Below are 72089 nucleotides of genomic sequence, written 5' to 3'. Positions count from 1 at the left end.
CTTATTTAATTACAGCTGAGGTAAGCTTGCTGAAGAAAAATATTCAACAGAACCAGTTACAAGGGAATCTAGAAATGTGACATTTCACCTGAGATCTAAAGCACGAGCAAGATAACTCTTTCTTTAGGGACAGAGAATTTATAAGAGGGAAAAATATTTAGATTTCCCTTTTTGATTCCAAATTCTCCTTGCTTGAATTTGCCTAGTCCTTTTTTTTTAAATAAACATATTCGTTATTGCTCAACCCCTAGGTGGTGTTTGTTGTTATTAGTGCATTATTCTCAACTATATTCACATTTCCTTGCACCTCAGCCTTCACCTCATTCCTCTTTTATTATGTTTTCTCATAAAGAATACTTTATTTTCCTTGATCATCAGGAATAAAATAATTTAAATTACCTCCATTCCATCTCCAGACCTTCCAGATAGTATTTTACTCTAATCATTGAGAGAATCATACTATTGTTCTTGAATAAGCTGGTATCACACTTTTGTTTTTGATGGCATTGTAATCTAAAACTTCCTGGATATTGTTCTTTTTTTTTAAATATATACATATATATAAATATATATATACAAAATATATATATATATACACATACACACATATATATTTTTCATTGTTGATTATTCAGTCAATTATGGAAGTGCAGACTGAATAAAAGCATTTAAATTATACTCTTCCACTTACTAGTTGTGTTTTTTGGACAAATTCTTTACCTCTTTGTGCCTCAATTTTATCATATGCAAAAATGTACTAATAATCATATTTCTCTGTGCTTTCTATTTGCTTGAGGGTGAAATGAGATTATATATTAGCTGACATATAAGTGCTTATTAACATTATTGTTTTCATCAGCTCCTGTTCTTCTGATCTAAAATAACAAATTTCAACCTGTATGAATCCTAAAGCCTGTATTATCCTTTAGTTTATATACATATATTGTAACAAGATAGAATTCTCGGTCAACTTTGCCAATTTTTACCTCTGGTAGGAAGGCTTTTTGCTAAGCCTAATAAAATTCTATGAGAAGTGCTCATTTTTTACACAAATAACAAGTTTTTACTTTATAGAAGCTCCATTTGAGGAATCCAAAACTCTCCTCATGCAGAGCCCGCTAAGGGCTTCCTTAGATAGAGGTAAGTCAGGGGTCCCCAGAGTTATGACCAAATAACTTCTATTTTATCACTTAGTGATTATTACAGCCCAGTAATTTAAGAAGTAGACATATTTTAGATACGAGAAAGCTGAAGCTAAGAATGATTAAGAAATGTATGGAAAATTATACAGGTTAATGAGCAGGTCTCTCTGATTATTAAATTCAAGAGTATATGGTAAGGGAGCTTATTAGAGGGAAAACTATGAGTTACAATGTTTACTTGCTTATCTAATTAATATCTATATAGAATAGTCTTGTTAACAGATGACTGCCATGGGCATTACATTATAAAGTTATTAGCATTTTATAGGATTGATTATTTATTATTTATATGTCTTTTGCATTAATTAATAATAGTCTTTTGAAATAATTATCAAAAATTGAATACCAAAATTCATCAACTTAAAAACAATTAACGAGAATTTTTTTTTATAACAGTGTGGGGTGTTATGTATTAGAGAGAATCATCCAAAAACATCAATGTTGTGAATGATTGTAAGCTGTAAGAAAATAATGAAAATGCTAATATTGTAATTGCATTTGGAAAGTTATTTAAAATGTCACAGTTAAGTGCAACAATAAATTTTATATTGTTATTAAGTTAGAGCATTTTATAGTAAACAATCATAAATTTGCTTATCTAAGCTTTTGGTTTTTTCATGATCTTTGTGCTGTTTCAAAAAGGCTACATTTTCTTGCACCTCCATGTAGATGCCACTAATTTGTTTATTCAAGTATAATTAACATACAGTGTTAATGTTATTTTTAGGTATATAATGATTCAATGATTCTGTACATTTCTCAGTGCTCATCAAGTAGGTGTACTCTTAATCCCCTTTATCCATTTTACCCATCCTCCTACTCATCTGCTCTGGCAACCACCAGTTTGTTCTCAGTATTGTAGAGTCTCGTTTTTTGTTTTTTCATTTTCTTTTCTGTTTGTTCCTTTGTTTTGTTTCTTAAATTCCACATATGAGTGAAGTTATGTGGCAGTAGTCTTTCTCTGATTCATTTATTTTATTTACCCTCTAGATTCATCCATGTTGTTGCAAATGGCAAGATTTCATTCTTTTTTATGGCTGAACAATATTCCATCGTATATGTATGTATACCACATCTCCTTTATCCGTTCACCTATCAATGGACACTTGGGTTGCTTCCATATCTTCACTATTGTAAATAATGGTGTAATAAACATAGGGGTGCATATATCTTTTTTGAATTAATGCTTTCATATTCTTTGGATAAATACCCAGTGGTGGAATTACTGGATCATATGGTAATTCCATTTTTAATTTTGTGCAGAACCTCCATACTGTTTTCCACAGTGGCTGCACCAATTTGCATTCCCACCAACAGTGCACAAGGGTTACTTTTTTCCCACATTCTCGCCAACACTTGTTATTTCTTGTCTTTTTGATTACAACCATTCTGACAGGTATAATGTGATATTTCCTTGTGGTTTTATTTTGCATTTCCCCGATGAGTAGTGGTGTTGAGCACCATTTTATGTGTCTGCTGCCCATCTGTATGTCTTTGCAAAAATGTCTATTCAGGTCTTCTGCCCATTTTTTTAAATTGGATTATTCATTTCTTTTTGGTGTTGAGCTGTATAAGTTCTTTATATATTATAGATGCTATCGATTTTTTAAAGTATTTTTCTGTTATATACATTTCCAGAGGGACTCTCTACTTAGGGATATTCGAAATAACAATCTTTTTTCCTTTATAAGTATGTATTTTTCTAATCAGACACACTTTTGTAAATAGCTAATTTATTTGACTTTTCATAGTTCTATGCCCTGTCCACTTGGATGCTGGCTATACTTCTACATCAGATCTATTGTTGGAGAAGAGTTCGATCTGCACAAAAACATTTAATGCTCGGTATTTAACAAGAACCCATATTACTTGCGTGACCTTGGGCAGTTATTTAATCTCTCCTTAAGGTTTCCCAACTGTAAACCAGTTATAACAATGGCATCTAACTTATAAATTTGTCGTGAGGAATAAATGTATTAATTTAATCAAAAGCAGGGCAGTACCTGGTATCTGATAAGCACTTTCTGGGTGACTGTAAGCTGTTAGAGTGTCTCTGCCTTGCAGAAGTGGGTTTTCTTATTCTCTGACAATTGAAACTGTTAAAAATGATCACCCAAAAAGCATAATCAGACCTATCAACACAGAGTACAAACTGATGGTTACCAGAAGGAAGAGGGGTAAGATGGATGAAGGGGAGTGGGAGAAATAGGCTGCCGGTTTTGAAATGGGTAAGTCATGGAAATAAAAGGTACAGCATAGGGAATACAGTCATTGGTATTATAATACCATTGTATGGTGACAGATGGTGCTACACTTGTGGGGAGTGTAGCATAATATAAATTTGTTGAATCACTGTTGTACACCTGAAACTAATGTAATATTGCATGTCAATTATACTCAAAAAGACAAGTAAATAAAAATTAAAAAAAAAAAAACAAAAACGACCACCCCAAACATGCTGCTAACTGCCTCTATCATTTTACTTTGAGACACTATTTCCAAGAACGTTAAGCATCTGTTATGGGTTACTCCTTCTTTCTACCCTTTACAGTTCAGAATTTTAAAATAAAAGAAGGTGCATTCCTCTAGGTGAAGAAACTAATTTTCAGTTGGCATTAGCCCTCGATACATTAATCTGTGATTGCAAACCCACAAAGAAAAATGTTCTTTTTAATTCCCCATCAAAAGGTCAGTTTTCTGCTGTTTTAGTGAATGGTCACCTCTTTCTTCCTTCTAGTAAATGAAAATTCTGTATAAATTCTAGCAAGCCATTTAGCCTAGGCTGGGTCATATTTGTACCTTTATTTCTGTGTAGTGAGGCAGAAGTTTAAAAAATATATGTCACAAAAGGAACTTTAAGGCAAAAGTCGTTTCATGGTAAAATAGTATTACTTATGTTTCTAAACTTCTGATGGTATAAGGAGTTGTAGCAATGTCATTCCAACCTTACCATATAATTTTTGACAGGGTCATGTTTAAAATACTTTATTTTCAGTAGAGTTCAACTACATTTTGTTTTTCATGTTTTCACATCATTAGAAATTAAACATCTATAAAGAGTATTCTCATTCAACAGCCTTCTATTTCTGGAAAGTAGGTTATTTCATTTCTTAGGATCCCAAGATGAGAGTTCACTCTCATGCCATCTGGCAAGATAATAAGATAACATCTAAAATCAATACTTTAATATGATCCTGGCTAAAAACTAGCCTCAATGAGAATTAATGGCATATGGCTGAAGCTTAAGAAAAAAAAAAAAAAGGCTAATGTTACTTTTAAAAAATGCACATTCAAAGAAAAGAACTCAGTTGTTTTTTTTTTTAAGGAGAAAAAGTATAGAGATATTATAATTTTTTAACAATTCAGAAAAATTGCTAACTGCCTATGATTAAAATATTTTTATAAAAATGTCAAATATCTTGTATTTTATTTGCAAACCTCTGATCTTTTAAATCAAAGAATAAAACTATATTTTAATTAATAAAATTAAAGACAAAATGAGATAAGCATGTACAAATCTATACTTGGGGTAAACAAAAAAAATAGCTTCAAAATGAAATTATAAAAACAGAAAAGAACAAAAACTATAGAAATTATAAACAACACAAATCATTTATTTGTATTTCTGATCCATTTATGCATATATTTTAAGTTGAAATGAGAAAATGAGGAGTGTGTTTCATTGAATTCCACACGTGCTGATCTTAGTCTCCAAACACTGTATGTGTTTCTTAGGGATGGGGTGTAGGTGGAACCAATATTTTGCTTAATTATATTGAAGTTGAGAATAAAATCTATGATTTCAACCCTTTGACGTTTTCTGTTTGTTTTACGATCTTAAATGTTGTCAGTATTCTAAAATGCTCTCTTTGTAAATTAGAGTGTCTTCTTAAGCTATTCACTCTGTGTTTTATGCTTGCACTTTAGATTGAGCTTGTTATTTCTGTTACTGTTTATATCCTTAGTGATTTTTTTTTAAAGATTTTATTTATTTATTTGACAGAGAGAGACAGCCAGCAAGAGAGGGAACACAAGCAGGGGGAGTGGGAGAGGAAGAAGCAGGCTCCCAGCGGAGGAGTCTGATGTGGGGCTTGATCACAGGACCCCGGGATCACGCACTGAGCCCAAGGCAGATGCTTAAGGACTGTGCCACCCAGGCGCTCCCTTAGTGATTTTTTTTTTAAATATACCTTTTTTTTAAAGAGTAATTTAGGTTCACAGTAAAATTTAACAGAAGGTACAGAGATTTCCCATATACCTCCTACTCCCACATATGCATAGCCTCCCTCATTATCAATATCTCCCACCAGAATGATACATTTGTTAAAATTGCTAACCTACATGGACACATCATAGTTTATATTAGGGTTCAGTCTTGGTGTTTAACATTCTATGTATTTGGACAAATTTATAATGTGATATGTCCACCTTTAAAATATCATACAGAGTAGTTTCACTGCCCTAAAAGAAGTCTTCTGTGTTATGTATATTCATCCCTCTTTCACCTCAATCTCAGACTACTACAGATGTTTTTATTGTCTCTGTGATTTTCTCTTTTCCAGTGTCACAGAATTGGAATCATACGGTATTATATAGTCTTTTTCAAAATGGTTTATTTCACTTAGTAATATACATTTAAGATTCCTCCATGTCTTTTCATGACTTGATAGTTCATTTCTTTATAGTACTGAACAGTATTCCATTTTGTGGACATACTACACTTTATCCATTCACCAACTAAAGGGAATCTTGGTTATTTCCAAGTTTTGGCAATTATAAATAAAGCTGCTATACACATCCAGGTAGAGGTTTTTATGTGGAAATAAGCTTTCAGTTTCTTTGGGTAACTGCCAAGGAGCATGATTGCTGATCGTATGGTAAGCATATGCTTATTTTTCTAAGAAACGACCAAACTGTCTTCCAAAGTGGCTGTACCATTCTGCATTCTCACCAGCAATGAATGAGAGTTCCTGTTGCTCCACACCGTCTCCAGCGTTTGGTGTTTGTCAGTGTTCCAGATTTTGGTCAATCTAATAAGTATATAGCGGTGTCTCATTGTTTTCATTTGCACTTCCCTGATGACATATGATGTTGGGCATTTTATATGCCTATTTATCAACTCTGTATGTTTAGTGAGGAATCTGTTAAGATCTTTGACCCATTTTTAAATCTGGTTGTTTGTTTCCTAATTGTTGAGTTTTAATACTACTTAGTAAACTTTAGATAACAATCCATTATCAGGTGCGTCTTTTGCAAATACTTTCTCCCAGTCTATGGCTTGTCTTTTTGTTCCTTGGTGTATAATTATTTTTATACATTGTTCGGTTTGATTTGTTAATATTTTGTTGAGGAGTTTTGCATGTATGCTAACGAGAGGTATTATCTAGTTTTGATATTAGGATAATTTTCACTTCATAGAATGACTTAGGAAGTATTCCTTATCCTACTATCTTTTGAAAAAGATTATATAGAGAATTGGTATAATTTCCTCGAGTGTTTGGAAGAATTCACCAGTGAACCCTCCTGGGAATGGTATTTTCTGTTTTGGAAGGTCATTAATTACTGACTTAATTTTTCAATAGATACAAGCTTATTCAACTTAATCTATTTCTTCTTGTGTGACTTTTGATAGATTGTGCCTTTCAAGGAATTGGTCCATTTTAACTAAATTAACAAATTCGTGGACATAGAGTTGTTCATAGTTAATGACTTATTTTAATCTGCTTGAACAATAACATAAAGAGTATATATACTTATTTAATAATATTTGAGACTTTGTCTAAGTCTTGTATTTCTAATATATGCTCTCTATATCTTAATCTATATTATTATTAGGCCATGAAAGTTTAGAATTATCTTAAGTTTATGTTGCATTGCTCTTTTTGTTTTGTGTTAATTCTCTTTATTTGTAGTTATTATGTCATAGTATAGTTTATTTTGTTTCGTGTTAATGCCTCAGTATGCTATGGTTGATATTTGCATAGTATATTTTTTCTATAATTTTACTTTCACACTTTCAGTATCTTCTAGTTTTAAAAGTGTTTCTTAATAGGGGGAGCCTGGGTGGCTCAGTTGTTAAGTGTCTGCCTTCGGCTAAGGGAGTGATCCCAGTGTTCTAGGATTGAGGTCAGCATCAGGCTCCTCTGCTGGGAGCCTGCTTCTTCCTCTCCCACTCCCCCTGCTTGTGTTCCCTCTCTCGCTGGCTGTCTCTCTCTCTGTCAAATAAATAAATAAAATAAAAAAAGTGTTTCTTAATAGTAGTAACTTTTTTATTTGTTCGTTTTGATTTTCTCCTTTGAAAAATGTTTGAATTATAACATTCCATGTATATTTATTATATTGACATAAGTTTTGACTTAAGCATACAATGCTATTCTGCCTTTCCTATTTGCCTTGCTTATCTTATGTTATCTTAATTTTTTATCCTCTTGTATTTCTTTATCAATTTGTGGTTCTGGAAATTTCAGCATGTATACTTATACTTTCACTTATGGTTAATACATGTGTTCTTTGAACACAAAGATCTCAGAGTATTTCAACACAAACCAAGATCTCTTTGAAATGATATGCTATTGTTTTTGAATACTTAAATTCCAACTTATTTTACTACATCCTGTGAAACATTCCTTTTTATTGTTGTATAAAATCAGTGCTTGAGACACTTAGCTGTACACTTGTAACTTTCTTTGGCCTTGTTATGAACGGAATGTTTGTGCCATTCCCCTAATTCATATGTTGAAATCCTAACCCTCAATATGATGGTATTAGGAGTTGAGGGTCTTTGGGAGGTGATTAGGTGATTAGGAAATAAATTGTAAGAGAGGAAGGGGACATTCAATATACAAAAAAATCTAAGTACTTTCCTAAAGGTAAGCAGGATTCTGTACCTGATCATTGGGAGTCAAAGTTAAGAGTCATATATTGGTGGGCATGTTGGCTCAGAGCATAAAAACACATCAAGAGTGCTGATGTCAATTACCCAAAGGCAATGGGAGTTTAGGCTGTTGAGCTAGTCTCATAAAGAAAAATTCAAGTTCTTTGGAGGATGACTACCATCTTCTTTATATAAGTCTGATGCTGGAAGCTTTTCCAGGAGACCCAAGACGTTGTTTGAAATCTAAGAGTAAAGACTTAATGTTTGTGTCCCTCAAAAGTCACGTTAAAATCCTAACCCCCAGTGTGAGAATATTAGGAGGTGGGGCCTTTGAGAAGTGATTAAGTCATAGGTGGAGCCCTCATGAATGGGATTATTGTCCTTATAAAAGAGACCTTCTTGTCTCTTCCTCCATGTGAGGGCACAGGAAGAAGACAGACATCTATAAACCAGGAAGCATGCTCTCACCAGATCCCAAATCTACCAGTAACTTGATCTAGGACTTTCCAGTCTCCAGAACTGTAAGATATAAACATTTGCTGTTTAAGCTACCAAGTCTATGATAGTTTGTTATAGTAGCCTAAACAGTTTAAGACAGGTCTTTATTTCTTTCTGCATATCAGACTTTTCAGCCAGTATCATATTCCTTTTGTGAGATTCTGCCAATGGCAAACAATTGTTTCTTTTATGAAACTGTATTTTTCTTGCTAAAGATTTCTAGGTTAACATCTTTATCTCTCAGCGCATTAAAAGACACCACTCTACTGTCTTCTGGCTTCAATAGTTGTTGAGTAAATGACTATTGGTCTGATGATAGCTCCTTTAAAGGCAATTCACTTTTTCTAATTATTTCTCATTGACTGTTTTTTGGTTTTGTTTGTCTGATGGTCTGCATTTTTGCTATATTGTGTCTAGGACTAGATTTTTTTTTTTTTTTCTGATCCTGCCTGGATTTTGATGAAATTCTGGAAGATATATTGGTTTGAAGATATATAAGCTTTGGGTTATGTTCAGTCATATATATATGAAGATATATTGTCACTGTTACATTCTCTCATTTTCCTTCTGAATATCAAATTAAATATATGTTGAATGGTTTTCTGTACATTTTCTTGAACAACTTGTTTAAATTATTTGTGATCTGGGACAAAGGTTTGCTTTTCAAAAGGAAGTTTGTGTGGAAGAACCATTATTATTAAACATATTATAGTAAATCCTTCACTAGATAGTGACAATGTAATTAACGGTACTAACTCTTGTGAGATATACACAGTAATTCTTCTCAGAAGAGGCCTTCCTTTCTCTTCCATAAAGTATTCCCAAATGTTTTCTGCTTCGTGATGGGAGGCTCCCCATTACACTTAGGTACATACTGGCTCATAAAGCCACATAATTTGACATTTAAGTCCATTTGAGAACCAAGAATGGCTCTTATTTCAAAATATTTTAAAGTATGAATGTTGGTAGCCCCTAAGTGAATATGGGGCTATAATGAAAATATATTTGTATTATAATATTAAATTTAAATCAAGTATAATACAGAAACTCTTTTACCAAATATGTTTTTTTCAATTAAGTTAAAACAAAAAGGATAAATTGTCTCTTTATTTCAAAAACCTATTTTTTGTTTCCACACATTATTACATTAATGATAATGGAATGTAACCTGATGTGAAGATGATATTTTATGCTTAGAGCCCTCAGTTTAGTGACATGATTAGATTGTCATGTTGAAAAAATCATGTGGGCTGTAGTGTGATATTTATTAAACTGATACAGTAATAAAGATAGTGGTTGAATACCTGGCTGACTAGTTACGGTAAACAAGACTTAAGACTGTGACGGAGTCATTTGAGTCTTGGCAAATCCCTGATTGCTGGGCCCCACTCCCAGAACTTTGATATAGTAGGTCTGAGATGGGACCCTCAAAGTTGCATTTTTTATAAGTTCCCAACCACTGCTAGTCATTGTGGTAGAATATAGTAATGTGCGGGAAATAAATCTCAACCTAACCTAACTGAGGAATGTTGAAGAATATGACTAATCATATATACAGTGAAGTCAATGTACTGTAGGGGCAACCATAGGAGGTACTGATAAAGAGTTATATAAAACAGGATATCAAAGTAAGCTTAATGTATCTATTGATGCAAATTGAGTAACTTCTGACTGCTTGCTAAAGTTTGATAGTAGCTTTGATTCCAGATAAATAGTACTGAAAATCCATTATGACTACCTACATACATGCACAATGATTTCTTTTATCAATAATAAACTTAGCTAATTCTATAATTATGAATTGGCACATTCCCTTGGCTATTGATTTTTTTGTTTCCCTAGAAAACTCCATAATTTTTACATCAGGGAAAATATTTTCTCAACTCCTCTCTTGCTATGTTCTGTGTCTCTCCTGCCGTTTTCTGTTCAATTTTCTGTTTTTTTTTTCTCTGTATCTCCTGTTCTTTTTTGCCTCAATACCACAGAACACTCTTCCATAGGTTTTAGTTAGTTCTTTGAGATGGAGAAACAATGCCCCAATGTGTTGGCTTTATAGGAGTGAGGCAAGAAAAAGCATAATACCTTTTGCTAACCTTTCTCCAGAGAGAATATTAATCTATCCCTTAATTCTCCAAAGCACAAATTACATAGTTATCATGGCTTTATTGAGCACTTGGTATTAAAAGGCAGAAAGAACACTACGAAGAGAAAACCCAACATTTAACCTGTAAGATGAATATATAAACCTTCAGAGCTTAGGGGCACAATCTCCTGCAGAAATTCTTTACTTCTAGTTCCCAGTCCAATTCTAGGCTAATCCACTACTTCAGTTTTTGCCTTCTCACTCTTGCCAGAAAACTATCTCCAGTCTTCTTCCCAAAGGTACCTTGGTCTGAACTTTCCGTTTTGATGTATGTGGATCTTCTTTGACAGATAAGTATCTTCATGATCTTATGGGACTAGAGGAAAGAAAGGCAAAAGTTAAAGATGACTATGGCATACCAGAGATATATTTACTGTGAATGTAATGAAGTTTAAGCCTTGGGTCCCTTCTTTCATGGGCATGTTCCAAATTTGAGGAGGGATCCTAGCAATGTGTCCATAAGTTTGTGGAACATTTGCAAAAAAATTAAGATATTTTAACAATAACATATTAAATCTACCATCACTTTCCACTTTCTATTTATTTTTTCCTCTATCAAATTTCCTCTTGTGTATAATGGTATTGGAATGATGGTAGGCCCTTTTTATGGTGGGAAACACAGGTTGGAGGAAAATCAATAAGATATATATTTAGTTTGGATATAGCCTAATCCTAATTATAGATATATTTATTACTGAATGTCCTCATGTAGAAAAGACTTCTAGGAATATTCTATCTCCCACTGTGCTAAGTCACCTAGCATTGTGTCATGTTGTGCATAGGAGGTGTGAACTTGTGAAAGAAAAACAGGTTTGAGATGAGCAGAGTCAGAAGGTAGTCAGTGGAAAAGTCTTCCAATCAAAAGAAAACTATGAAGATCTATATGAATAACTCAAAGTGAAATTTTCACCTGACAGAAATATGCTTGATATTGCAATGAATGATTCTAAAATTCAACATATTTTGTATTACAATCATGTGAAATTGAGCTTTTTTAAAGAATTCCTGTGCTTTTAGGGAATAAACACATAGCAGTACTGTAGAAATAAACACAGACTACTTAAATGAGAACAAGCATGGGCTGTTTGTTCAGAGACTGCTGTAGCAAGGGAGTCAGCCACTGTGGAAAGCAAGATGAAGTCACTCACGTCAAGTAGTAATTGATGTCAAGCAGGGATGCAAGCAACCAAGAAGTGAAGACCAGATATCTCTGAAATCAGCACCAGCTGATGACATACTCACAACTGATTACCGCCAGCAACAAAGCCTCCCTTTATAAAGGGAGGATCTTTGGAACAAACTGTCTTGATGCTGACCCTTTCACATCTGACCACATTTTAAAAAGGCAGCTGCCACCAAAGGCTTTGCCCAGTTGACCTCTGAACAGAACAGAGATCCTCCACTGCTTGAACATAATAAGCAGTAAGTGCTGAGAGCTGACCCTGACCAGACTGAGGCCTTATCTCAACTATGTGCTCATAGATTGACTTCACGTTTAGTTCATTAACTTCCTACCCCCTATTCTATCTTATCTGTGTAGTGGAAGATTTTTTGTGCTTTGCTTTGTGTGATGTGTAAGATACCAAATTTAAACACGTAGTTAAATGTCACTAGTTTAGGGAAGACTTCAGGTATGACCTGACTGAAGGCTGTTGGGGTGGAGAAACCAAATAGAAGCAGGGCATCCTATGTGATTAGTTAAGTATGCATAGCTGGCTTTCGCCAGTTGGTCCTAAGTTGGAAAAGGAAGCAAAAATTAGAGGAGCTATCAGTTATAAATCAAAACCCAATCGTTTGGGGCCAAATAATACAAAGGTTATTGGTTAGCTTCTTTGACTGGTTGCTAGAGATAGTAGTCTGACTTCCTATTCTGATTATTATAGATAGTAGGTTGACTTCCTGTGTTCATTACTGCAGATTATGGGTTAGAGTTACATATATATTTTATAGATATATTCTGAAATTGTCCTTTTGTATATTTAATCTCTCAGTACTATAGAGAATGCTTATGTCTGAGTCCAACATCCCTTGTTCTGGGCATCCAAAATTATTTGACTACATCTGTATCTGATGCATCTTGCCCTGATGACATATGACAATTTGGAATGGTGTTTATAGTATGCATCAACTTATTTAACCTTGGAATTTGTGGTAATTACCTTCTCATTACAAGCAAATACTATCTTTTATATCTAACTTTTACATTCCTAATTTTACGTATTTCCTAAGGAGCCTAACCCCCAGATATGAAAGCCTCAGATCCAAATTTTGGAGCATATTTCTGCTCAAAGATTCTAACTTATGCAGTTGGGCTATTAGTGCTATTTATCCTTATGTAAATGACTGAAAAAGAAAGGTACTGAGGATATGAATAGTATTTTGATTTAAGCATATTCATCCCTCAATATTTATTAAATTATTAAACTTACTTTAACAGAGATATCAGGTACTCTTTTAAATATAAAAGTATGACCATCTACTAAAATACATGGTTCTGAATTGGATCACATTAGGAAATAATGTAGATAGAAGAGAGTTTAGGACTAAGATTTGAAGTTTGTCAACATTTTGAACTTTTGTTGAGGGAAAGATTCATTTAAAAAGAGAGAAGAGGTTGATGAAAAAGCACTGTAACCTTCTGTATTGCTTGAATTCACCTTTGGAGTAAAGGGATCTCTTGTTTGAATCAAACATTTCAATGGGTCTTCTCTGTTCAAAGTTAAAATCAAGATCCTATTCAGGAACATTCAATAGGGTTCTAACTACTCTGCATAATAATATAAAAAGATTTCTTTATTGTATGCCTGGTAATAGGTAACATCTTTCAGATGTGATTGCCTTTAGGAGATTTTCCCCCTTGATATAGATTTGTACTTTGTTGCCTGTGTAAATTGTTATTAGAATCAATTGTACTCTCTCCAGGAGATTAGGAGCAAATCCATAGGAAATGGGGCTTATCTTGAACACTTATTATTGGGGCACATAGGAGTTGACCAGACTGATAATGTCAAACCACTCTGGACTTTTCTACTGTATTCCTTTTAAGGGCACTCCAGATTGAATAACTCAGGCTTTGCAAAATGCACTATTACCACCATTCTCTTTCAGTGATTTTCCCCCTGAAAGAAATGACCATTCCACCATCAAGTAAGATACAATTACAATTCAGGGGTTGATGGGAGAAGTGTTTTGTAATAAGGTGGCATTTAAAAAAGGGACTGAAAACAGATTTAGGGTTTGAGGAAGGGTTCTTAGAAGAACTTTTAAACTGAGTGTTTAGTTTGACAAGGAAAAAGAGATGGGTGAAGTGTGGGGCAACATTCCTATGCATAGACAAATAGTACATAAAATTTTTTTTACAGGCAAATGTAATTTATAGGGTTATGCAACTGAGAAAAGGTAAAGACAATGAATCTGGATCAAATAATTTAAAAAGGCATTATCAAAAGTTGCAGTTGCCAAGCTAGGCAGGGCTAATATTAGAGAATCTCTGCAGGGACATGGCATGCTAAATTTGAGAATTTAAATTTCTCATTAGAATTCCTTTAATTTTATTTTTGGTGATATGTTTACATTACCTTGATATATGAAATAACACTTCAGAGGCTGTGATAATTTTGTCTGTCAAAAAAGTGTATTTGGTGTCAAAAAACAAATCAGCATGTAAATAAGGAAAGATTATTTGAAAGGATTATTGCAAGGGAGAGAAGAACTATTGCAATAAGACACTGACCATGAGATCTGCAAATATCTCAAAGGTAAGGCAAAAAGGACTTTTTTAAATGGGGGGGGGGTGTTGAAAAAGATTAGAAAAAATGGGTATGGGTAAGTGGGATAAAAATGTAATACAATCAGATAGTTGATTAGGGAATGTTTATCCCTGAGGTAACCTTATGTTCTGGAGGGTCTGTTGAGAAGGGGTTGTAGGATGCTGGCTTAGGATGGGAAGCTGGGGGTCAAAGTTCAAGAACCAAGAAAAAGGAAAGAAACTTAACTGAAGTTTGGTCAAGGCAAGACAGCAGATACTTTATCCAGATTAGTCAGTGAGTTAAAACAATTCAACTAATCATTTATGAGGCAAAGAATGGCAATTTGTCGGGCCTATCTCTAGCTTTCTCATAGGTTATCAAGTGAAGTATTCTTGAGTCTTACCTAAATCACATGGGGAAGAATGAGACCTTTCTGTAATCCATTCCTGGAAAACAAAGGTGTGTCTGGGAGGGAGGTTGTTTAATTGTAATGTTTTCCAGGATCATAGGGTTTGAGCTAAATTCAACTTTGTTACTGTCATGTTGGGAGCTATATTCAACTTTGTTACTATCATGTTGGTGGGGATGTGGAACAGGAGACAGACAAATGTGAACAATGAAAACAATAAAGACTTTTACAAGGGCCGAAATTGGAAGCTTTTATGTTTCAGTGATAGACTAGGGCTGTGAATTTCAGAGAAATAACAGACTAAATAACTCAGGAGAATCAAAAGACAAATTTATTGATAGCACAGGATTCTACAACATGAAAAGAATGATTCTACAAAATGAAAAAAAAAAATTGTTTAGAAAAGTAACCCTTCCAGAGAGTAATGCTGTGTTTAACAGGAAAACAAAGATAAAATTTAATATTTCATATGTAAAATAAATACAGTTTACAAAAAGGAGCAGTATAAGGCCATGAGAATGAAGACAGGTGTGTTGAATGGATTATCCAGTTAGATATTGTTTGTTAAGTATGCCTGTCAAAATAGGCTAAAATAAACTGAGGTAGCCAACAGCCTCAGTATCTCAGTGAATTAAAATAATAAAATATTTCCTGCTCATGTTATATCTATAATGGTTTATGCTACCATAGAAAATTGTCTGAGATCATCTGTTTCTTATGGTAATTTGTCAGCTATAGCCAACACACACTAACATTTTGTTTACCAAACTCTTTTTTAGATCTATGAGTTCACAAAATACATTTCCTATCATAAAATTATAGCAGGTAAGAATTTAACTATTTGCCACTATATAATATGGATTGCCATCCTTTCAGCTTAGCATAACAGTTTCTTACCACCTGCAGCCAGCTTATAAACCAATACTACATATGTTAATTCTTCTTTTGTACATTACATAACAATTTCTACATTACTCAGTGGCTGAATAGGCTAATTTACTCTGCATTATCAACAGACCTATATCTCAGTGGCCTAAAACAACAAAGGTTGACATTTCACTCATACTACTAGTCCTTGACAAATCTGCTTATGTGTTCAATTTTTCATAACCATTTAGGAATCTAGGCTGAAGCAGTAGCCATCATCTCAATTATTACTTGTTGCCATACCAGTAGGAAGGAATACTCCAGAAGATCACAAATTAGCAATTAAATTCTCTGACTAGGAAGTGACAGAGATCACTTCTGCTCACAGCTCTTCTGTTACAACAGGGGGCCTTGCATGCACTCTTAACATGTGTCCAGAAGGAGAAGAGATAGAGATACTCAATGATTAACATTAATGACAATCATGGAAAGTATAGTAGTAGAATTCAGGAAAGAAAAGGAATCTAGAAGATAAATATTTAGGACCTCGATTATTATGGGAAAATGATTAGGATGATAGATATGAGTGAAATAGACTAATAGAAATGAGTTTCAAAAGCATGATTTTTTTTAACATAAGAGTAGAGAAGTAAAGGTTCAGAAGAGGTGTTGAGAAACAAAGGTAATACTGACTCCCTCACCTCAACACATGCCTGACTTAGTTATTCCGATGGTGTGGGGCAATAAGTACTCTTTAATAAAGAGGGACTTTAATGTAAGTAACATCTTGAGGAAATTTCTAGGTTCATTAGAGGAAAAAATGGAGACATTTTTATTCTATAAGTTTTATTAAGTTATTTGTAATAGAAAGGCAGTTTCAAAAGGTACGATGCAATGGAGTGTTGGTGAAGGACATAGGTGGAATAATTTAAAGTGTGGAAAGAACCATAAATGGACCACTGTATTTTTTTTTCAGTACTAGGTATAAGAAACACAGCTGAAATTAGCTAATTCTAGGACTCCAAATAATAATGGTGGAAAGTAAATTAACAAATTACAAAGTGCTCAAACTCATACAAAGTTTTTGACCACGGTTCCTGACTCCTTTGAAGGGATCAAACCATAGGGTCCTGGTATTAACTTCTTTTACTACTCTTAGGATGGAGATAACTCGAGCTCTTTCTTTTTGAAAGCCCACTAATGGTTTAGTAACCTCATTCATCTTATTGAGCACAGTCATCAGAAAAAATTATTTTCTATCAAATAGGCACCAAAATTCAATTAATATTACTATGATAATTCACAGATAACTTCTATCAGGAAGCTGTCCTTGATTTCTCCAGCCTGAGAACCATGATGCTGTATGCTTCCACAGCCATATGGGCCTACATAACTGGTCCCCTGCTTCTACTTATACTGTTGTTCAGTCTGTTTTCAACACTGTAACCATTTTAAAAAAGAAGTCAGAATGCCACATCTCTAGTCAAAACTCTATCAGAGCTTCCATTTTGACTCAAGTAAATGCCAAAGGCCTTATACTTGCCCTCAATTTTTATATGATCTCATCTCCTTTTTTATTTCCTCACCCTTGTTCATTGTACATGTTATCCTGACCTTCTTATATTTCAGTATATTCATGTGCTGGGCTCCTGTATTTCAGACTTTGCACTGGCTTTTTCTTTGTCCTGGGATACTCCCCTGAGATATCTATTATAGCTAACTATACCATGCTCTTCAAGTCTTTGCTGAAACCATCCTTTTCAAATAAACTTTACAGGGGCACCTGCGTGGCTCAGTCGTTGTGTCTGCCTTTGGCTCAGGGAGTGATCCTGGCATTCTGGGATCGAGCCCCACATCAGGCTCCTCCACTGGGAACCTGCTTCTTCCTCTCCCACTCCCCCTGCTTGTGTTCCCTCTCTCGCTGGCTGTCTCTCTCTGTCAAATAAGTAAATAAAATCTTAAAAAAAAAAAATCAAATAAACTTCACAAAGACAGTTTAAATTGCCACCTTTACATTCTGGACATCCTTATTCTGCCTTATTTCTTTCTATTAAGCTTATCAACTTATATACAATATAATTTCTTTCTTCTTTTACTGTATTAATGTTTTATTGTCTATTTTCCTTGCTATAATAGAAGCTCCATAAAGGTAGATATTTTTGTATTTTTGCTCTGTTTTGTTCACTGATGTATCTTAGGAAACTGTAAGAGTGGTAAGCACTTAATAGTTACTTGTGGAATGAATTATGCTAACCAGACTTGGTCTAAGAACAATATTTAAGCCTTATTTACCTTAGTTTTCCGCTAAGGGGCCAAAGATCAGGAAAAAAAAAAAATGGTGCCAAGGAGACCTGAAATGGTATGTAAAATGTGTAACACAGTTGCTATTTTGCATATTTAGAAAAGAGATTTTACAAAGTGTAATATATTTGAGGTAATGCACTAATGTCTACCTTTCAGTAAAATTGAAACCTAAGACATTTTTATAAACTTGAAAGTGCAATTTATCTTTTATTTAAGATAGAGAGTTGCACAAGAGACAACACAATTGAATTGCCCAATTTACCTTCAGTTATCTACATGTGCAAGACAGGTTGCATTTGTCAAATTACCTGCTCAAATTTGTAATCCTACTTTAATTTATTTGTTTTCATTGTTTTGTATACCTGCTCAAGAGTATAAAATAGTGTGCACTAGAATTGATTTCAAACGTCCTAATGCATATACTTAATTTAATCACATATATATTCTGAGGGACACTGAATCATTTCTTTCTTTCCCCTTCCTTCCTTCCTTCCTTCCTTCCTTCCTTCCTTCCTTCCTTCCTTCCTTCTTTCCTTCCTTCCTTCTTTCCTTCCTTCCTTCCTTCCCTCCCTCCCTCTTTTCTTTCTTTCTTTCTTTCTTTCTTTCTTTCTTTCTTTCTTTCTTTCTTTCTTTCTTTCTTTCTTCCTTCCTTCCTTCCTTCCTTCCTTCCCTTTCTCTTTCTTTCTTTCTTTCTTTCTTTCTTTCTTTCTTTCTTTCTTTCTTTCTTTCTTTCTTTCTTTCTTTTCTTTTTCTTCCTTCCTCCCTCCCTCCCTCCCTTCCTCTCTTTCTCTCTCTCTCTCTTTTTCTCTCTTTCTCTTCCTACCCCACTCTTTCTCTCTTTTGATCCACGTGAAAATGGTCATTTGATTTCTGATAAGAAAACAAAAGAAATTCAGCAGAAAAAAAGATAGTCTTTTAAACAAATATTCCTGGAACAGGTGAACTTTCATATGCAAAAAAATGAAAATAAGAAAAAAGAAACTCAACCCATATCTCAAACTTATACCTCAAACTTCATACAAAATTAATTCAAATAAAATTGTAAACTTAAATGTAGAATATAAACTTATATATAATACTTTTAGCAAAAAAACACACCGGAAATCTTTTTAACACTGAGCTAGGCACAGTGTTTTTAGTACAACAGCTAAAGAATGCTATATATAGAATAAAAATTGAGAAATTGCTGTTAAAGACTCTATAAAGAGAATTAAAGCATTAAAAGGACAGACTAGGAAGAAATACAGATCTTCCTTGACTATGATGGGCTATGTCCCAATACACCCATCATAAGTCAAAAATATCATACATTGGAAATGCATTTAATACATCTAACCTACTGAAACATCACAGTTTAAACCTAACCTATCTTAAATGACAAAATGTAACACAAAGCCTATTTTATAATAAAGTGTTGATTATCTCATGCAATGTAGTGAATACTGTACTGAAAGTGAAAAACAGAATGGTTGTATGGGTACAGAATGACTGAAGTGTATCCTTGTTACCCTTGTGATTACATGTCTGACCAGAAGCCGTGGTTCACTGCTGTTGTCCAACATCACAAGAGAGTATTGTACCACAGAAAGCTGACCCTGGAAAGGACTGAAATTCAAAACTTGAGGCACAATTTCCACTGAATGCAAATCACTTTCACACCATTGTACAGTTGAAAAATTATAAGATGAACCACCATATTGGAAAATACCTGTATTGCAAATCATATCTTATAAATAACTTGTATCTAAAATATATAGAGAGCTCTCAAAACTCAACAATAAAAAAATAATTAAAAAATTGTCAGAAGATCTGAAAAGAAGCTTCACCAGGGAAGATAAACAGATGACAAATAAGCATATAAAAAGATGCTCGATGTCATTAGTCATTAGGGAAATAAATTACAACTGTACTAAGATGCCACTAAATAGCCATTAGAATAAGGAGGGTGAAACTGACAGTACCAAGTACTAAGTGCTGGAAAGGAATTCAGATTTGAAATCTCATACATAATTGGTCAAAATACAAAATGATATAAGCATGAAAGATAATGTGTAGTTTCTTAAAAAGTTAAACATATAACTATGTATGCATTCCAGCCGTATATATAAAACAGTTTTATTCAAATTACTAGTAGCTGGAAACTACCCAAATGTCCTTCACCTGGGAAATGGGTAAACAAATGGGGGTAGGTCCATAATGAAATGCTACTCTGCAACAAGAAAGAGTGAGCTATTGATAGACAAAATAAATTATCCATAGTCATAAATTGCTGGTGTTTTTCAGAAAAGATAAAAGTGGCTTTCAAATCTCATCTTCTAAGATACTGATTTGCAAATGGAATTGTGTAACTTCAATAAATATAAAGGGTCATGATACATGTCCCAGGACACTATATAACTCTTTGGTGAAGTAATATTTTTTTTTAATCCCTGATTTAAAAAAAATAGAAATAGATACTGAAATTTTTAGAATTATCCAGAACAGGGAATGCTGCTGCCTTACATAATGGACTACAGATTCTTAGAGGGAGCTAACTCAACTAGCAAATTCATATTAATTTGGAAACCTAAATAAGTCTAAGCTAAGGATATTTCTCAGTTAAAGGATTAATTAGCATTCCACTTTAAATCAATCTCTTATTTATTTGGGTAGTGCAAATGGGTACCAAAATGTAATTCTGTCTATAAAAGTAAATAATAGGGGCACCTGGGTGGCTCAGTCGTTAAGCGTCTGCCTTTGGCTCAGGTCATGATCCCAGCTTTCTGGGAGCGAGCCCCGCATCGGGCTCCCTGCTCAGCGGGAAGCCTGCTTCTCCCTCTCCCACTCCCCTTGCTTGTGTTCCCTGTCTCGCTGCCTCTCTCTCTGTCAAATAAATAAATAAATAAATAAATAAATAAATAAATAAATAATAAATAAAATCTTTTAAAAAATAAATTAAATAAAATTAAACAATAGTGTAGCTAAACATGTAAACTAAGCACCCCACCTATGTTACACATCAGGAGTGGCTGATACCTGTGGTTAGTATCTTCAGTTGCTATCCAGAATATAATCAACACTGTAATAGTAATAGTATCCACCCTTACAAGCCCCTAAATCTCTTCCCTCTTAGACACGGATTTCCTCGCTAGTCACCTCAACAATAGAACAGGAGAAAGAGGCATCCAGTGTCTACTAGGTACCAGATTCTGTGTAAGAGGGACTGATATCATCTAATGTAATCTACATAACATCTTTATCAGTAAATTTATTCTCTATTTTTAAAATGTGGAAATTGAGGTTCAGAGAGTTTATCTTATCCAAGTTCACATACCTAGTAAGTATTGGAGCTTAAAATCCACATGATAATTGTTTTCATATCTCCAAGACCATCCCCCTCCAACTTGAAGACTTTGAAGAATATTTGCACAACGTTTCAGCAAATCGATTTTGTTAATTTCATGTAACCAGCAGGGAAGGGCAGCAGAGTGGCGTAACAGAACCTCTGACAACCTAGGTATAAATTTATAATGAGAAAATCATTTTAGCACTTTTTAGCTAGATTGTATTGGTAAAATTTAGGATAACCTATCTAATCTATACAATACATACACATAACCATATATTTTGCAAGATAGAACACTTTCAAACACTGTCTAATTTCAGGCCAACTATTCTTTAATACATTGGATGAATTTCAATGAAAAGTTTGAGTAATTATGAGTAATTAACATTAAAACTATCTTATTTTAGAGAGTATTCTATTTTTTAAATCTTGTTTCACCACATATTGCTGACGTCTGTCTCTTTTTCATGGTGAGAGACTGAACTGGCTGCCAAGACAAAGAAGAGAGATTACAGAAAGAAAAAAAAAACTCTTTATAGTCTTATAAACAGCATTTATAAGCCTGAATTTTAACATTACAATGGAGTAATTACCTATTGGGAATGGAAAGAAGTAATAAAATATGTCAAGTGATAACTCTAAGCTATTACATCTCCTTTTAAGAGTTTATATAGTCTGGTTTGCTAGTTTAATTTTTTATGTAACTATTCACATTTGAAGGCTAAATCAGCCTCCACTTGCAGACTCAAGGCTGTTTAAAAAGTTTTTGTTTTAGAGTGAGGCACACTAAGACCCCTATATCTCTAGGTCTACCATATAGTTGAGATATTTTCATTTACCATGCTTACATTTAGTTCTTTTCTTAACTAATCAAAGTAACAGGGGGATTCCAGCATGGATATGAGTGATCCTCTCCCCATAAAGGTCACAACTTTTACAATAAAATGGTATCTGGTAAGAGTTATGTCCCAGGAACTGCAACAATTGTGCTAAATAGACTGCTTTAATATAAACTTTACAGTTTGTGTATGTGCTTTTTTTTTTAAATAGGAGTTGTGATTAATTATGACACATTAACATTAAAAGATTGCTTTATAAACAATCAAGGTTTACAAAAGTCATTTGAAAAGTGGTTATTCCAAGTTTTTATTGATATGGGTAAAATAATGTCTCATACCATGCTTTCCATAATTTCTCTGCCATCTATGCTGTGGTGCCTGGGTTCCAAATGTATAAGCCAAGGAATACAATCATGAGTATGTTTCTGTCCATTTGTTCCAGTGTGCTGGGATATGGGGTGGGTGTTTAAAATCTTTAAACAATTTATGCACTCTCCTGGGAATTGTGAATAGAGAGTATTTGTTCCGTGGTGTTTCTTCAGACCGTGTGCCGTGTGTACGTTGCCAGCAGGGGTGTACAGTGTTCTGCAGCAATTCTTCCTAGGATTCCCACACAGCTGATCTGAAAGTTGGTTTTCATCATCCTCCTGATGTTTACTTATTTCTTCTTCCTCACAAGAAGCCACACCATTTGCAGTCCAATTTCTTGTGCCATCTGGAGCAGCTAGGTAGCACTGACTATAGGAATTGAAAACTTGAGCTGCATGTTGGATAAAAAAGCCTTTATGGAAATGTTTCTCATCTTGGATCCAAGTTAGCAGGGCTCCAGCAATTTGTCATACATCTCCTTGTATACCACATCATCCTTATCAAAACTTCTTCCAATATAGCACTTCACCCAAAGAATAAGTGAGGTGTGTGAAGCAGTTAATAAAGGAGAAAAGTTCATTTGGAATGGCATTTAAAAATTTGGATAGAATACAGTTATGAGGTTGCTAATCAATGCTGGAGAATCCCACAACTTCCAAATCTTTTATTTCAATTCCATTGATAGTATTCAGTAATCCTTCAATAATCAACTTGCGATCTTACATGGGGAGTAAGGGTCCATGAAGAGATACTGTGTACGGCATTGCAGGGAACCTTGTGCCATATCTGAAAAAATCTCTGATATTTCTTTCCATGTACTAAGAGGAAAACCTTCATAACTCTATTGTCCAGAAGAGTCTCCTGCTTGGGCTCTGCTCGCTTTGACAACACATTTGGGAGGATTCAAACATAGCTATATGGTGTCTGCCCAAATTTGGAGGAAGAAAGTTCAGCTAGAGGCCTGATTGCGAAGTACAAGGTAACTGCTGAAATATCCAAGACATCTGAGTATTGAGGTTGCTTCTGCTGATGAACTCCCGTAGAACTTCAACAGTTAACATGAAGATGTGACAAAGGTCTTTTTCCTGAAATACTCTCCTGTAGTACTCCTGGAATCCCACACTCAATCCAATGTTGCTCACGTTACTTGAACTTGAGTTTTCACTGCTTCCGGTGTTGCTGCGGCAGCTTAAAACAGAACATAGACCATTTTGCTTTCTGGTTTTTGTTTTTGTTTTTTAATTAAGTGACCTTGCTTTAGCACCACAAAGAGGTTAGTTCCTCTCAAAATACACCTCAAGCAAGTGGCAGCTAATCACCATTAAAATTTTCAAAACCTTTCCTCCCCCTCTTCAACTGCTACTTCCAAAGCATGAAGCATGAAAAACGCTTGGAAACTGTAAATCTTGACCCTTTTCCTAAGTGACAGAAATCTGCACTGTGTATGCTGACGTTGTTCATTACTGACCCTGGCAGGTGGTTCCATCAGAACACTGGCCACATTCTCCCTGAGCACTGCGATCTACAGCTTCCTGGCAGCCATGATGCTCTCTCCTCAATCACGTGGCATGCACTGCATTATGGGAGCGGGCGCCAGGGCTGCCCCATCACGCTCAGACCCCAAACCTCACAGGCTGACAGGGGCTGTCGCAGCTGCCGTCCCCGAGGTCTGCGCAGTCCTGGTGGCTGGCCTGGCCTCCCGACGCCTGGGGACAGAGAAGGAGATAAAAATTGAGCTGCCGTGTTGGGGAGCATGAGCCAGGTTGTCTTGGAGTAGGGCGCCAGGAGAGGCCACCGTGGTTGGCTCAGATGATGACCAGTATGTACTGTTTTATTTTTGTTTATTTGTTGTTGTTGTTGTTTGTTTGTTTTTTAATTAACATAAAATGCATTATTTGTTTCAGGGGTACAGGTCTGTGATTCATCAGCCTTACAAAATACCCATTGCTCACCACAACACATACCCTTCCCAATGTCCAATTTATTTCTAAGGAAATTAAAGATTAGATAGATGAAATGATATGCTCTGGGGACATGTTAAAACTTAAATTTAGGGGCTTCTAGGTGGCTCAGTGCATTAAGCATCTGCCTTTGGCTCACGTCAGGATCCCAGGGTCCTGGGATTGAGCCCCAGGTTGGGCTCCCTGTTCAGCCGGGAGCCTGCTTCTCCCTCTGCCCCTCCCCCGACTCATGTTCTCTCTCTTGCTCTCTGTCTCTGTCTCAAACGAATAAATAAAAAATCTTTGAAACAAATAAACAAAAAACAAAACTTAAATTCAAACCTGAGGTACGCATGACCGCAGCTCCTGGGTTCCTTGATTAATCTAGTTCTCAAATAACAATCTACTCACCTAAAGAGATCTTAAGATTTTGAAAATTTTCGTCAAATGCTTCTTTTACAATTAGCCCTGTTTTCCAAACCTGTAGGTTTCTGATTTCAGGTATAAGAGTATTTTAAAGATTAGCAAAAACTCCACATATAATTGTTAGTTGGATGAATAAATCTCTTATAATCCCATTCTTTCACTGATGAGGCAATATGTAGCTTTTTTTTTTTTTAAGATTTATTTATTTATTTATTTATTTGAGAGAGAAAGAGAGCGAGAGAGACAAAGTGTGCACATGCAGGGGCGGGCAGAGGCAGAGGGAAAAGCTCCAGCGGACTCCCACTGAGTGCAGAACCAGCCTCAGGGCTCAGTCACTCCACCCTGAGATCAGGACCTGAGCCTGAATCAAGAATGGGTTGATAACCAGCCCAGCAACCCAGGTGCCTCTAGGCAATATGTAGCTTTAAAGAAATTAAAATTATATTCTACATTCACATAGTGCCTTATGGAAACCAAATTAGAACCTAAACATTTTGCCTCAACTAGCTGTATTCTGGTTAATAACAACAGTAACAAAGATACTACAAATACAGATAAATATAGTAAAGCATATTACTTAATTTAGCTAAAAAAGTAATGATTGCATAAAGTAGTGGTTGACACATATCACCTTTGACTTGGAAAAATTCTTCACAGATTATGACATTAGGAGAGACATAGAAAAATGTTCCTATGGCTCAGTGAGGTAACCTGACCTAGGCTACCTGTGCCGAGAGGAGACTGCTATAGGGGTGGCAGGCAGATGAGGCAACTGGCTACCCAGGTCCTGCTTGACCACCCCAAGGACTGAGAGGATCAGTATCTCAGCACACGTATAACCAGGCTGATAAATATTCAGCACGCTTTTTGTATGGGCACATCGTTTATTAAAATATTACCATTCTTCTCCTCCAGTTGGTAGTCTGTTTCCCAAATCCCCTGAGTTCCCCTCCCACTGAACTGGTCTTTCCAGTTCCAGATCTCTACATTGCCCTATCATACAGAAACAAAAGGTAAACTTTAGGTAGTAGGATGCCTCCAGGACTGGTTTCCTTGTTCATCCTCTGCCTGTGACCCAGCACTGTGTTGGACAGTGTCGTCCTACTAAAGATTTTTGATTATTTATTTTGAATCCCTGTTAGTCATTTTGATATAATTAAATGTTACGTGAAGTTATTAGCTAACCATTTAATATCTCTTAATAATACAGTAATACAGTTATAAAATACGATGCATAAGATTTTTAAATAAATTATTACAGATAATACAGAGATAATCTTAAACATCCCTTTCTTCATCCCCAACACCCATGTTACCTAATGGATCCTGCACCAGATTACTATGTGATACCTAACATTTTAAATCTGAATGGAATCCTATCATGCATAACCCTTTATTTTTTATTTAAACATTTTTTTTCAGCATTTAAAATTCATCTCAATGAAAGTTTAATATAGGTATCTCTCAGGAAAATTCAACTGATAGTATTCCTTATAGAACATTTCAGAAGAAGCTTCATGTTCCTCAGAATATGAGCTTGATGTATTTAGTGGACAAAGTACATATTTCATTCTCCTTTAAATTAAATCTTTTGTGCTAAATAAAAAGGGGGAGAAAATTATGTATGTTCAATTAGATGTGGATAGTCTCCTATTGCAGTCTTTTTTGTGGATACTTTTCATGAATGGTTATTCTGAATAATGTTAGGATAAAACTAGTGATGATATTATCCAATGGGGAAAATAACAAAATAGATCAAATCTTACATTGTTATATTCTGTCACTTATTTCTATAAGTTCCAATAAAATATAGTCAGTATGTTCTTTATCTTTTCAGTGTATTTGGGAAAAAAGGTTCATCTTCATGAAATGTCTCTTTTCAACATCATACTGTGGAAAAGGACACAAAGTCTTTGTTACTAAGATGTTTCTGTTATAAATATTATATGGTCAAAAATATAAATATTTGACATTTTTAGGTTATGACTTGATAAAATGGCTTATGTACCAGAAGAAATGATCTAAATTTTAAATATATGTCTTTAATTAAAGTCCTAAGAAGGCAAAAAACAGAAAGATCAGAGATGTTAACAAGAACCGTACAGATAAAATTAAATTTGTAGAGAAATCATTAAAGGAAAACAAAAATAATAAAAACTGTAAAGGGTTTTTTTTAAAATAATTTTTAAATAAATTTAAGACAAGTAAACTTTAATACGGTTTTAAATTCTACACTTGATTTGGGTTAAATGAAACCAAATACAGGTTGCTGTAATAGGGTAATTATAAATTTCCTTAGGAGTTTACCGGAAAGAAACTAGCTGTAATGATGGGTAAGTGATTGATATCAAAACTAATTCTATGTCTAGGATGCCCAGAGGTCATCAGATTAAAGGAAGCATGTTTTGCAAAAAGAATCTGGGCAGGGATCAAGAGGTAAGTGAGAACATGGGGAACGGACGTTGAGCTGCCTGGAACTTAGATTTGGGAGTTAACAGAATGGGAGATGGTGTTGAAAAGGGAAAAACGAAGTTGGGTAAGTAATTGAACAGGAACAAAAGTAAATGAAATGTCTTTTTTTTTTTTTTTAAGATTTTATTTATTTATTTGAGAGAGAGAGAGAGACAGAGTTAGAGACAGCATGAGCAGGGAGAAGAGGGAGAAGCAGGGAGGAGAGGGAGAAGCAGGCTCCCTGTTCAGCATATTTCTGTAGCCCTGACTGGGGCTTGATCCCAGGACCCTGGGATCCTAACCTAAGCGGAAGGCAGATGCTTAACTGACTGAGCCACCCAGGTGCCCCAGTAGATGAAGTGTCTTAAAAACATATTGATCAGTTTGATTTTAAGTAAGAAAAAAGAGATGCTATTACAATGTTGGAGGAACAACATGATCAAATTTGCTTTGTGGCTGAAGGAGGAGACTGTATCAACGGGAGTAAGACTGGAGGCTGAAGGATAAAATAGAAGGTAATTGTGGGAATTTAGGTAGCTATAATATTAAACTAAGCTGAAGTGCCTGCTATGGGCAGTGGAAAGCAATAGAGATTGGAGGGAAACTAGAAAACAGAATGAATTGCACTTAGCTACTGCTTAGAAGAAGAGGTCTAGGGGAAGGGAATGAAAAAAGGTTCTTAAGTATCTAAGGTCCTTTCCAAAGGAAATGTTGTCTTTTCCTTACTATCATTTGGCCCTTTTATTTTAAAAAGTGTTTAAAATGGGATCTCATTGTTGGCTTAATTTGCATTTTCTTGTTCTAACATTAATAGAGCATCAGAGAACATAGAGATAGAACATTTTCCAAAATGTCTATCAGTTGTTTTTACTATTTCATAACATGAAATCCTCGCCTGTTTATCAGTGAATGTCTGGAGAGGGGGAAAAATAATATAATCATATATTTAAAGATACCTATTTTTTATTAAATTACCCCAGACTGTTTTCCCAATACTATTATTCTAATTATTCTAAATTTATATTTTCTTTTTTATCTAATTTTCCTTAGATAATCTAATTAATCTATTATTTCAAATATTTTTGATCATATCTAACTGAAAAAAATTCCTCAAGTTCCAATTTTTAGTAACTATTTCATTCACAAAATTAGAAAGTATATATTAAGCACCCATTATGTGCCTGTAACTATGCTGGGCCTTTAGAAAGACTTTATTTACTCCCAAGTAAATAAGGATTTATGCACAGAGTACCCCATTTTTTCTCCATCATGGCAATATTAATAACACTTTCATCTTGACATTTAGTGCATTTAATTAAAGTCACCACTTTATTTTTTTAACGACTACTCCAGGCTCATGGAAAGCTAGTGGTAAAATAGCTTTTACTCAGTAACTATAGTTACTATAGTTACTATACTAAAACTGTGATTCATATTTAAACCATATGTGCTTATTTCAGTTTTTTAAGTAGTTTCTGATGTTGATGTCCAGACTTTCTGCAACATAATGACCACTATCAGTGACATCAAATTTTGATTTATCTCCCTGTGAAACAGAAAAGAACTTTCAATGAGTGCTGTGTATCTGAGAATTCTTTTGCCTTCTTAAATGTTTGACAAACTAATTGCTGGTAAAAGTCTTGATTAAAATGTTAAAGTCAAACTGCTGTGGATGTTACTCTAATTTAGTAGCACTTAGGCTCTTTGGTTTCTGAGTTTAACAATAACCAAAGAAAGACTTAGATTCAGCTAACTTAAATAAACAAAGGAAAGAGAATTTATACAAAGGATGGTGAAATAACTAAAGCTAAACATTCAAGTCTTAGGGAAGATGATAGCTCAGGGCAACACTGGGAATGCCAGCAGGAGTTTGGGCAGTCTCACCAGAGTAAAGCCTTAAGATAATGTAACTTAATAAATCTTCAGCCTCTTTATTATAGATTAATATTCACAGAAGTACATATTATCTGAGTGTCAGGGGTAGGGGATATTTTGATTGAACCAGTTTGCATCACATACTGCCTCTGTCTGTTGTCATAGAGATTGGGATCTCTTCCTAGGAGAAGAAGGGGTAATCAGCAGGCAAAAACAATAGAACTTTTCTTACGTACCCTACCTGTCCAAAGTCGTAGGCAAGTACTAACCCACTCCTTTTTCTATATATACAATTCCTAAAACGTTCGTGTTTTACAAAGTGTGTCTCACGATTAAAAATAATCTTATTCCATTTATAGTAGGTGAAAACCAAAAGTGATTTTTGACTTAATGCTTCCAAAGATGACGTTTGTGTTTTCTGGGTAATGTCTATTTCTTGGGTTCCTCTGTCATTATAGCATCTCAATATTCTGTGATCTATGGACCAAATCAACCAGCATACTTTGTGTTTAATAGTGGACAAAAGCAAGAAAAAGGAAATATATGTAAAAGAGTAAGCAATGTTGCAAAAGTCCATGGGAAGTAAACTTGTCACTGATTTTTTAAAAATTTCTATTTCATATAATTTTATTTTTGGCCAGAATAGTCTCAGGTCATATTTCTTTATTTTTTATCTTGTGAGTTGAACTAAGTTATCAATCCCTTGTTATTGGAGTCTCTGTGGATCCTATTACATTGTCTTATTTAATATTTAGTACTAGGCCTGTTATTACATGGAAACATTCCAGAGTATTACTTGGATTCTACCCATATTTCTGTAGCAAAATCTCTATTTCTCCTTGATTATCAGTTCAGTCATTCTAGTAAAATATGTAACCCTGTTCTAGGAGAATCGAGAAGATATGCTTGTAGAAGTATCATTTTGCCGGATTAAATATCTATCTATCTATCTATCTATCTATCTATCTATCTATCTATCTGGAAGACTATAGGAATTAATCCTACAGTGGAAAAACAAGATTTTGAGATGTGATATTAGGGGTAAGAATGAGAAGTACCAAAACCTTCTTCTAACTTTATTTGCTGAATTCATCTGTTCAGAGATTTAGCATTCTGGTTAAGGAAAGGAGAGCAACATATATTTGTCCTGGGTTTAGATTATAAACATCATTGTGCAGAAAAGCCAACTTCACTTCAGTGTTGTCTCTCCTGGAACTACACCTCAATCTGCATTAATTTTTTAATAAAGCCGGTTGCTTCTGTCATTGGAGTAGCAGAATGAATGGTTTCAAAACTTTATTTCTTTTATTTCAACTGGAGACAGTGCTTGTGGAATGGAATGACAATTTTTGAAGCATTTAGTTAGTCCAAGTTTCGAGGTTCCTGAACAAGTATGCTTATAGTCTGAAAATAAAATCCACATCTACGATAAGTTTCTGTCTGATAAAAAAAAAAAATCTTCACCACAGCCCCCACCTGTGAAAGGGTTCTAATGTACATCTTGAGGCCACCATGTAGCTGGCTGTTCACCTGAAGTGTGGAGACATATTGAGGAATAAAACAATTATTTCTGCTGGTAACTACACGTTCATAAGTGTCTGTGGCTAGGTCACCCTGAGAAGAGGAAAACTATTTTTAAAGTTCCTTCTTGCCACCACACACATTTTAATCATGAGCTCATTATGCAAGTCTTGGTGTCCAGGGGAAAGAAGATAGCTGATATCTAAAAAGTCTCTTATCCTGTACACCTGATTATGAAGGTATTTTTCTACAGTAGGAACAAATGTATTTTCATGTTCTGGGCCTACTCCTAGAGGTGCTGCTACAGGGCTCTTCCAAAAAATTTCTTGAGATTAATTATTTACTGAAATTGTTTGGCTTTTTATTTGATAATAGCATACATTCATAAAAGTACACAAACCATCTGGGCACAGCTCAGTGAATTTTCACAAACGGCACATCTGTACAAGCAGCACTGAAATCATAAAATAAAACACTGCACGTACTTCAGAAGGCCCCAATATACTTTCTTCTGGTTTCAATACCCACAAGAGCACCAGCCCTCCTGATTTCCATTATCATAGATCAGTTTTGTGTGGTTTTGAACTTTCTATAAATATAATCAAATAGGTTTTTTTTAATTTTATATTTTTAAAGATTTTATTTAAAATCCAGTTAGTTAACATACAGTGTAATGTTAGTTTCAGGTGTACAATGTAGTGATTCCACACTTTCCTACAGTACCCGGTGCTCATCACAAGTGCATACCTTAATTCTCCTCACCTAGTTTACCCATCCCCCCACCCACCTCCCCTCTGGTAACCATCAGTTCGTTCCTATATTTAAAAGTCTATTTCTTGGTTTGCCTCCCTCACTTCCCCCCTTTGTTCATTTGTTTCTTAAATTCCACATATGAGTGAAATCATATGGCATTTGTCTTTCTCTGACTTATCTTATTTAGTATAATTCTCTCTTGCTCTATCCATGTTGTTACTAATGGCAAGGTTTCATTCTTTTATGGCTGCGTAATCCATTCATCATTCAATGGGCAGTTGGGTTGTTTCTGTAATTTGGCTATATTTGTTTTCCTTTTTTTTTTCTTTTTTCTTTTTCTTTTGTGCCTGGACTCCTTAGCTTAATATTGTATTTGTGAGATTTATCCATATTGTCTTTAGCGACCAATTATTTAATCCTTTTCTCTTCAAGTTATCCAACCAAACCCTTACCCATTGCCCAGAAATCAACATAGAGTCTTATTCCAGGCATCACTCCTTTTAAACCCAGTAAATGTCACATTCAAAATTCTACTTCTTATGAGAATTTTCCTTTTTCACTTATGGTCAAGGCCACTCCTACGAGAGGAAGTCAAAGTTGTCTATTTCTGAGTAATGACAAGTTACAGAAAAAAACATGTGTTTATTTTTTTATATTTATAATTTTTAATTTTTGCTCATACAGTTAATAGTTATCCCTTATAGTTTTAGTTTGAGGAGAGGCGAGGTTCTGGGAGAGGAGATGGTGTACTGAACCTGTGATAAACCTATTCATATAACTCACTTGTATCGTCAGAGGGGGCTAGGGACTTTCATATACACATGGGCAAATAATGGTGGAATACTTCTGGTCATGCCCAAATGTATGGTTAGGCAGATCGAAAAGCACTGAGAACATGATGTACTTGGGTGTTCCAAGTCAGCATGTTCAATTTTCCCTGAAGGGCCAAGTATTATTTTTATTTTGTTTGTTTGTTTTGTTTTTTAAACAAACAAATTGTTTTTAAAATTAGAATATTTAGAATTGTTAAAGAGACGTTTTTTGAAAATCCAAATCTCAGGATTACCTGCTGTCATACTCTTATCAGTGTGTCCTACTTGATTCTGATCTGCCATCAACACTTTTATCAGCATTGGCTTTGTTAGGTCATGAAGAAAGAGTGATAGAGCTGCTGACTCTAGTCTTGACCAGCTCAATTGCTTTCTTTTTCTCTGAACTCTAGTAAAGAGTGGAAGATTTTCAAATAACAGAGTACATGGTAAAAGTAGAAGAACTTTTTTGGATGTGAGTTTAAGGAACAACACAGCTTCCACTTTAGAGGAAAAATGCAAACATGTGGAGGTCTGCAGAATTCCCACAAGTCATGTACATGCCCTGTATGATCTATCCCCCTTAGTGTGGATGGAACTTTTGAATAGGAGATCTCACTACTGTTATATGGCAAACGGGTGGGCCCAACCTAATCAGTAGAGTCATTTAAAACTAGAGGAGGGTCAAAAGATAAAAAGAAAAAATAAAATAAAATTATAAAATCAAAATTGAGTGCTTTCCCCAGCTGAATGCAGAGAAGGATGTCTGACGGATATTCATGTGCTGGCCTGAAGGAAAACAATAGATTGGGGGGCCATGTGGCAAAGAAATGTGACCTCTAGGCTCTAATAATGGTAACTGCATGACACCTAGCAAGAAAACAGGGACATCAATCATACAGTTACAAGAGATGACTTTTGCTGAAAAACTGTGAGCTCTTTGGAAGAAGACCCTGAACCTTAAGATGAGAATCACAGAACAGTCTGGATTCTTTCATTTCAGCCTGATAAGATCCTAAGCTGGAGATCCAGAAAAGCTATTCCTAGACTCCTCACCCGTGGAAATTATCAGATAATAAGTTTGTGTTGTTTTAGGCTTTTAGGTTTGTGCTAATTTGTCAGACAGCAACAGAAAAATAGTACACGTGCTCAGGACCATTGAGAGTACTTATATTTTCAAGAAATACATTTTCCTTTATCTTTCATGTGTGTTTTTATTGTGGCATAATGGAAATTTTTTAATCCTGACTTCACTATTAGTTATTCATTGTGAATACATATCCAGCTTAACATCAGACTGCCTGGGGCTGAATCCCAATCAGCTCCTTCTTAGCGGTGACAGGGGGCATCTTACTTAATAGCCCTGTGACACTTTCTCCTCAATTAAAATGTAAGAATATGATATTAACTTTTTCATAGGGTTTATACTAAGAATTAACAGAGTATATTAAACATGTAAATGAATATTTGTTGGTGTTGTTATTGTTGTTATTGTAGCTTCAGGTTCTATCAACATGAAATCAAAAATATAGTGGAATAATATGACATCCTACAGGATGGTGAATCAGATAATGTTCCTGAAAACTACATTACAGCACAGAACTAGAGAGCTGAAATATCCCAGAAGCAGAGTTTCTCAGAGGCAGTTCCTGTCAGGTGAAAGCAACCTACTCTGTTTTAATTTGCGCTCCACTGAAAATGTAATTGCTAGGTCAATAAAGCATACAAGTTGCCAAAGCATATATTTGCGTGCTCTAATAAGTAGAGTATATCTGGATAGCAGGCGCAGTTGGACTTATTAAATAAGTTTACAGTAATTGATTATTACAGTTTTTTTTTTAAGATTTTATTTATTTATTCGACAGAGATAGAGACAGCCAGCAAGAGAGGGAACACAAGTAGGGGGGAGTGGGAGAGGAAGAAGCAGGCTCATAGCGGAGGAGCCTGATGTGGGGCTCGATCCCATAACGCCAGGATCACGCCCTGAGCCGAAGGCAGACGCTTAACCGCTGTGTCACCCAGGCGCCCCTGATTATTAAAGTTTTATTAGTATTTTACAGTAATTAAAGTAGTTGAAAGAATAGGGATATGCTATGAATCACAGGGCTGGCATCTTTCAAATTTTTGAAGTTTGCAAAAATCTTTAATTCCCTCAGGGATGGAAAATAACATTTTATTGTTTTTATTATTATGTGCATGAGTATATCCTTCCTGTCATAAATTGACTAGACTCCAAAAGTTAAGTAGCCAACGTGTGAGTGCTACTATGTACCAAATATCCCATTCAACTTTTACACTCAGGAATTGATTAAACGATCACATTGGATTCAGAAACTCACTGCAATTAATGTGAGGCAAATTTTGTTAGAATTTAAATTATCACTTCCTCCTCACAGTACCCATTCTGTACAGTGAACTTCATTTAAAGTCTGGTTTCCCAGGAATTGGTACTAACCTGAAGCTTAGATCCGATTGCCTTGAAAGTTTTCCTCTTATAAATACATGAGATATAAAGTCCCAGTTTGTTGGAGAAGGGTACAAGAAAGACTAAAGGATGGCAAAGAATATACATACATTTTTTTTCTTCCTTTTTTTTCCACTCATGTTTTCTTAAGGTATTCTTTTTTTCTAATTCTCATTTTTTGTTCATTTTGTCTGTCTTTTTCAAGCTTTTTGGACTCTTTATATTTGGTACGTTTTCAGTTAATGAAATGTTAGAGTCTAAAGATACTTGTGACAGTGACTATTATGATACTCAAATTAGGCCTTTTTGATATTTGAGCACAAATCTGAAGGAGATACTGGAGTATAACTGTGAATAGAAATGTCTGCAGAGAAGAGATAGTTTATGCAAAGTCCTGAGCCATGTTCCAAGGAACAGCAACAAGGCCAAGGTGGGTAAAGAAGCAGAATAATAATAATAAGAGATGAAATCACAGATGTAATAAGGGCCTATGCTGTGTAGGGTCTTATAAACCTTTTTACAACCTTGTATTTTTTTGCTGAATAGTAGGAGAAACCAAGCAACAATTTTGAAGATAGGTTTGGCATAATTAAACTTATATTTTAACTGGATCAAATGGACTGTTGAGTGTAGAATAGATTGTGGAGAGAAAGAGAAGAAATAAGAGGTTTTTGCCTATAATCCACTGTTGAGGTAGCTAAGACTTTTTAATTTTTTGGATTTAGCTGCACAATCCAATTTAATTGAATACAAATGTAAAATAAATTTATTTAAAACTATATATACAGTTTTATATACATAACTACTTAAATATATTTAACTATATATATAAATATAAACATTTTATATATTTATATATAAAATGTATTTTTATATATATTTAAAATTATATATATTGTTATATACATATATATGTATAGTATACATATGTACATATGTAAATGATTATATAGGGTTTATTGAACAATGTCCTGGGACAGCTCAAAGATTTAAAGAACAGATTATCTAAGACAAGTATTGCAAAAGACAGAGATTAAGCCATTTTGAAGACCCCTGCAGCCAGAGTCTCCAAAATTCCTCTCTGTGGTGCACTGTGAATTCAGAACTTTACAATCCGGAATGTCCACTCATGATTGAAATTATTGAAAGTGAAAAGCAGTGACTCAGCTTGGATCAGGAGTATTTTCAAACCTATCACTGAGGATGGAAATGTGAGTGACCATTGTTAATGTCTTAATTACATAGCACTATGGCTAGGTAAATAGAGTCGGCTTCCTAAGGAAGAGATAGAAATCATAGCAGGCAAGCCAAAACAAAATGATATATCATAATATCATATCATATATATTATAATATAATTATTAATCATGCAGATGAGAAATTTAAGAACAAAATTACTTCTATTTTTTTTTTTAGGATACTTCTACTTTTGAATTGATGCTTATAAAGTTATATGTAATTCTAATTTATATATTTATATATGAATCTTTTTAAATTACTTTTTTAAAGTAAAAATTAATTTACTTTTTAAAATCTGAATATTAACAAAAATTCTTTCGCAACTAATTGTGGTTTGTTAATCTACAGTGTTTTCTCTGTTTTAGTTTCGGGAACACCATATTTTTTGTTTGTTTGATATTATCAGTTGCTTTCCTTATATTTTAATATTCTTTTTTATCATTCTGCCACTTTAAATTTTTTCCTATATAGTCAGTATTAGTGCCAAAAGAATTCTAGTAGATATTTATACATCAGTAACTTGCTTTCTAGAAAACCTGCCTAAAAACCCAACAGAATAGATTTTGGCCATTGACAAGTTTCCTTAGCTAGTGCTGTCAGCATTGGCTTATTATTAAATTATTCCAGATTCTCTTTATGGTCAGTTTTTATTTCTTTGGTCTTAGGATTGATAGAAATTTATTTGCCCTATTTATAGAATTTTTCTGGGAACTATAAAGATGAGTTTAGAGAATGGGTTTCAAAACCTTGCCCATAAATTGTCTTTAGTTCTCTTAAGGGAATTTTCCTTTTATACCATGAAAAGAAATTGAGAATTATAAAATCTGTTCAATCTGTTTGCTGAATAGTATAGTAGACTTATATGTAGTAGACTTACATGGCAAAACCACTGGGTTAACTTCCAGGAGCAATTATCATTTCTTCTCCCCAAGTACAAATACAAAAGCATAGAAAAATATGCCAAAGTACATGTATTTTAGGTATGAAGAAAGCAGGCAAGTCAGGACTTGAGGAACTAGGGTCCCAAAGAGTAAGGAAACAGACTGAGGTGAGCCCAGCGTTCTATGGCAATTTCCCCTCAAAGTATTTGTCAATTAAATGTGGCATGGCACTACGTGGATAAAAAGTTGAACAGCAAGTAGTACGCAGGGATTAAGGAACTTAATTGATCTTTCAACAGTCTTTTAGGACAGAAACAACCTTAGTGTTCATGTTTATGTTCAAGTGCTGGCTGCATTTGATTTTTGACAGAAAGAAAGTATATTGAAGTGTTCCAGATTTCTGTACTACCTTTTCCTCAAGACATTATCCAAATCATAAGCATCCAAGAAAGTAAGAAGCAATCAGGAAACAACAAATAAGATGGAACATGGGCCTGGTTAGATAAAATTTAGAAGTTAAGCAAAAGAAGAAAAGTCATTAAAAATCCCAAGTAGAGCCCTAGAGGAACATAGTAGGTGCAATCACAAATAAAAAATAGGCCAACTTTTGAAACAACTTTACTTCAGATTGGAAAGGAGAGATATCCCTACTCTAATTGCTTACCTTAGTAAAAATAAATACTCTCTAAAAGATGACAATTCAGTTAAGCTTCAAATTAACTATACAATTTTACATACACAGTGCTTAGCATACAATAAAACAATTTTCAGGAATGGTAGGAGATGGGACCAAATTTACAAAATATAAAGAAAAAATACACTTGCAGGTAACCCAGTATTGGAGTTATCAAAACACTACTTTAAAATATAGTTAATGCATGAAGAAAATGTGATCAAGATGTAATGTTCATGACTGAGCTTAAAAAAAGGTCATAATTCTAAAACTGGTAAGAAAATATCTATAATTAAAAGCTAAAGAAAAGGTTTAACAGCTGATTAGAAACATCAAAAAAAGAGGATTATAATATCAGTATTATGCTGATAGACAATTTTTAGTTGGAGACATGGATGTAAAATACAGAAAAGAAGTTCAGTATAAGAAGCATAGTATTAACATTTGTTTGGAAACCCAGAAGGATAAAAACAAGTATATGGGCAGTAGCAATATGGGAAAAGAAAATAGCCCAAATTTCCTGAAAGTGATGAAAGACATTAAGCCACAGATTCAAAAAGCTTGATGAGCCCCAAGTGGAATGAATACAAAGAAAACATGTCTAAGCACATCACAGAAAAATGCAAAAAAAGTAAAGACAAGGAGACTAAGCAGCTGGCTTTAAAAAAAAAAAAGACATATTTAACAGAACAACAATAAGACTGAGAGGTATCAGTTCAGTAGCAACAATGGAAGAAGGAAAACAAAATAAATATCTTTAGGAAATAAGAGTTAAAGCTTCTAATGAACTTGCATTGTCTGGGAAGCAATAGCTATATTGCTTTATATTAAACTGCGTTATGGGATCGAGCCCCACATCAGGCTCCTCTGCTATGAGCCTGCTTCTTCCTCTCCCACTCCCCCTGCTTGTGTTCCCTCTCTCGCTGGCTGTCTCTATCTCTGTCAAATAAATAAATAAAATCTTTAAAAAAAATGGTAGTCAAAAGTAATTTCTCTGTGACTTAGGACTGTGATTGGGTTGGGTAGGTAGTGGTTTAGTAGGTATAAGGGGAAATGAGGGTGGATTCTGGAAAGCTGGCATTGTTCTCTATTTTATCCATCTACAGTGATTACATAAATATGTTCACTTAATATATGTTCATTGAGCTGTATATTTAACATTTGTTTCATTATATATATATATATATAATGTATTATACTCGACTAAGAAAGTTCATTAAAAGTGGCCATGGAACACCATGCAAACTTTAAGATGAAATAAGGTACATTTTACATAAAGGTCTCCAAGAAATTTTACTGCTAATCACATATAAATATATAAAAAATCTATTTTGTATAAAACAGAGTTTTGCACATGCACATATAAATGTAAATAAATGCAGTAGTAATGACTGAAAAGAGGCGTAATAAAAATGTTAAGTCTATTTCTGAGGAATTGAGTGCAAATAAAGATGAAGGAAGATTTTTTTATTCTTTTGAATTTATTTTATGCTTTTGACTTTTAAAATATATTTAATCTTTTATGAAATTTTTAATTTATCACTTATATATTGAAAACGGACTGAGTGGGGCACCTGTGTGGCTCAGTCTTTTAAGCATCTGCTGCTCAGGTCGTGATCTCAGGGTCCTGGGATAGATGAAGCCCCGCATTGGGCTTTTTGCTCAGCGGGGAGTCGCTTTTCCCTCTTCTCTCTCTCTCTCTCTCTCTCAAATAAGTAAATAAAATCTTAAAAAAAAAAGGAAAGAAAAGGGACTGGGATAGATATTCAACAAAACCGAAATTATTGCTTGTGAATTGAAATGCTGAGGGGACACGATATAGAGACAATTGTTGTTTTTTTTTTTTCCAAAGATTTTATTTATTTATTTGACAGAGAGAGACAGCCAGCGAGAGAGGAAACACAAGCAGGGGGAGTGAGAGAGGAAGAAGCAGGCTCCTAGTGGAGAAGCCTGATGTGGGGCTCAATCCCAGCATGCTGGGATCACGCCCTGAGCTGAAGGCAGACGCTTAAAGACTGCGCCACCCAGGCGCCCCGAGACAATTGTTAACTAGATTGATCTCTAAAAAAGAAATTGCGGAAAGCATAATTTAATGCCCAGAATAAGTTCTCAGTGGTACTGAATATTCACTGGTTATAAAATAATTATCATCAACCTATTTTAGGCTCATCTAATACCAGAGAAAAGAAACATTCTTGTTTGCCTTTTTTCAAAGCCTGTTAGAGATGTGACTTCTGTTGTTCCTGCTGCAATTTTTATAACCTTGAAAACTTATATTAAACCGACGAAAATGGAAAAGATAGAGCCTACAACACTTTTAAAGCTACATTTTCTTCTTACTAATATATCTTTAAATTTCATTATTGAAATAGATAGAATCAGTGTTCTGGAATTTTGCTACCTAGTTGGTTGCATCAAAAAGTCTAATATATAGTTGGGTTGATAAGCAAATAATCTTCTAAACCCAGAATTTCTGGTTGACTCCTTTAGATTTTAAATTTCAACTCTATTTCCATCATTCTGACTATAAGAATTAGGGACACATTAAATTAATAAATGATACACTCTATCAAATGGTTATCACTTTATTACCTACAACTTCAGGCTACTGAGCTATTTCAGGATTTAGTGTTCTTAATCATTTTTAAGAACAAGTATTTTGGTCTAGGTATTCTAAAATAATGCAGTTCTTTTTTAAAAAAATGAAAAATATTTTAATTCACTGATTATTATAATTAAATTTTACTCTACATAGTTACTTGAAATTCGAATTTGATTAAATGTTTGAGTAAGTGAAATACCTTCAACTTAAACCAAGCACTTTTTTTTCCCTTTAGGTTAAAAGTGATATATAATAAAGAGCATTATTAGGATTTTAAAGCATGTGTTTCTTAAAGTAGTTGCCATTTGTCTCAGTATTTGAATAGGTTTACTTGGGATCAACTGTGTGACTCTAGATTATTTTAAGGTTACAATACAAAACACATTTGAAAAATTATTGGTAATGTTCCCCATTACTAACTGCAGATTATTTATTGCATCAAAAGTTTAAATCAAATTCTATTAACTGGCTACCTTTTTCTTTCATTAGAAAATTGTTTAGTATCCTATATGCAATTTATTTGTAAAGGATCTTGTCAGAAAATATATTAAAATAATGCCTGTGTCAACATTTAAATCTGGTTAAAATATAAGTAGTAATGTTTTTTATAAAATTTATTACAATGGACTTGGTTTTATTTATAAGATATATAATGGAGTATTGCAGTTTGATTCAAATGCTTTAATTAAATGGTCATAGGTAAAAATTCACTATGTGAATTTTGTTTTATGGTAAATTTTTTAATATCCATTGTCAAGTGTGTTATCAGAAATACATTAGGAGGGAGAGTTTGAAGTAACTGGATGAGTTTAAATAATTTTCTAAGAAAAAAGTCAATCTGATCTTCCATTATGTGACTTTTTTCTTTGTTTTCCTTTCTCTTTAATTAGTGTTTAAATGAAATGTATGTTTGGTCATAAAAATATTTATCATTAAATATTCAAACATCTTAAGGATATTTAAATAGGATATGATTATTTAATAGCAGAGATGGCATGTAAGAGTAAATATTTTCCAAATTCCTTTAAAGCTAAACAGAATAGCAAATGCAGAAGATATTAATAAAAACGCATGTTATACAAGTGATTATCTGCTATAAAATAGCAAACAATTGGAAGCAATGCAGACTTATAACTATGTGCTGCATGGTAGCTCTCAAATCACATTACTGAAAAGCTAGAATAGAGCTATTGCATGAAACTTCATGTAATGATGAATTAGTATCATACGTGTTTTGTGGCAGGCCTATATTTCTTGAACTGGGTTTATTATTTTTATGGGAGAAAACTGGCACACAAGTTTTAAATCCATTGGGGTTTTATAGTGTGTAGTTTAAAATTTTGAATAAACTTGTTATTATACTGAGTTATTTAAACATACTAATAAAACAGCAGCAATTCATGCTTACCATGCTTACTATCTTTCCGTATAAAATACTAAATGGTTGCAACATACTTTAATTTAAAAAGATATGGAGACTACTTTTCCAAATGATCATTATTGCTAACCTCAAGTTTGAATTTCAGATTATTTAATGAAACTCAATAAGTATTGCCCCATTATAAATATGTGTGTGTATGTGTTTGTTATGTAAATATGCCCGTGTATTTGTATAATGTCCAAAAAAAGTAGTAAAATTGTAAATAGTAAGTCTCTTGAGAACAAAACACATGCATAAAGATGAAAACTTTTCCTTAAAGTAGAAAGAATTCAATTATTATATAATCATAAGATAAAGAGAACCAGTTTTAAGTAATTGTATCTCCACATATAATCTTTAAATATAGGGTACAGGGCAAGATTATAGTATGTGCATTAAGAGAAATATTTAAATTTAAATTTAACTCTTTAATTACAATTATAACAGCAAATCAGACTATTATTTAACTTTTAATATTTACTAACAAATACTTTAATCAAAACAATCACAATTATGAGTCCTTTATGGACCCTATATTAGTTATCTATTGCTGAGGAACAAAATTATTCCAAAATTTAACAGCTTAAAACAAATATTTATTATCCATACTGTATGTGGACAAGGAATCTGGGTGCAGCTTAGCCAGGTACATTTAGCTCAAGATCCCTTGTGATTTTGCAGTCAACCTTTTGGCCAATGCTACATCCTTTGGAAGATTGACAATAGCCAAAGAATTGGTTTTTAAAGTCATTCACATGGTTGTTGGCATGTATCTGTTCTTTGTAGGCTTTTGGACTGAGGACCTCGTTTCTTTACTATGCTACCTGAGCCTCTCCATAGCTGGAGATCTCCTCACAAAATGACAACTTATTTCCCCCAGTATGAACAATCCAAGAGAGATTTAAAGAATTGCCAATATGGAAGCCACAGTCTTTTTTAGCTTAATCTTGGTAAATGACATAACATGACATCTATCATATTCTTTTCATTAAAAGTATGTCAGTAAGACCTGTGTACACTCAATGGGAAAGGATTACACAAGGACATGATTACCAGGAAGAAAGGATCATTGGGGACCTTCTTAGAGACTGTTTACTATAAACTTTCAATTTTCTCTCAATCTCTAGGATTTTAACATTTTTTTAGAGGTTATATATATTGTATATTTCTCTTGGCCTGTGGTATCTGAATGTATAATTTGGTGGCCCTCAAACAATAGGAGAAATTTAAGTATAAAATGTTGGGTGACATCAGTTTCCCAAGAAAAATCTTAAGAGTAGTCTTTACAATATTTCTTTGCATTTTGAGATTCTAAGATTTATACTTTTTAGCACTGTGTCCATTTAAATTATTATTGTCTCAGTACAGCTTTAAATTTTGCCAGTCCACCGTTTCTTAAAATCATTACGGCCCTTTGACCTACCCTCACTATATTTTACCATTTGAAATGTTTTCTTATCTTTTTCAGACTTGAAGTCATGTTTTGCTTTATACAGAAGCATATGTAAATCCTTTAATTTAACGATCATTTTTGGCATGCCAGTATCATATTAGTGCAAATGCTTTCCAGATTCTGACATTAGGTACACTGTCAGGGGATAGTTTGTACTGATGTATTTTGACTTTTTCCCTTTTGTTTGTATATAATTTGTACGTACTTTGGAGTACTAATTTCAGACATGTTTTTAACAGTAACTATTTATTCTTTGTAAAAATTATTTTCTCCATAAGAAAATGAAAGAAAAATCAGTGCTTTGTGTGTATTTGTGCTTGTGTGCCATAGAAATCGGGCAATTCTGAATCCATTTGTAGGGTCCAAGGGCAGTCAGCCTAAAGTGGGACACATTGACATGCAGATTATGTTTAGCTGAAAATAGTCAAGGCCCAAAAGACACAGAAAGAAACTTCGACACCTCCTCCTCCCCCAGCAATGGCCTAAAAGAATTTAAGAAACAAAACAAATGAGCCAAGAGGAGGGCTCCGGGAAGAGAAAGAGGCAAACCAAGAAACAGACTCTTAACTATAGAGAATAAACTGATGGTTACCAGAGGAGAGGTGGGGGGGGGGATGGGTTAAATAGGTGATGGGAATTAAGGAGTGCACTTATTAATGATGAGCACTGGGTGATGTGTGGAAGTATTGAATCACTATGTTATACGCCTGAAACTAATATTATATTGTATGTTAACTAACTAGAATTTAAATAAAAACTTAAAAAATACAACAACTGTTTACAGTTTTCTTTTCTCTCTCTGGTTAATGTCTTTTGGTGCATAAACATTTTTAATTCTAACAGAACTCTACTATTTTTTTCTTTTTCTGCTCATGCTTTGATATGATATATAGGACACTACTGTGAAATATTTGTTCCTGAAGACGCGTTTACAAAAAAAAGAGAATTTATTTATTTTCGAGAGAGAAAGAGAGAGAGAGTGCACGCACAAGCTCAATCTCATGGGGGGAAGGGCTAAGGGAGAGGGAGAGAGAGAATCTTAAGCAAGCTCCATGCTCAGTGTGCAGCCTTACGTGGGACTTGCTCTCACAATCTTGAGATCATGACCTGAGCCAAAATCAAGATTCGGACACTTAACTGAATGAGCCACCCAGGTGCCATTATGAAAAACAAAGAATTTAAACAAAGTACCTGCTCACTGAAGGAAGCTGTCTCCATAAATAGCTATGGTATGATATGAACTAGGTATGATAGAGAGGGAAGAACCTAGCAAAGCCTATTTGATCAAAGTCCTCTCTGTGTCTCATTGTTTTTGAACTGCTCAGCAAACATTTGTTCACTAAACATGTACTCTTTTACATTTTTCTGTGATTTACATTCCTTCCCTTTGAAGTCCCAGACCCCTACCCCCTACTCCTTAGTTCATGATGACATATATTCCTCATTTTGACTGATTGTCTTTGGAATTTCATGTCTGCGTGGATTCCCAGTATGTACAAAATTAAATTTTATTTTTTCATGTTAATCTGTCTCATGTCAATTTAATTCTTAGTCTAGTAGAAGAATCTTGAAAGACAGAGTAAAATTCTTCCTCCCCTACACATTCATTCTCATTTCCTAAACTTCTCTCTTAATATGATTTAACTACTCACATTTAATTTGTTAAAAGTGTCAATATTATACATTTGATCCTAATGAGTTATTAGCCTCTTCATATTTTAATTAGTAATAACATCAGCTCTGTTTTAGTAAGTGCTTAAAAAACTACTTCATTTCACATAAAAACATATATTTTCTCATGAAATAAAACATGAAATTATTACTGAAAAGAAATCTGTGTATTTGTCTATACTCCCATCTGATTTCATGGTGTTGTTTCTTTCCCCACCACTAGTGTCAAAACACTATCCTGTAGTGTATCCCTGATACAGTCATCACCCTCTGAGGTTAACTGTGCAAGAGGCTGATCTCAAATCAGGCACAGGAGAAGCCAAAGCAGAACAGTTTAAAGATACATACCTAAGAGAAACATAATTTTTTTTTGTATTATGGGAAATTTTTAAAAATGTGTATAAACACGCATCTTAACATGATTTGAACATTATGTCTTTTCATTATGTTTAGTTTGTTTCATTAAGCTTGCTACTGATATACGTTAAAAATGAGGTTTCAGAATGCTGTTCCATTTTGAATAATTTTTGAAGAGAGGCTAAATGGCGTTCTGGTTTGTTACCAGGCCAAAGAAGGACCAGAACTAAGTATATTGTCAGGAAAAATGGCTGAAATAGGGGAACTACTGACTCCCATCAACCTCTCAGAGGGGAAACAAACCTGAATCTGAAAAAGTGGTAGAATTGCTGGGATAATGCTATATCAAGGAAAAATGATAAAACTTGAGTTACAGTTTTCTCTGTTTGGTATTTGGAAATATGAAATTATTATATAACAAAATCTAACCAACCATGTCAAAGTATTTTATGTTATTCCAAACATTCTACTCATGTTACATTTAGATCTATGGATGAAAATATCTCCCCCACAATTTTATTATGGCAAATAAATACAAAATTATATTGAAGTGTTTTTTGAAAAGTGCAGCACACTAAAAAAAATATTTTTAATAGTATAATATGCTAAATAATGCTTTTCTTCAATTTATGCCTGTAATTATAATTGCTTAATGACTGCAGTGGAAAAATGTGTATTTGGTGAATAATCTACTTTGTGCCAGACACTAGGGTAGTTGCCATTTTTCAGATAAAATCTTCATAAAAACTTTTGTATCATTGATATCTTAGCCTGTTTTCCAAGGAAGGAAATTGAGACTCACAGAGAATATGCAAGCTGACAAGGACGAATTATATAAATGACTGGGTTGGTATTTAAGTCTGCATTGAGAGTTAACGGAGGTTATGGAGGTTATAGACTACTTATATAAATCGAAGTTATGACCACTTCTTTAGAGGTGGTCAAATAGAGGTACTGACGACCACTTCTATAAACTTCCTATCAAACATGTGCTCATATCTATTGTAGGATTTACATCACTGCATTGAAAAATCTGTTTTTAATAACAGATTTCTTTCTGTTTTGTAAGTGTCATGAAAGTCTCTATTGCTCAACATATTGTAATTATTTGGTATATTAGTACCCTGTCAATACAAAGGATGAATGTTGCAGTAGGTCACAGAAGCCAAGGAAGGTTACAGAGAGGTTGGAGAAAAATGGTGAGGGGGTAGCTAAGAAGGACTTAAGTTTATCAGGTTGGTGGTTTTAAGAGTCAGCCCAAATGTAAAATGTTATTTAAGCAATATTAGCATCTGCCTTCAGTGAGTCATGTTAGTTTGAAATAACAGCAAAGACTGAAAGTATAGTAGTGCATATTTATTTTTTACATTGTCAGTATTACACTGCTTTTAAATTGGTTCAGTTACCATAATTTACTGTTCTAGATATTGATTCTAAAAGTTCAAAATTATGTAAATTGCAAGTATAAATGACATTCCCATTTACTGTAATGCTTAATGCTCAAACACCATGCCATGTAGTATTTGCTTTATATTTGGACCATAATTTGGTAGCTTTATATTTGGACCATAACTTGGTAATATACTTTTTTTTCTTTCACTAGCAGTCCAATTGCTTTTTTTTCTTTTACCTTGCTGAGAAAAGAAACATACTTTCTTTAGCATATTATGAAGATCTTCTAGAATGTGACTCTAGAATACCTAGTCAATGCAATTTATTTTATTGGTATTTCTTTTTAAAGTAGAATTCTCTATTATATTCTTGTTCTAACTTAGAATGATTACTGTAAGGATTATTTCAAAGCCATCATCACAGGATTTCTTTTCATATCCTCTTTTATGTCTTCTGTTTCTTTGTAACCCACATATTCTGCTTTCCAGTTTTTTGTCCTTTTGAAAAATATCCTTTGTTTACTTTCTATACAATTTAAAGTTGGCAAAATATTGAATTTCTTTTCTATTTGAGTGTAGTTGACAAAAATGTTACATTACTTTCAGGTGTACAACACGGTAATTCAACATCTCTGTACTTCTTTAGAAGTTAATTGCATGAACCTTACATGTCAGGACATCTTGATTTGTTCTCGCATATTTGGGTTTTTTTTGGATGCAAAAAGTTCAAAATAAGTTTTTAAGATCTTTAGTTCATTGTTTTTCTAATGTTTGGTTTGTCTGATAACAGGTCTCATGATATATCAATTCTTATTTCTTTTGTGTATTTGTATTTTCCCATCTCTGATAGATGTGAGAATTTTCTGAAAATTCAGTAATATGTGGAAAATAGTGATCTCGTTCAATTCATCATGCTTGATATAAGCCTGTCTTTTGTTCTAATGATGGAAGTTTTTCTATAACTTGGAAAGTATTCTTTATTGCTTGTTAGATATTATAGCTTTGTTCTCTAATACTTTTATATTTTTTCTGTTGTGCCATTTACTTTTCTCTTTGCTCAACATTCTTGGAGATATACCAAATTTCTTAGGCTTTCTCCTGCTATTTTTATTACTATATATACTTTTTAAATTGTTAAATACTTATGAAATTTATTATGGTTTATTAATTCACTGATGAATAAAATTCAAAGTGAACTCTTGAAATATCTCCTTGAAAACAATACGAAAAACCACTTCCTTCCAAGTGTACTTATAAAGGTCTTTGCAAATTTTAGGCTTGATTTCACAGATGATCAATGGTAAAATCTATTTTTAAATGTGTTCAATATTTCAGAAATAACTTATATGTTAACATTTTCATACCACATTACAAAGAAAAATTATATGTGAGATTTGTCAGTGAAAAAGGCATCTCGTGAGCAAAAGTTTTTCAGAAATGTGACATCATTATATCCCCATTATAGATATTCACAATTGATATTATAGTATTAAATGTGAAGAGTATTTCAGTAAAGAATCCATTTGTTGAGGGGTGCCTGGATGGCTCAGTTGGTTAAGCGTCTGCCTTTGGCTCAGTTCATGATATTGGGGTTCTGGGATGGAGCCCTATGTTGGGCCTTCCACTCAGCAGAGAATCTGTTTCTTCCTCTACCTCTGCACCCCCACCCCTGCTCATGCTCTTTCTCACTTGCCCTCTTTCTCAAATAAATAAATAAATAAATAAATAAATAAATAAAATCTTTTAAAAAATCCATTTGTTGTGTTTAATAAGTATTTTTAAAAAAATTATTTGATACTGGATCATTTTTCAATGCTTGCTAATATTTGTTTTACTGGGTAGAACAGTTTGAATAATTTTCCCCCAAAATAATAGTTGTAGAAGGTGAATACAAATCTGAGTAAAATTGTTTTGCAAGAGTGTTAGTGTAATATTGCAAAGAAAATAATAAAAGAGAAATATTTTGGAATTAAAGGGTTTATTTTTTAAAGTGTTTGCTAAGTTTTGTTATATTTTTAGAAGCATTTAGAAAAGCAGTTTTGCCTTGTGTATTAATAGACAAGACTTTGTTCCCTTTCTTTCTTTTTTAAATTTTTTATTATGATATGTTATTCACCATACAGTACATCATTAGTTTTTGATGTAGTGTTCCATGATTCATTGTTTGCATAAAACATCCAGTGCTCCATGCAATATGTGCCCTCCTTAATACCCATCACCGGGCTAGCCCATCCCCCCACCCCCTCTTTGTTCCCTTTCTTGACAATGGAATATACTTAACATGTTTCAGAATAAGCAATAAAATAATGACCTCATTTGACAAAGATATCAAATATTAAGTTTGAGTTACTGAAGACTTAGTGAAAGAGCGAGCTCCGGTCAGTAGTTCTCAGAAAGACAAGCATAGGTGTGACTTATGAGACAGAGATAAGGATGAAAGAAGTCATCTCTTTTGAAAGAGTTGATTTTGTAAGTTAAAAAAATACATATTTACACAAGTAATCAGCAAGTATAGTATGCAGCATTCACTCTTCTTCATGAAATAGAGCTCTACAATCATTCACTATCAATAGGCAATAATCTGCTTAGAATAAAAGATATGATAAAGTTTAGTCATATGTGTTGAGTTTTGAATAATGCAAACAAGTTACCCTAATTGCTTCATAAATTCTTTCAATGAACATGCAACAGAGTAATCAGAGCAATGTGCATTTGCATATTTGAAGACCATATTTGCCCTTCAGGAAAAAAATGTATGTTAACATGTCAGATTGTACATTTTTACCTAATCTTTCCTGATGACAATTTGAATTTTATGCAAGTGTTTGCACCTGTAATGCAGACAGTTCATTTAGAAAGCTAAATCTGATGCAATTATTTAGTACTGTTACTCATTGTAAAATTTATACGTATTTTTAGAAGTCTGTGATTATATATGTGTATTTAACAATTCAAATAATTTTCATTCTACGTATTTATGAAACAAACAATATTTGAAATATTTACTTTTATCATTTTTTATTCACATTTCAATTAAAAGCATTAGTGTATAGAAGAAAAGACATCATAGGATATGTATATAATGCTATTTCTCTGGCTTTTATATGCACTCACCTGCTTCATATAATGTTTAATTTTTTCAAGCCCCACTTCTCTGTGTCTCCCCCGCCACACCCCTCACACACACCAGATAGCTCTGAATTTTCTGAATTTGGAACATGTACAATTGGTGATATCTAACAATTGCTTTTTTGCTGAGCAGCCATTTTGAAGTTGTTGAAATTTTCTTTACATATATGATATTAGTCATAATATTTTCATACCTTTTCACTTCAATTTAGGTACAACTTTTATAATATGATTTTGGATTTAATTGCTCTTCAAATGTCTTACAAAAGGTGACATGGGGCATTCAAGAAAATGATTATTAGGTATACATAAAGGTATGAGAAAACTAGAATGTAATTTGATGTATCAGTAAAGAAAATGCATGTCAATGGATAACTACTATAATTCCATATTTATTTGCAAAGCAGCAATGTAGTTATAGGACTTAGAAAGGAAGATAGGAAGTAGAGTTAAAATCATAGTATGTTTTGTTACTTACATACCTCTAAGGAAATTGGGTAGAACATGCTAGACAAGAAAACTGAAGGTGAAAATATTGACAAATTTCTTTAAAACTTTGAACAAAATTTCAGTGCAACATTAGGCTAGTGTGAGACATCTCGAGAGTGCATCATTAAAGCATTGTGTCATTGCTTAATTGACAGTACCATTATTATTATTATTATTATTTTGTAGTCCTACATGTGAGAGTGATACATCTTTCAATTGAGGGTATCTTAGATTTGAACAAGTGTGGCAGTCATTATATATTGCATTTCTAAGTGCTTCCATTTATTGCTTTCATCTTATGAGTACTTGTGGCATAATAAATTTGTACATTCAACATTGATTCAGTGTTTTCTCTTTAGTTTCTATTTAACTTTGCCTGTACCCTGAATCATTATTTCTGAAGTGAAATACCATGTCTAGTCATACTTTGTAAAGGAAATAATTTTAACCATATACATAGGCATAAAATAAATTAGGGTACATATAATAGAAATTTAATATAATCTGTTGTTTGACTTTGTTCAATAAAAGACCACAAGGAAATTGAAATAGAGAAGTTTATTACTCACAGGCCCTGGAGGAACTACACAGTCCTTTCCAGGGGCCACCCACAGGGAAGTCAAGGGAAAGGGCAAGCCAAAAGGAGCACATTCCTTTATCAGGGTCTGAGGGTGGAGTGCTTTGGCTTTCCAAGCTAAGGTTGGATCATTCAATTCTAACCAAAAAGAGCAGGCTTTTGGTAAGCTTGGGTGAAGGTCTTAACTAAGGGATGCACTGAGGGAAAAATCTTTGCCTGTGTGGGAGAGCGCTTATCACAAGGGCACATGGGGTATTATATCAGGAACGTACATTTACTTGTGACTGCAAGCTGTTATCTAGGGGCATGTGCCTGCATGAGGGGCTAATGTCAGTTAGTCTCCCCATTAAGCAACTTGGGCACAGGAAATGGATGTCATGGCAGCAATATTATGGAGTAGTTTAGCTAATTTCTCAACATCTATCTTCCATTTTATTTGCAGAAATGTGAGCATAAGAAAGTTATACGTATATCTAAATAGTAGCAGTCAGTTCAGTCAACCAATGAACATGACCTAGTTTTTAAGTGATAAAGTAAAAATTTCATGTTAGTATCTTCTTATCACTTGAAAATAATTTTTATCAGTATTAAATTAAGCAAGCCATTAACACTGATTAGAGGAAAGGAGTAACACAAATAAGAGGAGAGGAAGCTCAGACAAGTTTTAGAAAAAGATAATAAATGATAGATTTAGTAATGTAGAGAGAAAACTGACTACTTTGAGTTTATGAAGTACTTATTTAATCCAAAATCTAAAAATAGTTATCACTGCCTATAGACCTCTGTCTCAGCAGCATCATGAAACAAAGATCGTTGTCTCTTTTGCTCACCGTAATACAGCCAGGCCTTAGCACAATACTGGGAGGTAAACCTGCACTTACTGAATGAACGAGCGTACTGATTAGTAGTGCTGGCAATACACTTAGCCTGGCGGTAGCAGCAGCAACTGCATTAGCATCTCCGCTGCTATCACAGGTCTACTTCTCTTTGTGGTTATTTGGTAAAGTTCACAAAATTCCTTTGTATATGCTGCCCGAGTTTGATCCTGGCAATAGCCTTTTTTGAGGTCAGCAGTGTTTTCCTCAGTGTTTCAATATTAGAGGTGAGATCTGAGGGTAGAAGGAGAGGTAAAATGAAATCCAACAAGAAAAGCTAACATCCACGTATTCTGAGTGTAACTACAGCCTTTGTTTCTGTTAACCAACAGAAAATGTGTTTATTATTAATTTCTTGTATTTGTTCCACATCGACTCTTTTAGTTGATGGCAATGGCTAAATGGGAGGACGGAGACAGTAGTGGAAGGCATCATGACAGCTGAACTTTAAAATTCCTGAGGAAGTGTGGCAGAAGGGGGAAAAGGTGTGTAGAATGTTCTGAGAAGCCACTGAATGAGGGCCAAGGAGGCCGGAGGAGAAGGAGGAAGAATGAAAGGCAGGCAAGGTTCAGATAAACTGAAGGGCTAGCCTAAGTAATTAGGATTTTTGTCTGTTAGACAATAGAAAACTATTGGAGGATTTTAAGCAGAAGATTTATATTGTGTAATTTGCATTTAAAAAAAAACAAAACAAAACTTTACATGGCTTACCGATTTTAATGGAATGTTTGTCACTACCAGTCTGAACTGAGTTTTTCCGATACAAAAGTTGAAAAATGCTTTGGTGTTAGTAAAGGGCAGTTGAAAAGAACAGCCATGCCAATGAAATATGGATTCACATTTATCAAAGGAAACCCAAAGCTCATTTTAAAAATGTCTGGTTATATAAATGGAACATTATGTGCATTACCTTATTTTAAAGGACAACTAGTATATCCAATGGACAGGATTAGGAAAAGCAGTTGGAACTCCTTCCTTCCTTATTTTTATATATGTTTATTTATTCATATTTATCACAGAAATGCATTTAAATTTTATTGTTTTCTTTTTTTTAAATGACTTAGTCAAATGGTCATGTTATAATATCCTAAAGATGCTTTTAGACTGTGTTTTATGGGATGATTTATAAAAAGGCCCAAGGCTATCTCAGACATTTGGAAGTATCTTGAAATGTTTATTAATGGACTCATAAACTATGTTCATGCTGCTGAATACTTGATGATTGGAAAAAAAGACTCAGTTTATTACCAGATGAGATCACAAAATAGTCTATAAACATATACTTTACTAATTTCTGATGTATATGAAACCACGAGCTTTTAAATCATCAACAAAGATTAATGTACAAAGAGCTCACTAAAAACCACACGAATCTGGAACTGAGAAGGCATTATTTTCATATCCACAGGTTAAGATAAGTCTTAAAGGCAATCAGTGGCTATTTTCAGGTAAGTTTTAACATTTGTTTATTTAGAAAGTGAATATAAAATTTATATAATCATTTTCCTTCTCAATAAGATTAAGAGCCGTTTCTTTAAATCCTGTTCAAAATAAAGCCATAGTCGAGTACAGATATAAATAATTTTGATATTTTATTTTTATCCTATTGTTGATTGCCTGGATAGCTACATCACAGATAGGCAATTCATTAGGCAAAATAAATAATTCAGCTTATTTTTAATGTTTTTGGTTAGCTGTCAAGTTACTGTAGATGCGACATTGAGCACACGCGAATCTGGTCCCTCCCATATCTTGTAAAGTCTGCACCTAATGGTGCAGCAGCTTCGGGGAATCCATGAGAAAAGGTTTTTGATCAATTATAGATTATTATGGAAATGATAGAAATAATTAGAATCTCAGGAGACTCAGAAACATCATAAAGATAGTGATATGTTAGGGTTTTTACAAGTGGTTTCTGTCTTCAGTGACTAATTTCTACTTTGTGGCTTTTGGTCATACATAGTAAAATACGGAAAAGTGCAAGAGCAGCAGTAACCAACCAATATTGCTTTTTCTTGGATAGATAAAACCTACCCAATTATTATAATCAATATATATTTTAAATATAGTATTATAATTAATATACGTTCTAAATTTTCTGAGCACATGCTCCCAAGGTATTAGCACATTATTAATCTATCTAGTATACTGGAATTATATTTCATATATTCAGCCTGAAATACCTGAAACTATTAGCTTGAAAATTGGTCTTACTCATAATGCTTATAAGCACAGGCTATTAGTACTTAACAAAAAAGTTAAGAAACCTATAAAGCTCCCAAATTGAAAAACCATAAAGGGTTTGAGAATCCTTTTGTCCACTTAGCTAAAATTCATGAAGCATATATAAGTTCCTCAGATTAAAAAAAAATCTAATCTCTTCAATTACATCCAGTTTTGCTCATTAAAGTAATCTAGAAATCATTTTACTTGTCTACCTAAAGACCAAGGGGCATAATTATAAAAGTAATAGTCACTTTATCTCTATTAAAAAAGATTGCCTTAAATTAGAGGACATACAGATCATCTTCAAAGAAAGAGTAACAAGAAAAATAGTATGTGATATGTGACACCCCCCCAAATTTAAAGACTAATAGATTAATAAAACTGGGATGATTGAGCCAAAAACAAACAAATAAGAGAACCAGACTATTTATGACTGTCTCCTCAGTGGAAAAATAAGTGCTCCCACAGTATAACTTAGTACAATAAGTTCTTGTTAGACTATTAGAAATACCTTTCCAGAGTGTTTTGATTTATGGCTACACTCATACTCTTTTATTCATATTTGAATGGCCACTTACATCTTAGTTACTCTTCCCTGTTTTCTCCGTGTGTGCAGTGCACTTTTGAGTATGTAGTAGTAACTCAAAGTGATTGATTTGATGAAATCATACTGGTCCATATTTTATGGGAAGGAAGTAAACTCTATGCAAGATATACAGAAATCCCTGCAGGGAAGGAGACCGGTGCAAGGGAAGCACTGAAACAGTACTGATGGAGCACAGAAGTATGTATAACAAGGTGAGGTGGAGAATACAGGCTGAGGCCGGACCCTGCAAGGCCTAGGCAACACTGTATGAACAGTAGCATTTAGGATGGCTGGATCAAAGTAGTGATTTGATTTATAAGGTCCCGTTTTTGGAGAAAACATATCTTTTGAGGACAAGAAGCTGTGCTTGGAAAAGGAGACGAGTGTAAATTAGAAGTATAAGAGGCTATCTCTGGAGACTGGGAATGAGATATCAATGCTTTGAAGAGGGAGAGAGAAGTTGGTATTTTGAGATGTATTGGAGCCATTTGCACAGAATTTTTCAATGAGAGAACTTGTAAGGCAGAATGATACTGATACTTAATAGCCTTGTGACTAGTCCTCCAAGTATGGTAATAACAATGAGGAATCTAAAATTTATCTTTCCAGGTGAGCACACCATTAATAACTTCAACTCTGTATGTAACTGCTTATTCAGCATCTACACTTTGCTCTCTCATGGTTACCTTGAATTCATTGTAGCACTGACGTCATGATCCTTAATCCACTAGTCAGTATTTTCTTCTTAGTAAGCATTTCCTGTTTTAGTGAACTATTCCCTCTCCAACCTGTACCCCGTTGGCTGCCTTCACCTCTTTTATGTATTTATTTATTTATTTATTTATTTATTTATTTATTTATTTGTTTATTTATTTATTTCAGGGGCAGGGAAGGGACAGAGGGAGAAGGAAGAGAGAGAATCTTTTTTTTTTTTTTAAAGATTTTATTTATTTATTTATTTATGTGACAGAGAGACAGCCAGCGAGAGAGGGAACACAGCAGGGGGAGTGGGAGAGGAAGAAGCAGGCTCCCAGCGGAGGAGCCTGATGTGGGACTCGATCCCGGAACGCCAGGATCACGCCCTGAGCCGAAGGCAGACGCTTTAACGACTGCGCTACCCAGGCGCCCAAGAGAGAGAATCTTAATCAGGGTCCACACCCAGTGCAGAGCCCAAAGTGGGGCCCAATCTCACCATCCTGAGGTCATGACCTGAGCTGAAATCAAGAGGCAGATGCTTACCTGACTGAGCCACGCAGACTCCCCTTCACTTCTTATTTTAATGTGTGGGAGCAGGGGGAAGAGAAAATTCTTCTCTTTTGCTCAAGTCCTCAAGGACGCTTAGCATCAGGTACATCTCTTGGATGAGACTGAAAGATGTGGGAGATCATCTGAGTCATGATGGGTATGATGTGTAGGCTGAACAGTAAGATGTTGAAATGAAATCTCCTTCCATAGTATCAAATTTCAGTAAGGTTATTGAGAGATTCTTGAAAGATGCTCATGGTCTGATATCATTTCATGTATGACAATGTGGAGTCTTTTCAATTAGTTAATGGTTTTTGGTCTTTTCAACAATTAATAATTTTACCAAAAAAGAATTTCAAGTAGATCTTATTTGCCCCAGAAAGATACCCCTAACACAAGTTACTCAGAGTCTAGCTCTGGGTTTGATTTATCCTATCATGTTAATGCAAAGATTGATTTCAGTATGTAAAGAGTAGGAAGCCATAAATGCAACATCGCTGACTCAAGTTAAGTTGATAAATGCCTTAACGTTCATTCCACTATGTCTGTACTAGGAATAACTGTCGGATGGTGTGTAGTATACACAGAATTAATACCCAGTGAGCTTAATATATTGTGGTAAGTATCAGTGTAAAGTTAACAAGAATTAGATTTTGGTAAACAGGAAGTTTTTTGTTAGATGTTTACTAGCACACAATTTCCCTGATGGGCATATAGGCATAATGGAACAGAGTGAAGTTTCAGGGCCACTGCTGACCTGACAGTTTCCTGTAAAATGGGCATGGACTCACATCATGATAAAGAAGAGGTATGTTTATTTTGAAAACCAATTGACTCTTTTGACATTTAAAAATTGTTTTGAATTTGAAAAACTTTAGGAAAAGGTATAGAATTTACTATGCTTTCAACAGAAAGTGTGAGCTCTAAAATGTTGAGGAACATTCATGTAAACATAAAGACTATACAGGGACAGCCTAGCATCTGAAACAGGACAGCTTTTCAGAAGACAAGGTTTGGGGATGAATGTGAGCTCAGGGCTGTTTCCACTAATCACTTTAGTCACACAATCATTTAAGTCCGACAACCAGTTTGACTGGCTTTTTGACCTTATTAACATGTTTGACCAAATTGATTAAAAAATTCAATTGAAATGGCAGGATTACAAACAGTCTTGGGTTCTGCAAATGCTATCTATAATTTCAAGTCAATGGGCAGCATTCACTGTGTGCAAGAGGGTGTGTATAATGCAATAATTATTTTAAACCTTTTCTCCTCTCCTAAACCTACTAATCCTGCTCTTACCCTTTTACTCTCAAGAGACCACCTTGCTTCCTACTTCAGAGAAAAAATATACCAAAAAAATTTTAATAATATATGCCACTTGCAGAGATCTTAACCGCCAGCTGTGATTTCTTTTGACAAATATCCCTGACTTGCGGAGACCTCAGTGTGCTTACACCCTGATAACTTTCTTTACTATTATTGTTGTTATTGCTTTCATTTGCAACGTGAAACTTAGATTTCACTCACAGAGCATTCTTTTAAGTAAAACATCCCAGGATATCCAAGATCACTTCACTAGAATAAATTTTCCTCTTCTGAACCCAATTCTATTCTGGACTGTATTACTTTTTACTAATTAAACATTTCTCCAGTATTTTAAAAAATCTCTGACATAGTAGTTCTATAACTATGAAATGGTATTGCTAATTCTGTTTATTCTATTTTTTTGAACCAAAAGCAGAAAGGAAAAGACAAAAAATTAAAACAAAAATAATTTCATAGTTTCTTTATTGTAGGTTTTTTTTTAAAGCATATACTTTAGGACCATTGTGAAGTAAATCAGGTTAAAAATGTAATGGGAACTCTCATGGATAAAACTACAATTTTATGGGTAAAATTTGTAACCCTAAGATTCTTATTTCAGTACAGAATTAAAGGCTACAATTCTCAGGTGCTTTATAGAATAAATTGGTATCTAAGTCCACATTTCTGTGACTTTGGCATAATTTGGATTCATTCAGGGAAATACTTTTTCTTTGTTCTTGGTACAGAGTAATATGCAAGGAAGTCTATTTGAATATAACATATCAGGTACTGTAATAGGATGATTACAATCTGTAATCTTAAAACTAAAATTGTAACTGTAGTCTTAGCATCTTTGTTCTGGGAAAAGCCAAACAATTCTTGAATAAAGGGAACAATGGTGTTCATCAGATCATATTAAAACACAAAATGACATGGCCTGTTCTATGAAAGTCTCTCTACAGAATTCACTTAGCCAATCAAAGATATATTTGTTTTGCATTTGGAAATGTTCATACTTGAATAGGAATATCTCATGAATGACATGAAAAGTAACTACTCATAAAAATGTTCACTGCCTGCATATCTGAATAAATCATGCCATTCAATTAATGGAGGAAAAATAGGTCTGTCAACTTTGATTTAAAAACTCCCTTGTGTTTTTCAGAAGAATAAAATAAATAAAAACAGTAGAATTATTCACTAAATATAAAATTTTAAAAATTCCCAATTACAAATCACAGCAAAACATAAAAATATTAAAATAGCGAATTTGCTCTAAATAAATAGTCAATAGTATTCCATGCTTCACATCTTAAAAGAAGTTAGTCAGTTTCATTTATTATTATGGAAAAGGGAAAAAAGAATTCCGTTTGCCTCTCTTACCCTCAAACACAGGCAGTACTCTTTATTCCTGGTCACTGACCAAAGAATGGTCATGTAACCAGCAGCCTTCTCCCAGGAACAAACAAGCCCAAAACTAGTACTTGAGACCGTGATATTTGGTCCTACCTCTGTCCATTACTCTCTGGGATTTAATTTACTTTTCTTTTCCACTTTCTCACTTCTAAATGATGAATAAAATTGTTAACTGTCTTATTTGAAGATACACTATGTGTGAAAATATTTTTTATAAAGCGAAAAACCAGAGTCATATAAGATAATCATAACAATTTGCTTTTTAAACCGAAATACAAAAATGATGGTCTTGAAAAACACCTTGAAGTTGGCTTAGTAAAAACACAGACTATTTTTAGATGCTTGATTGGTTACTGTTCAATACTGTTTTGGGACTATTCACCCCACAAATTCACAAGCAGTGCTAATGCATGAATAGCTGAAACATTTTTTCCTTATGCATCATAAGTATTGTTTTCTTCCGTACAAAAGGAATCATATGTTAGTGTTTCCTAATATTTATGATCTATAGACCATACTCATTTCTTTCACAAAATGTGCATTTTCTTATAACTTTAGTAAAAGGGAATAAAAATTTCTGTCTAAGGAAGGAATGCATTAGTTTGTAATTAAATAACCTCCTACAAGTCAAAGGCACCAAAATTAGAGTAATGTCTCTGCCTTTTACTAACTTTAAGCAAAGAGGCAATTACTTAAGTCCTGTCAAAATGCTGCTGATAACACCTACCATGCAAGGTTGTGGGGATTAAATACAAAAATGTATACAAAAATTTGGCACAAGGGCCCAAAAGCGTAGCTGTAATCACTTACTTTAGTTCATCTACAGCAGGTCTGCAAACTTTCTGTGAAGGGCCAGAAATTTATTATTTTAGGCTTTGTGGGTCCATAAGTTCTCTGTTTCAGCTACTCAACTGTATTGTTGTAGTGCAGAAATAGTAATAGACATTATGTAAACCAGTGTTTAATAAAAATCTATTATGGACACGAATTTGATTTAGTGTAATTTTAACATGATACTGAATATTATTTTGATTTTTCTTGAACCACTTGTATTTGTTTGTTTGTTTATTTATTTATTTACTTTTTAGAGATGGGGAGAGAAGGGGGAGGGAGAGAGAAAAACTTAAGCAGGCTCCATGCTCATCAAAGAGCCTGCTGTGGGGCTTGATCTCACAACTCTGAGATTATGATCTGAACTGAAACCAAAAGTTGAATACTTAATTGACTGAGCCACCCAGGCACCCCATTTAATCACTTTAAAAGACAAAACCAACATTCTTAGGTCATTGGCCATACGAAACAGGCAGTAGGCTGGATATATCCTGTGCCATAGAGCATTAAATGTTTAGTTGGGACTAAAGCCCATGTTTTAGTATGCAGAATCTTTGCCTTTTAGGAAAATTTTAGGCTGTGTTGCTGATTCAGTTGGTTAAGCATCTGCCTTTGGCCCAGGTTATGATCCCAGGGTCCTGGGATTAAGTCCTGCATCAGGCCCCCTGCTCAACAAGGAGTCTCCTTCTCCCTTTGCCCCTCACTGGGCTCATGCTCTCTCTCTCTCTTTCTAATAAATAAATAAAATCTTTAAAAAAAAAATTTAAAGAGAAAATTTCAAGTTAATTGACTTTATTTTTGAAAGTGTCTTTTTCATTGAATATGAGATAGATATGGGTATCTCTTTCTTGAATTATATTATCACTGCCTAGATACCAGATGAAAGATTACAAAACAGTTACAAAATTTGTATTCTTTACTAAAATTACCAAAAATATCATCATTTTTTTTCTAAAGTTTCTGTTTTCAGAATGGCAAAGAAAAAAATGAATAAAGTTTCTGTTTTCAGAATGGCAAAGAAAAAAATGAAAAAATTCTGTAGCCTTTTCATACATATATTGGCTTAGTCTGATGATAGCTGTGGGGTCTGTGTCAGTATGAAGCCACATGTCATTACACATTGAAACACTGTTAATTATATATGCCCAAACTGCTACAGGACCAAAGCATTTGTAGATCTTGGGAAAACCGTACAGATCAGTGTTCGTGTAAGATTCACAAAAAGAAAAACAAACTTACTGATGACAGTGGTTAGCAAATTGTTTTCAGAAATGAAGAAAAAAGGAGTAATGTAATTTTTTCAAATCAAAAGGCAAAATTCGGTGCTAATTAGTGAGTGGTAATATGAAACACACAGTGATATTTTGTGCCAGTGGGTTATCTATCTTGACATGTTTCTTTTATTCAGAAGGAAAAGATTTAGAAGGTATTTATAAATTAATGGATCAATTTTTTATCACTTTTTTGAGGTGGTTTCATGGTTATCGCCTTTTTTCCCCCTTATTTTTGTAGGGGAATTAAAAAGAAAAACCCATACTAGAAGAAACTTTCTTTATGCTACATTGAAATGTTATTGATGCAATCCACAAAGCAGGGCAGTGACCAGAGACAGTATGAATCTAAACCTTTCCTTTGCCTTTTTTTCATTTAGAACAACTGTATGTTCTCATATCTATGGTGCAAAATCCAGTCGAATTCATAATATTGTGTAGCAATATTGGAATTCTCTTCACCCAAGTGTTTGCCACACTGAAACTTCTAGTTTGCTGCACCTACTGGCTAAACTTCACCTCAATTGTACTACATAATGTACCACTTAAAATTATTCCACGGGGAAAGATTCTGACTTTGACAGTTGTTGTAAGGGACCACTGGCATAACTTTCTGACATGTGAGTATCGTTGGCTGCTTCTACCTGGCATGGAAATTGGACCTACAAAATAATTAAAGAAAATTTAGGCAAAATTATTGCTTAAAAGATTTCTTTAACCTAAAGGTGATCGACTATTCTCCGATTCTTTTTTGTGTCTCATGTTTTTGTCCTTTGTACTTAGTATCAATTGTATACTTTTCCACCATTCATTAATAAGCCATTTTAGAAAATTGTCCACTTTTTTACTGCATTTGGAGGACATTATTGCCAATAGGAGAAAGGTGTAATTGCACACTATGATTCTTATAAAACAGACCTGATTTTCATCTGGTTCTTGCTCTTGAGAGACAATAAGAGAGGAAAAGGGAAAGATCCTTAGTCCTCAATCCAAAAATCCTCGCCTACATCTTATTTGACAAAACTCAAAATCCGTCTTTGGAGTTAAATGCTATATGGAGTAATGAAATAGTAGAGTAATGTAGAAGTGTCAAAGAACCTTGTAGGAACCTCTGAAAGGCTAAGGTGTGCTGTTCCTACATGGTGATTAAGAGACTAACTCTTGTAACCAAGAAAACTGTATCCAAATCCTAGCGCTCTCAATTCAAGTAATTATGTAAATGTTATTTAAGGTCTCCAGATTTCTAATATCTCACTTAAGAAACAACTGACCACTTAATCCATAGAATTGTTTGAGGATTATAAATGTGATCATATATGATAGCATTTTCAAAGTGATGAAACAAAACCCCCTCCACTTACTTCTTCTTGTATTTAACCAATAAAGAATTTAAAACTAGAAAATTGAATAAATGACAATCAAAATATTAGCTGAATTAATGGCTAAGTGTGTATCTTATAAAATCGTAAGTGCCTTAGAAGTGAAGCCTAAAGGAATCTCTTGATTCTCTCCCCAAATTGTCTTTGATCCCTGTCATCAGTCTACAGATCTAAGTTTGTGGATGTAGGATTGAAGGTCCTCTACAATCTGGGCGGAGAAATAGAGATTAGCAGGGGTTGGAGGGGTGGAGGCAGGTAGGAGATGCCAAATACCGGAAGACCGATAAAAAGGAAAGAGCCGATAATGGGAGTCAGCTGCGTCTGTGTGGAGGAAAGGGCAAAACAGCAGGAGACCAAAGCAAGTGGAAGCAAAGACTTTTACTTTGTGATTGACATCCTCCAGGAAATAGAGCTCAATATCAGGCCCTGTGTTAGCTGAAATGTTCTTTCTACTTCAGAAGATAAAATGTCCTCAAGAGAAAAGAACATAACAAGCTCTTTTCCCTGTGGATTGAGGTGAATGAACAGTGGAAGAAAAAATAAGCATTCCTCAACTAGGAAGAACAAATATGCTTAATTAATTAATTGATTGATTAATTTCTTCTGGAAAAGTTTGCCTTCTTAGTTCTATAAATCTTTATTGAAAACTACTATCTTAGAATTTCTGTTTCTTTGTGACTCTATAAAATACCCACTCCTTGGCATTGCTGGAATAGAAAATAAATTATGCGAGGAAGAGGACCCAATATACGTAAAAATCTAGTACTTTTCCAGGGGGAAACAAGCAGTATTCCATATCATATCATTGGGAGTTAAAGTTAGGAGACATGTATTGGTGGGCAGGTTGACTTAGTGTGTGTGAAAGTGCAGAAATCCTGATGTTAAATTACCTGAAGGCTGTAGGAGTCTAGGCTGTTGAACTAATCTCAAGACAAGGAGTATAGGTTCTTTGGAAAAAACTAACGTCTTCCTTGCATGAGACTGATACCAGAAGCTTTTCCAGAAGACCAAGTACATTGCTTGAGTTCTAAGAATTAAGGCTGAGAATAGGTAAATAAGCAGAGAATGGAGGTGAACACAAATAAATTTAATTGCACTTTACCTGGAAGGAGTTTAGACTTTTGCTATATAGGATTATGGCAGTTTGTGTTAGGTCCCAGGCCACTAAGGCATTGTTACAAAATGGATTGGCAATGGCTGTTGTTCTGTGGAGGACTGGAGGGCACCATGTGACACCAAGGGAACAAAGCAAGGAAGAAAACTCCAGTGATGTTTATTCTTTAGGTGCATTATTTCCAGCTTAAGTGTGGAAGTCATTCAGATCACCATTATGAATGCCATAACCTTGCATAATTTTGGGAAATCTGAAAAGCACACCAAGAGTTAGCTACTGGGATTCATCCAATTAGATATGCAGAAGATTTATTATATTTTGTTTGGAAAATAAAAGGAATGTTTTGAACTTGTGCTCTGAATTTGTGTAGTAGGCCATGCTTTACATAGCCTGGTATATGTTGAACGCTTAATAAAGTCTACTAATCCATATGTACTATCCATAAGAACAGGATCATTACTTTTTGGGAAAGATTTTTGGTTATAGATCTCATGGCAAAATAATACTAATTAGAGTATGAAAGTGGGCTCCAGGATTAAAACAAAAACAAAACTCTATATATTTCCAGGTCGGGACAGGGTGATGTGAGTGAGACCACTGCCTCGGGGCAGAAAATTCAAAGGGGTACAAAATAAGTACGTAATATAAGTAACATTTTAATGAAATATTTTTAAAAGTAAAAATAATTTTAAAAACATTAAAAAAACAAAACTTTAAATAGAGGTAATTTGGAGGCCCTGGATGGCTCAGTCGTTAAGCGTCTGCCTTCAGCTCAGGGTGTGATCCCGGAGTTCTGGGATCGAGCCCCACATCAGGCTCCTCCGCTGGGATCCTGCTTCTTCCTCTCCCACTCCCCCTGCTTGTGTTCCCTCTCTCACTGGCTGTCTCTCTCTCTGTCGAATAAATAAATAAAATCTTTAAAATAAATAAATAAATAAATAAAGACAATTTGATCCTGCACTTTAATAACTGTGCCTCACTTACCTCACCTAATCCCAGTGCTTGTTCCAGTAAAACTTTATTTACAAAAAGAGATGACATTGTTCGCCAGTGATTTTTTTAAAAATTACATAAATATTACATGCCTTGATTACTGAGTTCTGGTGCTATCTTAAATATTGTGTCCCAAGGCAAGTACCTCATTGACCTTAGCCTCATCCCTACCTGGAAAACATCTTTTTAAAGTAAATATGAATAATTAAAGAAACAAAACAAAAAGAACGCTAAGAAAGCCAAAGATGCAAAATCATAAAGTAGAAGAATGAAAAAAGAGAAGATAAGATGCAATAAGAATTCAAAGGCAAACGAATTGGGGGGGGGGGGCAGGCTGGAAACAACAACTATGAAAATCATGCAAAATAAAATTTTCCAAGACTGAATATTTTACAGGGAAGGAATAATGAAATACACCCTCAATTGAAATGAATATAATCAGGCATTCTCTGTCCCCAGTAGACATCTCTGAGTTTGGGCACTTTTCCAGTATCAGAAGTGCTGGAAGATGGGATGCCTGGTGGCTCAATTGGTTAAGCTTCTGCCTTCCACTTGGGTCATGATCCCAGGGTCCTGGGATCGAGTTCCACATCTGGCTCCCTGCTCAGCTGGGAGTCAGCTTCTCTCTCTGCCTGCTGCTCCCCCTGCTTGTGCTCTCTCTCTCTGACAGATAAATAAATAAAATCTTAAAAAAAAAAAAAAAAAAAAAAAGTGCTGGAAGATGGGGGAAGAGGTAAGAAAGAAGCAAGCCAGATCCTTCTTTGTGTTTTCCTGAGGCTTTTTATCCAAAGTGGACATTTCTTCTTCAGAAATAGTAATCTAACAATTAAGAGATGAGTCTTTTCTTCCCACCTCTCTCAAATGTTCAAAAGTTAAAATTCAAAATTATGTAAAATCCTAGAGGCTAATCCTGAGACTTTCTCCTAGCCCTGCTAAAAAGAAAATAAGAACATATTGTGATGATTAAAGTGGAATTTGTGAAAACTGAAAACAAAGAAAAGATCTTGTCTTTGATATTATCTTGAATCAATTAAGACCAAGGGCTCTATAACAAGACCACCATCTTTTAAATCCCTGCTTTACCACTTCTATTATGTGGTTTGGAACAGGTCATTTAAACTCTCTTTTCTTCAGTTTATTCATCTGTAAAATGGGGATAATGGTTATTTAATAAGTTATAATTAATATTAAATGAGTTAAAGCAGGTAGAACTTTGTCGGGCACATAAGTAATTTTATAAATTACATTATACTTAAGACAAATCATTATATTATTATGAACAAAACTGTTAAAATAGGAGATAAAATAATCAAAATTACAAGAAAATACATACTGTTTTAAAGTGTAAGAATATCTTTTGCAAATCGCCAAGTAGTGTGATAGAAACGGTTAAGTATTAAAACCCTAAACAGCTACAGCCAGAGATGTTTAATAAAGATCTATTTCTCTCTGATAGGGAGTCCATTTTTTATCTTGTAAACAATTTGGATTTACTCTTTTTTGCCCAAAGGAATGAAGCATAAAACACAAATCCATTAAAGCAGTGTCAGCAGAAGACAGAACACAGAAGTATTAGATACTTGAGAGAAAGAAAAAGAGAAAAAAGTATATATTGAAGGCAGACATTATACAGGCAGGTTTTTCTTCCCCCTCAACCCAGAGTAAGAAAGTATTTTACATTGCAACTGAACATACTCACATGCAAAACTCAACAAAAGTTTCATTAAATAACACCTCTATTAGTGGTTGTTTTTACTGCTCTTTTAGCTTCTCTTCATCTGTTATTCTAACGAAAATTGTTTATCTAAAGTGAGTTAAAAATAAATGCATGTAGACATTCTTATGCAGTTGCAATAGTAGTAACAGCACTATTTAAGGAAAGCAAACGTGGCTAATGATGATTCGTATCATGTATGAAAAAGAGACAGACAGAAAGAAAAGGAAGGGAGGGTGGGAGGAAGGAAGTTACCAGAATCTGAGCAACAATAATAAGAGAAATCTAAATTGGAGCAAAATGGTGATATTTCCTAGATCCTAACACAACATGATGTACGATGTCTTCACCAATTCCATAGGTAGGTAAAATCTAATTAAAATTAATATTAAAATAGATATTTACATGAGTTATTGTATATTATGTAATTATGTTTAAGACCATATCTAGAGATGATTTTCATTATATATTATTTAAAATATATGTCATAAAGCCATATATAAAAGTTCAATGTCATTGTCAATGATCCCTTGAAAAATCATTAGATATAAATTACAAGGGGTTATAAAAGGGCTATAGCAGGCAAGACTCTTATACCAAGTTGAAAGACAAATAAGATTCCTTATACTAATGGTTCACTGACCATAAATCACCTGCATTCTTATTTCTAGGCTCTATCTCTAGAGTTTCTGATTCAGTAGGTCTGGGACGGGATTAATTTGCTTTGCATTTCTAGCAAATTTATTGTACTTCTGATGCTGTTCTTCCCAGGACCATGCTTTGAGAACCACTGTCACACAATGATTTATTCACAACGGCCATGCATAACACTTCAACATGTGTGCTCACATTTTCATTTCACATTATTCTTGTGAGTTAGGCACTACTTTTATTTATAAATGAGAACAGAGACGCAGTGCTATATGACTTAAAACCACACAGCTAATAAATTGAAAGTCTTAATTAAAACCCTAATTTTCTGAAACCAAATTGTATAGTCTTTACTATTTTAAATTGCATAGAAGGAGGAGTGATTACCAGCTTAGGGTATTGAAGAGGGAAGAGAGAAAAATCTCATGTGGTGAATTAGCTAGAGAATCAAAAACAAATTCATTACAGGCTTGATAAACAGCATCATTAACACAATTAAAATGGAATGGGATTGAATTTGTAATGATCAGTTTTATACTGTCTTTCAACTTCTTCAAGTAATAAATGAAATATCACAATGGGCTGCTGTTACTTCCAACAGATATATGCCCATGTTTTGGATTATAGTCAAAATCTGAAGTGACAAGCAGAACTTTTGTATCTATTCTATTCTGTCTGTGTATCTATCTGAATCTATCTATCACTGATGGGTAAGTAAAAATTAACTGTGTATGGTCTTTTGGCATTTAAATCAGAAAATCGTACTCCTACAGTTGCATAAAACATTATTTTGAATACTGACATTGAAAAAAATCATGACATAAATGTAAAAAGAAGTGTGGCACTTTAGATGTCTTAAGCTTTAACATCTATTTCTCAATGTGTATTGAAATTAATGAAAATTAAATTGCATTGGCTTGCACGGTTGTGTAAGATACTATAAAAAAATAATTCTGGTTTGGCTTTTAGTCAAATTAATCCATCACCCTGTCAACACAATTCGGAAAGAGTGGAGTTATACATAGTTATGATAATATTACTATATAGGTTGCACTCTTAATCAATTTAAATGAAGAAAGTATGGCCAGAGATATTTTCTAAATTGTTCTGCCATTTAGTGAGTAGACATAGCCAATCTCCTGTGGAAATCTGCAAAACCCAAATAGTGGGCATCTGTTCTTCCAGAATAGACTGAAATGCCACTATCACAGCATTAGGAACACACAATTCAGTATTAGGCAAATGGATTTTGGACCCTCTCCAAGGAATTTTATTACTATAAACACCAGAAGTTCCATTCACTGCACTCTTTTCACCCATCAGGACTCCTAGAACAGCATTATATTAAAATTTTCTTATTCCTATAAGTAAATACTTTTATAGCCGCTGGAGAAATATTTTTCAGTTCCTTTCTAGGTGGGAGAAGGAGAAGGTAGTTGATTCTACTGGCTACAGCCATAAACATCTATCAGTAGGGATGAATTGTCTCAACCTATGGACTCTTACTCTGACCAGTGTTTTTGACTGCATCTCAAAAAAAAAGAATATGTGACATAGGTTTTCAAAGTTAATAACCATTTGGATTCATATTTCTTTTTAGATGGCTTTTGTTGGAAGTCAAATATTTTAAAAAAGCTAAAGCCATGTTTTTACAATGCCCTTCAATCAGCCTGAGGTGATTAATTTATGAAATCTTGCTATTGCTCTTCTGATGAACTGAATAGAAACAGATCTCTTTAGGTATACAATTATACTTCTTAAATATTTTATAAGAGATACTAATTCTGTCCCATATTGCAAGATATATTTTATAATACTCATGGATATTTTAAATTGCTAACAAAATAAATCATACATTTTATCTTATATTGCTGCACTTATGAGCAAACCACAATATTCATGTTCCGCCGTATTCAGTTTCTTCTGCTTTTCCAGGTTTGCAATGCTATCCAGTTCTATATTATTTGGTAGATATTTGGTCAGAGATAAATCTTTTACCCAGAGGTAACCAGACCATCTATTAAGATGAGTCTAAAACAATAGAATGAAATTCATATTTGTAGTTGATTGTAGAGATAATTCTGTTATTCAAATATTACAATACCTTGGCATCTTCCTTTAAGAAATGAAATTGTGCATTGCATAAAAGAAAACAAGTAAATATTAATCTGGCAATATTAAAATAACCAGAAGACATTTTAGTACTTGCTCACCCATTTTTCAAAACAACAATAATAACATGAATTATCTCTTAGTTTGTACATGTATGCTCAGCTTGGAGAAAAAAATGAAAATATTTGCCCTAGCTTTAGCAACAAATAATATCAAGTCCTTTGTACAAATGAGAATTTTACAGGTAGATTTTAGATGTAAAATATTAAATTTTTATTTAAAAGAGTTGCCAAATGCATTTAAATATCTTTCCTATAACAATAACTGAGAAGTTAATGTAAAATTGATTTCAATGATTCTGTCATTTTTGAAATGATCCCTCTAAGTACTAAGCTTCTTGGAGATTCAAAAGGATAAATGAACTTAGTTGTTTGGAGTTATCCCTCTCAAAATGTCTTTACATTAGACACACTATTATTCATTAAATTACTTAATGATTCTATTGCTCTGTATAATTCAAAAAATCATTGAAAGTTTTGTCTACTTGTATCTTCTCTCCTGTAAAGTCTTATACTTTTAGTATTCTTGTACCATAGTTTTTGTGGGATGTTGGGAGAAAAAGTGGTTAATGCATGCGCATAAGCCACCTGTTTCTTTTTTTTTTTTTTAAGATTTTATTTATTTGACAGAGACAGCCAGTGAGAGAGGGAACACAAGCAGGAGGAGTGGGAGAGAAAGAAGCAGGCTCCCAGCGGAAGAGCCTGACGTGGGGCTCCATCCCAGAACGCCGGAATCACGCCCTGAGCCGAAGGCGGACACTTAAGGACTGCGCCACCCAGGCACCCCTAAGCCTCTTGTTTCTTAATCCCTATCTTGTTATTTTGAAAATGCTTCTTAACTGTCCACCTCTTAGAAATGTACCAACTGCATAACTCCCTCTCCTTTAGGAAAAGCTTTTCTCTCATTTTCATGCCTATTGTCTCAGTTCTTCCCACATTAATCCTATTTCTGAAGCAGAGCAAAAAAATCCAGAAATATGTATTCTTTACTTTGTATTTGTTCCTAATCAGTGCTTATTGCAAATCCTATAAAGCAGTAAGTGGTATGCAGCTTGTTTTCCAATGCAAACAATTAGAAATCTGTAAAGTGTATGAAACAGTGTTTTTACTCATCAGAATATGGAAATTATTGAAATACAGAAATTATAGGATTATGTTTCCTGAGAAAATGAGGTGAGCCCTGAAATTGCTCTTTCTATAGGGAGGGAAGCAAGTTCTGGATTGCGGTGCAAGAAAAGAGGAAGAAAGCAGAACATGAGAGTTTTGTTGAGTTGAAGAGACACAGATTGGAATTTGGGGAGACTAAGTCTGATGGGCTCTGCCAGGTAGAGTTATCAGAAAGAAGGAAGCTTGCAGAAAAATACATATAGTGGTCCTCTTGCCTGAATATTAATATGCGTATGCACAGGGTGCAACCCCACAAAGCCAAGTAAAACCAACTGCAAGCAATTTATAATTCCCAGGATGCACATAGGGATGAAATTCAAATTTTGTGCAAAGATTCCTTGTTGAATGCCTGGACAATCAGTAGAAACCTTTGAAGTGTTACAACTGGAGTAGGAGGGCTATATTAGCTTTTGAGTAAAACCTACTCTGGACCAGCTCTAACAAAATAAATAATTTAAAAAAAGTTTTCCATTATAACAAGTGTACCTCCCAAAGCAAACTTCAGTACTCTTTAAGGAAGTTAACAAAATATAAGTATTTAACAATATGACATATGCAATGTCTGGGACCTAATGAAACAATCAACTGCCATACAAAGAAGCAGAATTGAGAACCACATAAGGAAAACTTTAAATATTCAAGATTTTAAAGAAAAGCATAATGCAAAAGCGAAATGGAAGATATATAAATGAACCAGATGAAACTTGCAGAGATTAAAAAAAATGTATTATCTAAATTAAAATATTTACTGGGTGAGTTTAGTGGCTAATTATGTACTGGAGGTCAAATAACCAGTACACTCAAAGAAATAACAGTTGAGAATACCTGTGTTAGTCAGTCCAGGCTGCCAAAACAAAATAGTATAGACTAGGTAGCTTAAACAACAGCAATTTATTTTTCTACGGTTCTGGAGACTAGAAGTCTGAGATCGGGATGCCAGCATGGCCAGGTTCTGATGAGAGCTCTCTTCTAGGCTTACACCTGTCCTCACATAGCCTTTCTTCTGTACTCACTTAAAGACAGTGAATGAACTGTGGTGTCTCTTCTTATAAGAACATTAATGTTATCTTAATGCTATTAAGGGACCCACCCTTCTGACCCTATTTAACCATAATTACCTCTTTATAGGCCCCATCTGAAAATATAGTCATGATAAAGATTTAGAGCTTCAACAGATTAGTTGGGAGCTAGGAGGGCACATTCAGTCCATAGCAATACCTAAACTGAAGCACAAATATAAAAAAAGAAAGGAAGGAAGGAGGGAAGGAAGGAAGAAAAGAAGGAAGGAAGGAAGGAAGGAAGGAAGGAAGGAAGGAAGGAAGGGAGGTGAACAAAGAGTCAGTGGCCTGTAGGACAATATCAAAGTTCTAAAACAACTGGATATCCATATGGAAACAAACAAACAAACACAGCTACATCCTTACACAAAGACAGAAATTAAAATTGATCATAAGCCTAAAAATATAAGTCAAAAATATTTTTAAAAAGTAGAAGAAAATGTTTGATACTTTAAGCAAAGATTTTATAGGGCACAAAAAGCACATAACAAGGAAAAGATTCATAAATTGACCTTCATCAAATATATAATTTTCTGAGCTCTGAAAGACAACATTCACCATTAACTACATTCAAAAGACAAAACAAAAAGTGAAAGGAAAACTTAGCAATAGATATATCTGATAAGGGACTCATATCCAGAATTTACAAAAAAAAGAAAAACAAAAAAAAAAAAACCCAATCCAATTAAGAAAATGGGCAAATGAATGGACATATCACAAAACAAGATATCAGATGACCAATAAACATAAAAAGAAGAATAACATCCTTAGTCACTATGGATTATTATGAATCCTAGAACACCTAAAATTATAAAGGCTGACCATATCAAGAGATGCCAAGATGTGGATCAACAAGAGTAGTACACTTCTCTTGGTTTTGTAAAATGGTACAACCACTTTAGAAAACAGATTCCACTTTGGAAGATACAACCATGTCCCAGAAATCCCATGCTTGTGTATATATCCAAAAAACATGAAAATGTATGTCCACAAAAAGACTTGCACAAGAATGTTGATAGCAGGTTTATTCATAATAGCCTAAAACTGGATACAAGTTAAATTTTCAAGAGCAGGTAAATAAACAAATTATGATATATTCATATAATGGAATATTATTCAATATTATAAAGGAACAAACTATTGTTTTACATAGATTGGAGGAATCTCAAAAAGCATTAGGCTAAACAAAACAAGACAGAAAGAAAAAATACGTAATGTATAACTCCATTTATATATAATTCTGCATTGGGCAATATTAAGCTTTAGTGAAAAAACATATCAGTGGTTGTTTGGGACTTGGGGAAGGAAGTAAATGAAAGAATACACAAAACAACTTTTGGGGGTGATGGAAATTTTTTATGTTGTGTTGTGGCAGTGGTTACAT

At 34.1% G+C, this 72089-nt stretch overlaps 1 pseudogene; it reads right to left on the bottom strand.

The window, feature by feature from the left end:
* Positions 1–22542: 22542 nt before the first annotated feature.
* LOC123793136 (exportin-4 pseudogene) lies at positions 22543–63992 on the bottom strand (annotated as a pseudogene).
* Positions 63993–72089: the final 8097 nt, after the last annotated feature.

This window comes from Ursus americanus, chromosome 13 (assembly GCF_024610735.1).
Source record: "Ursus americanus isolate L20-20 chromosome 13, mUrsAme1.1.p, whole genome shotgun sequence".
Classification (NCBI taxonomy): domain Eukaryota; kingdom Metazoa; phylum Chordata; class Mammalia; order Carnivora; family Ursidae; genus Ursus; species Ursus americanus.
The sequence above is the reverse complement of the archived record's forward strand: the minus strand, read 5'-3'. Positions and strand labels throughout refer to the sequence as shown.